The sequence below is a fragment of the Protomyctophum bolini genome (assembly GCF_963924005.1).
Source record: "Protomyctophum bolini genome assembly, chromosome: 21".
NCBI lineage: Eukaryota > Metazoa > Chordata > Actinopteri > Myctophiformes > Myctophidae > Protomyctophum > Protomyctophum bolini.
The window spans coordinates 23,596,343-23,661,177 of NC_137882.1; the positions used below are offsets into that span (position 1 = coordinate 23,596,343).

The 64,835-nt window shown below is 43.9% G+C and overlaps 1 protein-coding gene across 1 annotated transcript; it reads left to right on the forward strand.

The window, feature by feature from the left end:
* Window positions 1-29,223: 29,223 nt before the first annotated feature.
* On the forward strand, window positions 29,224-57,146 carry LOC308336436 (rho GTPase-activating protein 12-like; the record flags this gene model as incomplete). The annotated part of the gene is made up of 18 exons (XM_080793799.1): window positions 29,224-29,246; window positions 32,178-32,448; window positions 35,090-35,230; window positions 36,467-36,547; window positions 38,716-38,841; window positions 41,174-41,248; window positions 42,443-42,504; window positions 43,583-43,664; window positions 44,230-44,358; window positions 45,932-46,036; window positions 46,531-46,629; window positions 47,147-47,246; window positions 47,526-47,645; window positions 48,898-48,996; window positions 49,349-49,426; window positions 50,214-50,348; window positions 50,910-51,015; window positions 54,007-57,146. 18 exons carry the CDS (start codon window positions 29,224-29,226, stop codon window positions 54,179-54,181), a joined length of 2,007 nt encoding a protein of 668 aa, XP_080649925.1. The 3' UTR covers window positions 54,182-57,146.
* Between the last annotated feature and the right edge of the window lie 7,689 nt (window positions 57,147-64,835).

Below are 64,835 nucleotides of genomic sequence, written 5' to 3' on the forward strand. Positions count from 1 at the left end.
AAAACCATGAGCGCATATTCAAATTTAGAAAAGTAAACCGTACTTCTCCACTCTGGTAAATCGGGTGCAAGACAAACTGAAGATCGTCAAACTAGCTTTAACATGCATTGCCTAAAAGATTAACTTTTTACAGTGATTTGTTTTGAGGGCTGAGGAGCCATCTATCAGGAGATATCAAGCTGTCTCAACTCATTACTTCCTCATTAGTGATCCGCCCCAAGCTTTTATCACCTACGTTTAGGTGCCAAGGCCAAGCCCTACTGTACTTCCCCCCCAACGTAACAATCTGAAACAGTCATCCATTCATTCATCTCCTCAAGGCTGGCCTACTGTACTGTAATGCTCCATATTATGGTATCACCCAATCCTCTCTCAGACGACTCCAATTAGTCCACAATGCTGCTGCCCGCCTTCTCACCGCTACCAAATAGTTTTACCCACATCACACCCTCACTCCTTTGGCTCCCTATTAAACAAATCATTTATTTTAAATTCTCCTATTTACTTTTAAATCTTTCAATGGCCTGCGCCCCCCCCCCCCCATATATGGCCGAACTCATACAGTCCCTCCAGAGGTCTGCTGACCAGTCACTGCTGACCAGTCAGCAACAACCCGAACCCTCAGAACAAGAGGTGCTAAGCACCACTGATACAGAAACATACGGTTTTTCAGAAAACGGTTTTTCAGAGAAACGTCAGGCCAAAATAGGTTAAGTAACTGGGTGCCCTCCCTGGTGCCCTGCCAACGCTATGGGAACCTAATTCGCCCCAATGGGAGTATTAGAGGATTTGGTCCTGAGTCCTGACAGAGCTGGGGAGCTTTTTACGTGCCGCGGCTCGGCCTGGCCATGCAAGACAAAAGTACCATTCTCACTGACGTGGCGAGATGTGCCTGGTGAAAATTGAATTGCCTTCTACAGAAGGACGCTCTGTGGCCGTCAATTACCCGCCTGAGACCCTTGACGGGTCACTTGGAGGACGAAGGCAGAGGCTCTCGAATAAGCCATGTTTGAGCCTGGGAAAGCTTATCTGTGCTGTGGAATCGCTTATTTTCTCTCTATCGGTCTTTTTCAGTACAGCCTACTGCTTTAGTGGGATTATATGTCATTTTATTTGCTTCGTTTCCAAAAAAAAAAGGAAGGGAAAAGAAATGTTGGCTGTGGATTATTATGTTGTTCTTTTTTTGCTAAATCAGATTTTCAGTTTGTGTCAGAGCTCAGAGCCAGGGTTGCATTTCACAATAGGCCACAGAACAACACAACACAGCCCTTACAGTCTTATTGGGGCAGGAGGCGGGCGGGCGGTCCACGGCGGGTTCAGCGTGTGGTCATGTTTTCGGTGTGACAGGCAGATCTGTGGCCACAGCTGATGATATGGTTTGTCTGCTTTTCTAAAGAGCCTCGGCCCATGTGACATGATGGGGCCGATGGTAGCGATGACAAGGCAGGCTCTCTCTCTCTCTGTCTCTGACAGGGTGGACTGTACTGAACAATGCCCTTATACAGTGGCCAGTCTGACTGCTACTGGAACTTTTCTCTGGGATGGATGGATGGATGGATGGAGGGATGGATGGGGGTGGGGTGGACCCAACACATGGAGCCTGGAGGGCCGGGCCTAGCCCGCTTGGCAGGCCCCGGGTATAGTGTGGGCTGGCCATGGGTGACCTCTGACCCATATGAGCATTGGGACACAATGCTCCGTCAGCACAATGCGTCCCTCTGTCGCCCGGTCGCACTGTACCCCCCTCCCACCCTCAGCCCGCCAACACACACACATGCTCAAACACCCTGAGTCATGGCATGTGGGCTATGTAGATTGGAACAGCTTTCCAACATTTTGCTCTGCATGCCTTCACGATTGTGTGTGTGTGCGCCACTGGCGGTTAGCTCGCGTTATACCTGCTGGTTGAGTTGTTATTTATTTATTGTTGCTATACAATGTATAGCAACAATAAATAAATGGATAAATACATGGATCTCATTTAGAGATGACAACATAACATTACTTCCCCCCCCCCGTGGGATAATAAAGGTATAAATTGATCTATCTATTTAACCCATTTTGGGCGGGAACCCCTTTTGGTGTTTTAAGCATTATGTTACACTTTAGCTATTGAAACATAGCAGATCTACTTGTACGTAGGTCTGCTATTTTTGAAAAATCGTGAAAATGTGGCGCACATCACATGAATATATATTATTTGAGAGCGAACGTTTTTAACTCAAATCTTTGCTTCTGGGGGGGTCCCTGGAACAACATATTTTCAGATGGGGGTCGGCGGCCAATTACATATAATCTTGGGGGTCTTTGACATGTTTGAGAACAACTGACATAGAAACTTACACACACACACACACACACACACACACACACACACACACACACACACACACACACACACACACAGCGCTTGTTTACGCACTGTACGTACTGTAACAAGGCTTCAGACTTCAGTACAACATTCATTTCAAACATTTGAAATGTTTATTTATGTCCACATAATGAGAAGTACAGGAACACCTTGTACAAAGGACATAAACACTGCTAGTGCAGTTTGACAATAGGAGAGCAGCCGGTTACAACGTGCATGGACGGCAAAGCATAGTTACATACACACACACACACACACACACACACACACACACACACACACTGCCTTAGTTTCTCAACAAAAAGAGGGGATCTTATGAACATTTGTTATTATAGAAGAACGTGTATATCTCCTCACGTGTTTCACGAAGACCGGCAGAGTGTAAAAACGAACAGGCATACAAACGTTGACATTGTGTTCATTATTTCCTCTGAAAACTCCTCCTATGCTGCCTGCGTCTAGGGTGGTGGAGATGTAGCCTGTTGTCCTAAACCCTGCTGTGTTTGTGTAGTCTCTCTCTCTCTCTCTCTCTCTCTCTCTCAGACTCCAATTCCATGTTCAGGCTCCACAGGGGGTCTCTCTGCTCTCAGCCTCTTACAAACCCAACCCAGCCACACAGCTTACTGTCTATGGTCTTACAAACCCAACCCAGCCACACAGCATACTGTCTATGGTCTTACAAACCCAACCCAGCCACCCAGCTATACTGTCTATGGTCTTACAAACCCAACCCAGCTACACAGCCTACTGTCTATGGTCTTACAAACCCAATCCAGCCACACAGATACTGTCTATCTATGGTCTTACAAACCCAACCCAGCCACACAGATACTGTCTATCTATGGTCTTACAAACCCAACCCAGCCAACACAGCTATACTGTCTCTTATGGAAAGCCCATATAGGGCCATAATTGGTCATTCCCACAGTGTTTTTATGACCGCTGACTGATTCACGAGACGAATCGTGACCCCAGTCCGTTGGGCCCCTATGGCTTTTACGAGACAACCTATAATTAAACATCTCCCTCCGACGATCCTTTTCTCTTTTGTTCTCTCTTGCGCCGTCCGTTCACTTTCCCTTATTCTCTCCCATCGTCAGGTTAATCCCCCCCCCTCCCTCCCCCCCCCCCTCCCTCCTGCGCTGTCTCTCTCCATCCATCTATCCTCCTTCGCCTTCCCTTTCCCTTCCCGTCTCCAGTCGGTAAATGGCACTGCTGCACCTGATAAGGATCTCCTAACTGACATTTAGACATCTCATTTTGTTTGTTGTCTCGGCGTGTTGGTGGTGGCCATTCCTATCGGGCAACGACGGAGGCAATCGACAAGATCTTGTAGCCATTGTTGTCTCATTCATGTGTAGCTCCCACTTCTCACATCTGACACCCGGCATCATCTTAACCGCTCCACAGTCTTCTCCTTCATTCTGCTGACCCGAGCTCTGAAACAAACCACAGCTCAGTACAAATGACTGTTCCACAGTTGCATATTTGCATTATGTTTAGCTTTATTTCTATATTATTATTAGCTATTAGAGGGACAGGAAACTGAAGAGGGGGAGGAAGGACATGCAACATGGCAGGTCTCTAGTCTAAATTGACACCGGGACGTTGTAATTATGTGGTTGACACTATCCGATCAGCTAATAGCGCTATCCTTCAAGGAACATCTCTCTATCATCCTGAAGTCTGTCTTCATCGTTCATTCTTAACGTCGTCACCTTCTTAAACTAATGGCCTAAGTCATTGTTTTGAGGATTTATTACCCCTAAGTCAGCTCCTTGTGACACTGGCCACCTCTGGTCAAATCGCCGGTCCTAATTGAAAAGGATCGTGCTGATCCTGCCCCTTTTTAGTAAAATGGCCTATCTCACTGAAGAGTGTGACAAGAGACAGAGAGTGATGCCAAAATAGGCCATTTCTTGGCCTAAGTCATTGGTTTTGTAGCCTGTGTAAAAGCGCTCTGGGGGAGGCTGACACCGAGCGGGGACCTGAATAATTTAGGCTACATGAACACACATGTCGCATGCACGCCCACACACACATACCAACAGGTGCCCTAAGGCAAGGCAAGTTTACTTGGATGGTACATTTCAACAACAAGGCAATTCAAAGGGCTTCACAACACCAAACATTACATTTGGCATTAAAGAAGCACACTATAAAAGGAGAGTGAAGGTCCCTGCACACTGGCTGCATTTTTTGATTTTTTTGCAGAGTTTTCCAGTCCAGTGTGCAACCACCTTTTAGAGTATATGACTAAAGATAAAGTTACAGTGCAACATAAGACACAAAATCGCTCTTTAAAATAATAGAGAGGTTCTGAGATCTGAGAGTTGTAGAAGACCTGCAGTTTTCTGGAAGATTGTCGGGAATGCGAGCAGCATTCATGTTTTGTTTCATTCTTACTCTGGAGACAGAATGCAAACCTGTCCCAGATTAACTGAGAGATCTGGATGGTTCCAGAATCAGATGTAGTACGATCAGTATGATCAGAAACGTATTTTGGCCCTAAAACCATTCAGTGCTTTGTAAACCAGCTGTAGTATTTTTTATTCAGCTATTTGGTAGACAGAAAGCCAGTGTACACTAGACTAGAAAGTGTGATACGAGCTTCATGGTCTATGTTCTTGGTCTGAAATTCTGAATGGTCTCATTGTGAGAGATGCAGACACGTAATGATTTATTAGTAATCGATTCAAACTGGTGACAATTTAAATCGATTTAATAGTGTTATCACAATGCAAAACAAGGATCTTTGTACGAGAATTGATAAAAGGTAATTTGCTACCGACACTGTATTGAAAAGAGCGTAAGAGAAAACAGTGTTGTAAAAAAGAAAATTAATAATAATAATAATAAAGAAGAAAATACTGGATTTGTCTAAGAGAAATAATAAGAATATGATTTATTTTCTGTCATTTGTCTGGAAAATTAATTTGCGAAAAATCACATCGTAAACCAGTATGAGTTGAGTGTTGAGTGAGTTGAGTGAATCATTAACATGCATGAACTAATCCGGGTGAAAGGGTTGAAGTTGGAGTGTGTGCTGCTGGTGGTAAGAGTGAGAGATTGAGAGAGAGGAGGGTGAGGTGTGTGGAGTGATGCCACTCCAACCTCCAGGGTGGAGAGGTGGAGGGGTGGCTGTTTAACTGGGTAGGAGGGTGAGGTGTGTGGAATGATGCCACTTCAACCTCCAGGGTGGAGAGGTGGCTGTTAACTGGGTAGGAGGGTGAGGTGTGTGGAATGATGCCACTCCAACCTCCAGGGTGGATGGGGTGGCTGTTAACTGGGTCACATTCTGTAGAGACGGATCGTTAAATCTAGAGCATCAGAATCCACTTCATGAGAGCTGACACATAATGTACACAGTAGTACACACATACTCCTATGCACACACAGACACAGGCATACAGTACACACACACATTGCGTATACATACACATGCACGCTAGCACATACCGTATAGCTAGTGTACACCCACACACGAGCTACATCTTCTTGGCAAAATGCACTGCTGTACTGGAAGCAAAAAGCCAAAAACAGTGTGGTGTGGATAAGAAGCAGCGCTTTTCTCTGCATGTTCGATTTTCAATTAACCTGATTCACCTGCGCTAATGCGCTTGAGACACACACACACACACACACACACACACACACACACACACACACACACACACACACACACACACACACACACACACACACACAGTGGCGGTGCCGACGTTCGTTCTCTCCAAACACTAATGACTCATCCTCAGTTTGAGTGGTGGAGAATCATTTTGTCAGACACACACAGGCACACCGTCTCTCTCATTCTCCTGCAGACTACACACCACACACACAACCACACACACAACCACACACACACGCGCACACACACACACACACACACACACACACACACACACACACACACACACACACACAGTGGCTTCCTCCAGTATGGATCCATAAATGAAACACAGGCCCTGTGCCCAGACAAGAAGCAGGTGATTACACCAGAACTGAGCCATGAGAGTGGTACAGAGTATAGGCTCTGCAGGGCTCACAGAGAAAGATGTTTTTTCCATCGTGTTTTAATAGGCTCTGTGCTCTCTGTGCATACCGGGTAACTGTAGTTATCTGTATATCTGGGGTCTGTATATCTGTAACTGTAGTCCAAGCTGGGGCGACACCTGTCAGCAGAGTGTTGGGTGGTGATAGTAGGGCTCTATGTCAGCTGTACACACACATGTGTGTGGGGAGGGACACATTGGCATAATAAAATTAAATAGGTAGAAAAGCAAAATAATTACCCTCCCCCCCCCCCCTCATTTGACCTGAGATCAGATTCTAAAAATGTCTTCTACATCCTGACAGTTTTCTGAAAAAGCTATGTTTCTGTCAGTCGTTCTTCGATTTAAAAAAAATAGCAGACCTACAAGCTCGTAGCGCGCCACTCAGTGGTGCCACTCAGTTCACACAGGTGTGATTTATTTTCTTTCTGTGTCAGATTGGTCTGGTTTCCAGGCTACAGTGTATAGGTATAGGATATATATATATATAGTCTGGTTTCCAGGCTACAGTGTATAGGTATAGGATAGGATTAAGTCATTGTATCTTCTTTGGAATTGCTTCGTTCAGCAGTATCATGTCATGCTGTTAAATCACCTTTATCACTGATTGTTGGCGCTTTCTAGATTGTATTTCCTTATCTATCTCCTCTTCGTCAGCTGTGTGTGTGTGTGTGTGTGTGTGTGTGTGTGTGTGTGTGTGTGTGTGTGTGTGTGTGTGTGTGTGTGTGTGTGTGTGTGTGTGTGTGTGTGTGCGCGCGCGTGTATACTTATTTTAGACTAGTCATTGGTTAGACATGGGTTAAGGTTACCCTGTGTGTGTGTAAGCACGCATTACAACTTGGTTTAGGTGTCCAGTTTCACACCTCTCAGGAATTTGCTTCACGTTTCACTCTACAGACAGGCAGACGGACACACACACGCACACACACACACACACACACACACACACACACACACACACACACACACACACACACTTGCTCTGTCCCTCCCCTCTCCCTGCAGGCATAAGGCATAACTGAAAGAACTGACTATAATTTTTTAATTGTGTCTTTTGTCTGTCCGTCTGAAATTGCACCCACAGAGTGGCACCATTCATTTAGATTGGGTCGGGATCTGATTTTGAACCAATCCCCCTCCCTGCTTGTGGGTTGTGTGATAGGATAGACGACCCCCTTTTAATGAGGTATCATTATCATGGTCATCAGTGTCACTGTCTCTATTTTCATTGACCTTCGTTTATAGACATACGAGATAGATTCAATTTAACTGACTGTCAGCGCTGGCCTTTTGTTTTCACATGCAGCTGGCACCAGAATTACACCAACTATACTAACTCCTAAATCTAATCTCCATAATCTCCTTCTGCCGCTCACAACAGAGAGAGGGAGAAGAAAAAAGCCACTGTCGATTTCTCCCCCAATTTCCTGATTGCTGTTTGGGGGGGAGGGGGGGATGATGTTATTGTGTAAAAGCCGGGGGTTTAGATGACAGTTGTCGAAATGCTTTGGTTTTGTTTTGGGCTCAAAGCAGAGAGATTAGCATCGTGTTATGAACCGAGCTGATCCAAGCCTGTGTTTCTCAACTCCTGTATGTACAGTATGTACAGTACATTTAGGACTAGGGGCTGTATTTTGCGTGTCTTAAGTACCAGGTCTTATTCCCTAACTTTGGCTATTCTGAGTGGCCAAAGAGCATTGATCACGCCTCCAGGTCTTTAAGTTATAGGGAATAAGACCTGGTACTTAAGACACGCAAAATACAGCCCTGGGAGTAGAATTCTAACCAACAGCTTCTCATGTAACTGGAGCATGTGAACCGCTGACTTAATGACCCCAGGGGGTCATGAACTCTGACCCTTAGCGGCCTGCTGTGTGACCCCCGAGCACGGCCAACCGTTTAGCGCTCCACTCACACCCTCCTCCTCCTTCACCAGGCTCTGTTTTCTCTCCTCTCTGTCTCAGAGGCTGAGGAGGTCAACCAGCTAATGAGTGCTCCTATTTAAGGAGAGCACACGCGCTGTAAATAGCATTCTTAAGATCCTTTAATCGTTGCGCAGACGCCGCTGTCATTCTGCGTGTCGGTACGGTAGGCAGGAGGAGGAGAGAGAGAGAGGCAGGCAGGCGCAGTCCAACCTGGACAGTATTGACCAGTCAAATCTATCCCCATAGCACTGACTGGTCAGCCTGGGACTGTTGACGGAGCCATGTTTTCCTACTTGAGGACCCCCCACTACATTGTGAGTACATGGAATAAAGTTCTCGGTCGCCCACGAGTTGATTTCGGTCTTGTAGATTCCATAGAAGCCCAGCATGTCATCTATGGGAAGCATGTTGTTGCTCAGCGAAAATAGCAGATCTACGAGCTTGTAGATCGGCTACATCCGGTGATTTTATGATTAGAGCATTTGACGTGGTTCAAACTATAGCAACATGTTCAGAAGCATCTTCCATAAAACTCTTAATGGTCTTAATGGTTAAAGCCTCAATCTGTGATTTCGTCACTTTGGTCACACTTGTCACGCACGTCAGGACACACTTCTTCAGTTGTGTTTGTTGTTTTGGCTTTTAATCCATTGTGAGTAGCTGTTGTTGTCATGCTGTGTACCTTTATGTCTGTGTTGAAGGTGGGCTGGTTGCATTAGGCTGTAGTGTACCTGTTTATTATGTCTGTGGTGAAGGTGGGCTGGTTGCATTAGGCTGTAGTGTACCTGTTTATTATGTCTGTGGTGAAGGTGGGCTGGTTGCATTAGGCTGTAGTGTACCTGTTTATTATGTCTGTGGTGAAGGTGGGCTGGTTGCATTAGGCTGTAGTGTACCTGTTTATTATGTCTGTGGTAAAGGTGGGCTGGTTGCATTAGGCTGTAGTGTACCTGTTTATTATGTCTGTGGTAAAGGTGGGCTGGTTGCATTAGGCTGTAGTGTACCTGTTTATTATGTCTGTGTTGAAGGTGGGCTGGTTGCATTAGGCTGTAGTGTACCTGTTTATTATGTCTGTGGTAAAGGTGGGCTGGTTGCATTAGGCTGTAGTGTACCTGTTTATTATGTCTGTGGTAAAGGTGGGCTGGTTGCATTAGGCTGTAGTGTACCTGTTTATTATGTCTGTGGTGAAGGTGGGCTGGTTGCATTAGGCTGTAGTGTACCTGTTTATGTCTGTGGTGAAGGTGGGCTGGTTGCATTAGGGCTGTAGTGTACATGTTTATTATGTCTGTGGTGAAGGTGGGCTGGTTGCATTAGGCTGTAGTGTACCTGTTTATGTCTGTGGTGATGGTGGGCTGGTTGCATTAGGCTGTAGTGTACCTGTTTATGTCTGTGGTGATGGTGGGCTGGTTGCATTAGGCTGTAGTGTACCTGTTTATGTCTGTGGTGAAAGTGGGCTGGTTGCATTAGGCTGTAGTGTACCTGTTTATGTCTGTGGTGAAGGTGGGCTGGTTGCATTAGGCTTATGGCTTTGTGGTTACAGAGAGATGTAGATCAGCTATTAGCCGTACCAACAACTCGCCCCTAATGGATGGCACAGTGTGTACAACCCTGTGTTAATGTGTGCACTAACTAACACTCCTCTAGGGATTTTACATAACGGTGTACAAAGTGTCATTGTTGTTGTTGTTTTTATTGAGATGAGTGAACGATTGTGTTGATGACGCCACCTGAGGCCTCATTCACATGTATCAAACACCAATCAAGCTAATGTTTGTTTGATTGGTGTTGAATGTGAATGAGGCCTGAGTCTTATTTACAGGTGATGGTTCTATGCGTGTTTTGAAGGGGTATTGGTGCTGTTGATATAGTGTATCGATACTGCGATGTTGTGATCCTCACTTTTGCAAAGTATAGCTTAATTGTAGCTTAGCTTAATTGTAGCTTAGCTTAGTTGTCTCCCTGAATCTCCCATGTCAACAATCTACCTCCAGTCCATGTTATGTCATGCTTGTAATAACAACAACAATAACTAGGGCTGTCACGATCAGGACATTTTACTTATTGAGGTGAAAGCATGTTTTCTTAACGTAAGTGCTAAACGCCACATTGACAATTTCAACATTTATGACATCTATTGATTATCCTCCCTCAAGTCCCTCCATATCGTCCATTAAAATTCACACCCCATGGAGAGAAGAGATAAATTGCCAGGCTCTTAAGTGTAGTAGTAAATAGCCGTCAGGTTGTCTATCGTAGGAGGCCTCCTGGGTTACATCATAAGGGGGGACTGTCTTGATGGTAGCGGTCCGCAGCCTCTCTCAGCTTCAAAAAGGAATCCAACGAGGAACCAAAGATATGACCTTCACTTAACTGCAGGGCAAATGCAGTTCAACTTGAATGGTTCACTGAGGAGGATTGGATCTGTCAGAGTGAACAGGGCTGATTTTTGATGTGACAACGCCTTGAGAGTGTGTGTGTGTGTGTGTGTGCGTGTTTTGTGTACAGTGTGCATGTGAGTTTCTATTCATAATCTTTGCATGTGTTTGCTTGCACAGGTAATTGTGTTAACCCATTTTGGACGGGAACCCCTTTTGGTGTTAGAATTATGTTATGCTTTATGCTATTGAAAAATAGCAGATCTAACAGCTCATAGTGCGCCACCGAGTGGTGCACTATGAGCTTGTAGATCTGCTATTTTTGAAGAATCGTGTAAAGTGACATGAAAGTGTTTGAGAACGACTGACATAGAAAAACATATAGATTTTTCAAGAAAACAGTCGGGATGTAGAAGACATTTTTATAGAATCTGATCTCAGGTCAAATTGTGTTAACTTGTGCACTTGAATAAGCTTGTCCTCAATCCTAGAATGCGTTCTACAGTCAGTGTACTGTGACTGTTTATAAAAGCTTCACGTGTCTGACGACTGAACGGTGAAGAGAAGAGAGAGAGAGAGAGCCCTGTGTGACCATGTAAAGACTTATTTTATTCTCTCAACAATAAGCAGCCACGTGGGTCTCTCATGCAAGCACGCACGCACACACGCACGCACGCACGCACGCACGTCACACACACCGCCTCCACCCTCGGCCAGTGAAAGGCCTGCTATACCTACTGTGACTTCATTCTTCTCCCATTGTTACACAGCCTGCTTTCTCTCTCTCTCTCTTACTTTCTTCCTTTGTCACTCTCCCTCTCTCTCTGTCTCTCTGGTGGAGCTGGCTGACCGTGTGACGGCCCTGCTTTTCCTTTTACACCTCTCTAATCCCCCTCCCTCCCTCCCTCCCTCTTGGTCTTCTTTTCTTCTCCTTATGTACCCTCTTCTCTCCTCCTGTCATTGTCAGCTGGTCAGCTGTTGTGTGGTGACTGAGCAGGGTGGGGGGGTGGGTGGGGGGTGAATGGTCATTGTCTTCCCTTGTACCAAGGCCTCTTGTTTCCCGGCCCATCTCTCTCTGCAGTTCATACGGCAGCGCATCAATCAATGGACCTCGGCCGGGCCCTATTGCCGACTGACTGGGCCGGCCCTCTGGCTCTCTCTGTCCCCTACTCCGCCGGTCACCCAATTTACACCAACCTTTTCTTTTCTTTATCCAATCAGATTCTATACTTTGATGATGACAAGCAGGAACATTGTGTTCCAAAGTTTGAGGCTCATTCGCATCATGTATCCTAGTCCCTGTAAACTCGTTTTCCAAACCACACCTCCAATTGTGTTCATCGCAGGCTATACGCTGTCCTCCCATTGGCTGGCTGTTTACATTAGCTAACTAGCTAGCCAGTCGAGTACTACAGTATGTGCAATTTGGAAACGGGTGAGAACTGTCCACCATATAGCTTGCGTACATAGGCCGCTCTGCACGTCTGCCTGTGTTGATAAGTTGTATAAAAGTCACAGAGATGGGACCGTGGTTCTGACCTGAGATCAGATTCTAAAAATGTCTTCTACATCCTGACAGTTTTCTGAAAAAGCTATGTTTCTATGGCAGTCGTTCTTCGATTTTTCAAAAATAGCAGACCTCATAGAATACTGGCTTTTTCATGAATACATACCACAATGTTGTTTTTCTTCAGTGGATAGACCCCCATGCCCTCTGTCTGTATGTTGTGATGCTTTTCAGAAGATACTTGTTTACAACAGGTGGAACATGTGCTTGTCTGACTTCAGTGAATTCTCTTTCCCAGAATCCAGACTGTGTCTGAAGAGACTTCACAAACTGGAGCATGGCTGCTTTGAATCAAACCCTCTTTGATGGTGGTGGGTGACAGAGCTGTGTGATTATTCATGGTTTTTATATAGGACGGCGTTATGTAACAGATGGTACGGATACGGATTCTGGCTGTGGGATATTGGGTCGATAGGAGGCTTAAAGAGGCCATTGTCGGTGTTGGAGAATATCCAGGAGAAGGAGCTAAAATCAGAAGAACCATGTGTGACTAAATTTGACTGAGGGACTGCCATTGGATTTTTTTGAATTTTCATTTTTTTCATGTCATATAAAAGCAGGGAATCATAGCTTCAAATTGACATATTGGTTGTTCAGTTTGACCCACCAGTTTTGGAGATATGGCTTATAGAGTAATGTCTTGCAGAAAACAGCGAGTTGAGAAAACTACATGTTTAAGCATTTATTTCATATTAATAACATGTCGATTTCAGCTCTGACACTTATTTCAGACATGCTCTAGTATGTGAAGAGTCTGCCTGTGATATTAACTCATAACTTTTTTCTGGTGAAAAGCTGGAGTTTGCGCGATGGCAGTCTCTCGGTCAAACCTGGTCACATGTGTGTGGAGTCAGACTCCGGACCTGTGTCACATGTCACTCCCTCATTCTTTCCCGTCTTTTTCCTATACCATATAATGGATATACCGTAAGGAGGTAAAAGTAAGTAAGCTTTTCCGCGCCATGAGGCCCATAGGGCCCATGGGTGACCTGCCGTCTTATATTTCATCCAAATTCGACCTGGTCCGAAACGGCCTAAACCTCTCAGGTCAAATGCTTGGCTGCGGTGTGTAGTACCAGCATTCAAATCCGAGGGGGGTAAAAAATGTCTGGCCTTCTTTCTTTGGCCCTTGGTCGTGAAATTATCTACAGTCCAGACTAAAATTGGCTTTGAAAGTTCCCTTGAGAAGTTTCAAAATATCGGCTCAGATCGTGTAGATTGTGTATATGGTGTATTTTGCCCTGCTACTAAAAAGTAGGACAGGTGACTTGTTGTATTTATGCATAGGTACTTATAGGTGTATTATGGATGTTGTATTTTGCTGGTTTGCCGCCCCCTTTCATGACGACGCCAGGCCCAGGAAATCATTCCCAATGCATGTTTCCCATAGACATTTCAAAACGTATTTATTTAAAGACCTTACAAGCGTCGTACAAAGCCAACTCAAACACTCAAAACGACAAAAAAGTGTTGTAACCTGCAGTTTTCTTCTTCTTTCTAATTATTTGTTCAGCCCGAAAATTTGTGTTTGTTGTCATGATTTGTCACGACAAGAGTTGGCTTTGTCTGCGGCGTAAACGTCTTTAAATAAATACTTTCTGAAAAGTCTATGAGGAAAATTAACGGGGATTTCTTTTCCAGGTCTCTCGAGGGGGCGGGACTGCGACGCTCTATAATATCTATTACACAAATAGTACAGTATCTTACCATCATTGGCCAGGGACTACATGCTCTTTTTAGATTCTTTCAGATTTCAAGAATGTTTGATTTATCTCATTTGGGGAAAATAATCTGTGTTCATTTAACGTAGAACACGCATTCAATCTTTTGCATAATGATCCCAGACTAATAGTACAAGTGAAGTCATTATTGTTCGGTAAAGTAATGGGCCAGAGCCACATGGTAATGATGACAGACACATTAGTACACTCAAGGGTTCATTTTCTTTACACTCTTAAATGAACACAGCATACTTTTCAGTGTTATGTAATGTGTCTGTGTCGGACCCAGTTGGCTGTTGCTGTCTCTGGCACTTGATTCTGTTGGGTTAGTAACCCCATCTGTTTTTGCCAGAGAGAGAGAGGGACCCAACTTCACATCCAGATGTGAAGTTGCACAGGGCAGCAGAGAGAGAGGGACCCAACTTCACATCCAGATGTGTTGCACATGGCAGCAGAGAGAGAGGGACCCAATTTAACATCCAGTTTGCACATGCACAATTGCACGGGGCAGCAGAGCGAGAATAGGCAACAGATCTGATCATATACAGTATGTGCGGCTGTGGCTCGGGAGGTAGAGCAGGTCGTCCAATGATCCATGGGTCGGCGGTTCGAATCCCTGCTCCTCCTCTTGTCTACATGTCGAAGTGTCCTCGGGCAAGACACTGAACCTTACATTGCCTCCAATGAGTTGGTCGGTGTGAGCTTGCCACCATTGGTGTGTGAATGTGGGAAGTGAGGACGCTGGCGTCGACTGTTCGCCGCTTCACCTCCCAACGTATGAATGAATGAACCATTGTAAAGCGCTTTGAGCACTTGGAAAAGCGCTATAAAAATGCAATTCATTATTAATATTATATTGTGTTGTGCGACACATGGCACACAACTACATCTAACTCAGGCTAATATTTGTTTTAATGATATTCTAGTCTAGATACTCCTCTTGACCTTACAAACAATCGAAATGATGGAACTTGCACAAAAATGATTTGTGTTTTACACCTATAAACTTGTGAACGTGACAATAACCCGATTTCTTTATTGACGACTTTTAAGATTATATTGTTTGATGATCTGCCCATACCTGTCTGCATCTGTGTCGTATTTAAAATTTAAATCGCTTTGGGACACGAGATGAGTTTACACAGTTATTTGGGGGGATTAGGGGAACATTTGTGTGTACAGTGACTGTGCACAGCTGACAACACAGAGCACACACACACACACACACACACACACACACACACACACACACACACACACACACACACACACACACACACAGAGCCTGCTAACAATGCAAGCTGCTCCACATCCTGTCATAGTGTTTTCAGCGGCTTCTAAGGAACTCTTAATTTGATCCGAAGTGGAAGTACACTGCAAGACAAAGACACATGCACGTACGTGCGTGCAAACACACACACACACAGTCACACACACACACACACACACACACACAGACACACTACTGTAACGGATGTAATAATAATAGCAATGTTTTATGGGAATCATTATTTGGTTGCGTCGGCACTGGAGCTCCACTGTAGCGTGTAATCTTGTTATTGTTTGTCCAGAATCTCGGCCAGCTTGTTAAATCACTGCGCTTTAAAGCCAGGGAATGTTCGGGGGCTTTGTTCAGTGTAATTGGGATTTTACGTTCGGCGGTGGTGCCTTTTTATGTGTAGATGTATGTGACTGTAAATATGAAATACATGACCTCGGCAAGAGTTTATTTAAGAGCGATGCAGCCGCTCCAATGCACAGCTGTGTGTGTGTGTGTGTGTGTGTGTGTGTGTGTGTGTGTGTGTGTGTCTGTGTGTGGGCGTGTGTGCGCACGTCTAGGTCTGTCTGAACATTTGAGCATGGGATGTCTGTGATGTCATGTTGTTGCCATCACCAGACGTCATCATTGTGATGAAAGGCAACGCTGACTTCACACGAGTGATTTTTATTAAATGGTGGAAACTTAGTGTGTGTGTGTGTGTGTGTGTGTGCGTGTGCGTGTGTGCGATGTGTAAAATGATGTGTGGGCGTGCTTGTGTTGTTCCCCTCTTGTCTTGAAGACAAACCGCCTGGTGGGAAGTCTCATTGATGTGTACAGGGCCAGGCGAGGCGGACCAGACCCGGCTTCTTGCCGGGGCAGATATTTGGGATGAAAGGGATGCTAATGGCAACAATGTCAGTGTTACTGCTTTGTTGTGCCGAGTGGAAGTGGCCTGTGGTTCACGCCTTCACGGTCTTCACACACACACACACACACACACACACACACACACACACACACACACACACACACACACACACACACACACACACACACACACACACACACACACACACACACACACACACATGTATCAGTGGTCAGATTGAAAAGCTTAAACAAGCTTAAATGTACCACAAATTCACAATGTAAGTCTCAATATGAATATCATTCATATAATCCTCTTCATATACATCCTGTATGATATTACTGGAGGTGTGATCAGCCCTCAAACTGCCGTCAATTGTTCTGTTTCCACGTCAACACGGCAGATTAGCATGGACGCTTTGGATGAATATGAATAATCTCCTACAGTACATCATAATATTCAATTATATTCTATATATATATATATATATATATACATGCGCGCACACACACACACACACACACACACACACACACACACACACACACACACACTAATGCTGAACAGTGATGTAAATAGATTTTCAATTTAATGAGTCCTGGGATGCAGGGATGGTCTTTTAGATGACATTTTATCCCACTTCAACCACGTTTCTTTTTTTACAAATTGCAGCATTTAACTCCCATTTCATTTTATATGGTTATATTCATGTAGAAAACAGAAGAAGAAATCATTATTATAACTAAAACTAGCAAAAATAATCTAGAATAAAAAACTGTACATTAGTACAGTAGTGCATCCCGTGGATGCAGAGGTCGTTGTTTTATTGCGTTCCTTAACTATAAACTGCATTTTGGGACCTATTTTAATCTCTGGCTGAAATGTGAACAAACCAAATGGTGAGACGTTCTGCTAGCTCAGCCAGTTAACAACAATACTGCCCTCTCTGCCCTGTCCTGTCTCTCTCTCTCTCTCTCCAGCTTCCAATCATCAAAACAATAATCTCACAAAGTCACTTTGGAGCCTGGAATGTCCGACTGTTGGCAGGCGTTGGACTGGATGTTTCTGTGTGCCTGCCCTGTGAAGGGAACTGGCTGTGACCGGCAGGCAGTGCGGTTTATACTGTTAACAGCTAGTCCGATGCTTAGCGGTGGTTGACACTATAGTGCAGGCCTGGCCAGGCGTCATCAAGCCTCTCGGGTGATTCCCTAAAAGCCAGTGGTATTACTGACCTCCTTCCATGGGGCTGACCACATGGCCTTTCCTGGTTGACTGGACAAATGTTTTTTTAACCTGCCCAGTCACCTCTTTACCTGGTCCTAGTCCTGGCCCCGCCCACCCCGCCTGACACCAGCCATTCACAGGCCGTGGGAGAGAGCTGGCGTAATTAGGTGGAACCAATCAACACTGAAGGCATTATGGGCAAGATTAGCCATTAGACAGGGGCTTAGCTGTCAGCTGTCTGCCATGGAGGAATGCCGCTAAGTCCCTGCTACAGGATTCAGAGCTCCCTACTGCTCCCAAGGAAAAAAGAGAGGGAATCTAGGACTGAATAAAAGATCATTCATAAAAAAACTGTTATGTGTTAATTAATAGAGCAAAAGGATGGACCGGACCCAACTGTGAATGTCCCTGTTGGCTGCCTACCTGTTCTAGCTTGGCTGTTACCTAATGCTGTTGCTTATTTGCTTTGCCACCCATGCGTAGAAATGCCCAGCACAGAAATGTCGAATTTCATTCTGGAAATTGCTGACCTGTGTGGCCAAATTGCATTAGCTCTGACTTTCCCCAGTAGTTTCCCCCCATTAATTAATGTTCTATAGCGGTTAGTAGACCCTAGTGGTTTATACTGCTAGCATAACAAGGATGGCCAGGTGGATGCAATTACCTCTACCTCATAGGATAGAGAGCCAGTGGTGTTCCAGACAGCGGGTTGGAGAACCTTGCTCTGGTCCCCAGTCTTCCAGAAGGTGTAATGTGTTGCCTGGCCAGCAGAGAACAGCATTGGTTTGGCCCGCGGTAAAAAACCTCAGTGATATGGAGTCCCAGCATAGGGAGGCTTTTGTACAGCAAAAGGCTGTACAAATGTAAGTAATATAAAGGAGGATTTGGCAATGCTGTTGCCATTAAAGAAATTTAATTTTCCTTCCAGCTCGTCGTCGATTTTCCAAAACTTGTCGTGCGGCCAAGCGGAACAAATTGATCCTGTCAGGCCCGCTGGCAGGTCGTTTGACTTCGCCGGCCAGGATTCATTTATCGCGTCCCTTCCTCCCCGCCTGTCTCCCCCCCCCCCCGCCCGGGGAATGCAATGCATGCGCAATTCATCAGGAGTGTTTGACCGGATGCTTGTGGTAGAGGAACAGCATGCAATGCAGCTCTGTCTGTCTGTCCCTCTGTCCCCCGGGTCTGCCTGTCTGTCTGTCCCTCTGTCCCCCGGGTCTGCCCGTCTGTCTGTCCCTTTGTCCCCCGGGTCTGCCCGTCTGTCTGTCCCTCTGTCCCCCGGGTCTGCCCGTCTGTCTGTCCCTTTGTCCCCTGGGGTCTGTCTGTCTGTCCACATCAGACTTGAGATTCCAAAGCACCAAAAATAGCATCCGATGATGAGGAGCGTTGTGTGGGGAGGGAGACGAGGCGAGAGGAAAGCTGGAGTCAGGAGTGGATGCGAGATGAGAGCATTGAGAGGTTGTATTGTTTTGGAAAATGGATTAAATCCTGCAGGGGAAATTTGGTTTCAGCTTCAGCCAGCTACTTGGATGGTTATGAACGATGAATGCTGAGGGGGTTCTTAGGGGATAAGTGACTTGCTTTGGGGGGGACACAGACGGAGTCAAACCGGTGACCTTCTGTTTCACCAGACTGCCTCCTCTCTTCCCGCTAAACTGAGTTAATTGCAGGCTGTTGACCCTGAGCGTAATTAATGCGTGACATGTAGATGTGACACATCGAGAGCCACCACGAGGCACACAAAACCAGGGGCTGTATGGGGTGCGTACGCTTTTCCGACATGTCAGTAGAACGACCGGATTCAGGTTGTCGAACATGCGTTAAGGTTGGCGAACATGCGTTAAGGTTGGCGAACATGCGTTAAGGTTGGCGAACATGCGTTAACGTTGGGGAACATGCGTTGCTCCGTGCTTGCGTTTACGTTATGGTTTGAGGTAGGTTGTCGTTGTCGGACCTTGTCGTTGTCAGAACTCAGTACTGCAGTACCTCCTGTATCATGGATCCTGTTCTGATCCCGGGCCAAGTGGCCAGGTGGAGGGAGGAGGATGGAGAGGAAGGAGTTGGGGAGGATGTGGAGGAGGAGGAGAGATGCCGTCATGATCAGGGGAAAGGGCAGGTGAGCGGATGGCATCCTGCTTTGCGGATGAAAGGAATTTGCAGGTCCAACCCTATACCCCCCCCCCCACACACACACACACACACACACACACACACACACACACACACACACACACACACAGACACAAGCAGAGAGCAAGTGTGCACAAATAGTCTGTCACGCACACCCTGATATAGCCTCTCTCACTCTCTCTCCTCACACACACAAACGCACACTAAACCCTTTCTCTGTTAGCCTATTTTTTGAAGAGAGTGACAAACACAAAAGTCTTATTTAACTCTAGTATAGGGCGATGTGTTGTGTTTGCATCCCCCCCACTACAGTATGACTCTCCTACCCGGCCGCAGTTGGACACCACTCCAATCCAAGTTGATCCGTTGGAGTGTGTAAAATGGCCATTGGCCATGAACATGTTGTCCCAGATACAAATTGTGTGATCACCCTGCACACACACACACACACACACACACACACACACACACACGCAATATGGAATCTGTGCTCCGACAGTCTGTTTATTTGGAAGACTCAACTGTTCCCAATGCCCTCTCCGCCCTTCATTATAATTTCATGGCACAATTCCTTTCCAAAAATATTCCAAGTGGTGTGAGTTGAGAGTCATGGTTAAGTCGAGTAATCCTCCTCCCGTTACAGTGTGTCGGATCGCTCTTTAGAGAGCAGAGACGAGCTTTTGTTTGAACAGTTCTGAGAGCCTAGTGTGAAGGCGTTTGGTGTGAGTCAATAATATATATTCACAGGGAAAATATTAAGTCTGGCTCCAGACTCCAGCCAGGCCTATTGGATATCATTGTGGCCGAAAATAGAAGAGATGTTAACTGAGTTATGTGGGTGTCGGGCAAAAGAACATACCCAGTCAGTACAAGGTCACATATTGCATCGTGACATGGTGTGAACTCTCTCAGCTATCTTTGATTTGCAGCAGCGGGAAAAGATATTTGTTTTGCCCAAAATCGAAATATTTTCATTCAGTCAATTTGTTGGGTTAAGTGTTTCACTCCCTTACTTGAAGTAATCATAATCGTCAATCTCCACACGCTACTTCTGAGATTGTATCCTAGCTGCTATTTTTGAAAAATGTGATGCAAATCTTTGAATATATATTCTTTCAGAGCGAGCGTTTTTAACTCAAATCTTTGCTTCTGGGGAACAACATATTTTCAGGTGGGGGTCGGCGGCCAAATATATTTTTTCGGGGCTCCTTGACATGAAAACATTTGAGAACAACTGACATAGAAACATAGGGTTTTTCAGAAAACTGTCAGGATTTAGAAGACATTTGTAGAATCGTTCCAGGTCTAAATGGGTTAATATCACATAGGTAAATGTGTCTGTCAGGGTATGAGTCCTTGTTGGCATACATAAAATGGGGCCGAATGAAAACAGCTGGCATCAAACCTTCACAACGGCCAGACGAAAACATGCTGACTCACCCTTTGTCCTTTAGGTTTCCTAACCTATTTTGACCTGAGATCAGATTAAAAAAAATATCTTCTACATCCTGACAGTTTTCTGAAAAAGCTATGTTTCTATGTCAGTCGTTCTTCGATTTAAAAAAAATAGCAGACCTACAAGATCTGTAGATCTGCTATTTTTCAATGGCTAAAGCATAACATAATGCTATCACCAAAAGGGGTTCCCTTTGCCGTTTTCGTCCCAAACACAGCTTACGGTTTGCTGACCTGCACAATAATATCCTCAGTGTTAAATTAATTCAGAGAGTAGTATATATTATTATAATGGACCTCAATTTTGAAGATCTGGGTCAGCTTTTACAGAGAAATACAGTTTCTTATGGGTGTGTGCGGCTGCCTACCTACACCTCCATCAGTGCCTGCGTTCAAAGAATTCAGTCAGTATTATATAAATCCATTAAAACGTTTTTTTTTTTTTTTTTTTTTTTTTTTTTTTTTTAAACGTCTACCCCGGTGCATGACTGTCTGTCTGGAAACTGTGTGCATTTTGAGCAGGCATGCACACATATTGTTGTGCATGTTGTGCCTCTAGATGAGACTGGGGGCTAAGGGGGTTGGGGGTAGAGTGTGTGTGGGTGGTGGGGTATGTCTGTGTATGAAATGTCACAGATGTGATGATGGGGAATGTGGTCTGACTGGGGTCCAGTGGGGTGGAAATGTAGGTTAATCTGGTCATATGGACACAACCAACACTATGCCATCACCTACCAGAGAGAGAGAGAGAGAGAGAGAGAGAGAGAGGGCGTTGGCTGAGCCAGGGAGAGAAAGGAAGAGAGAGATGGAGAGAAGAGGAGGGGGGGAAAGAGGGGAGGTGAAGAGAGAGATGGAAAGAGAGGAGGGGGAAACGAGGGGAGGTGAAGGAGATAAAGGAAGAGAGAGATGGAGAGAGAGAGGAGGGGAAACGAGGGGAGGTGAAGGAGAGAATGGAAGAGAGAGAATGGCTCAAGAGAGGTTGTGAGGGATTATCAAATGATGAGACACAACAGGAAAAGGGCAGAGTGTGTTCGTTCTGTGGAGGGAAAGGAAAGGGGGAGATTCAGGACACCGGTGTTTTGTATGAGAGATGAATGGATGGATGGATAGATATTTATTTACTTTAACCCATTTTGGACTGAAGTGAATCTTTCTGAAAAACCCATGTTTCTATGTCAGTGGTGCTCAACCTTTTTCATGTCAAGGACCCCCCGAATTATCTCTATTGGGCCACGGACCCCCCATCTGAAAACATGTAGTTCCAGGGACCCCCCCAGAAGCCAATATTTTAGTTAGAAATGTTCGCTCTGACTGAAATAATATATTCAGTCTTTTAGTTTTACTCTATACTACTACTTTTAGTCTACTAAATATCACAATATTTTAGTCGACTACCGGTATATCTACAGTTGATTTAGTCGACTAAAATGTATTTTTGCAGGCATTGATGGCGTCGTAATGCCTGATTTTAAACTTTGTTGCATGCTGAAAATAGCCGATCTACAAGCTCACAGTGTTATGCATTGTGAGCTTGCAGATCTGCTATTTTCAGAGCGCAACACTGGATCTCTTCTCCGCTAGTTTTTATGTAGTTCTCTGGGGAAAAAAGTGGTAGTGGACGAAACATTTTCGTCATAGTTTTACGTTTTAGTCCAAACCACGTTGGATGCAGTGTGATATGTCCTGTTGCATGTCGGTGCATGGTGGCCCATGTCAGTGATCAAAGTGAACATTTCTATCTACTATCCAGTTTGTCGCCGTCCGATCTTCCTAGCCCGTGTAACGTGTTATTGAAGAAAAACGGGCGATAATGGCCAAAAGAAACTCAATCGAAAATCGGCCAAAGTGTCTGTTTTCAAGATGTTTTGGCCATTATCTCTATAACACTGTCCCTCCGTCTCACTCACTTGAAGCCGCTATAGCCGTGTCGTTGGGTTATTATGCAGTGGGCTTACATAACCCGGTTACAGGGAGCAGGCACGCACACATGAGGTGAAGGTTCTGTCCAGTGTGTTACAGGGAGCAGGCACGCACACATGAGGTGAAGGTTCTGTCCAGTGTGTTACAGGGAGCAGGCACGCACACATGAGGTGAAGGTTCTGTCCAGTGTGTTACAGGGAGCAGGCACGCACACATGAGGTGAAGGTTCTGTCCAGTGTGTTACAGGGAGCAGGCACGCACACATGAGGTGAAGGTTCTGTGAGTCCAGTGTGTTACAGGGAGCAGGCACGCACACATGAGGTGAAGGTTCTGTCCAGTGTGTTACAGGGAGCAGGCACGCACACATGAGGTGAAGGTTCTGTCCAGTGTGTTACAGGGAGCAGGCACGCACACATGAGGTGAAGGTTCTGTCCAGTGTGTTACAGGGAGCAGGCACGCACACATGAGGTGAAGGTTCTGTCCAGTGTGTTACAGGGAGCAGGCACGCACACATGAGGTGAAGGTTCTGTCCAGTGAGAGCAGGCAGAGGTGGAGTGAATCTTATAGAGCCACACAGACCGGTTAGTTATCAGGCAGAGCAATCTAGGGGTGCAGGAGTTAATCGAACAAACTGATTATTAGAAAATAATAAACTAATTAATTTGCCAAAAGAATTGCAGATCTTGTGTGCTTGTGGATTGGCTATTTTTGCACGATACAGTGAAGTATAACATGGTGGCTTAAAGAGGTTAATCAGACTGACCGATTTAGCCAATTATAAAAAATATATTAAAAATGTCCTTGCGTCAATTCGTGCATATATAAAAAAATAAAAGAAACATTTCAAGATTATTCGATTAATCTAAAACCTAATTTGATAGAATAATCGCTAAATCAATCATTTATATACAGTCAGTCATCGCTGTCTTGGTGTCTGCATCGATAATGACATCACCTATTCCCACCGTCGGTTAAGTTGCCAGTTTAGTTGTCTCCTGAGTCAACATGAGCTTTGTAGAAAAAGCCTTTGATGCACGCATTGAGCCACGTGGTGAATGTTTGTAAATGTACGGTATGCCCCTGCATTGAGCCACGTGGTGAATGTCTGTAAATGTACGGTATGCCCCTGCATTGAGCCACGTGGTGAATGTTTGTAAATGTACGGTATGCCCCTGCACTACGTAAGAGTCAATCTTTGCTTTGGTGACAGCTGTGCTCTTGACATGACAACAGGAAGGAAGGAAGCTAATGTGATAGATAGAGTATAGACTGATGTTGTCCTATGTGCATGCACAGCATGTCTTCATGCGCTGCAGGGAGGGGGGGGTGGAGGGGAGGGGAGGGAGGGAGGGAGGGAGGGGAGGGGAGGGGAGGGGAGGGGAGGGGAGGGAGGGAGGGGAGGGGAGGGGAGGGGGGGGGAGGGGAGGGGAGGGGAGGGGAGGGGAGGGAGGGAGGGGAGGGGAGGGGAGGGAGGGCGCACAGATGGATGGAGCGGGTTGCCATGTGCGCAACTGGAGAAACCCCTCCCCCTCCTGCTATACTTTTCCTCATGGCCACTTATTAGGTATAGATCCCATATGCCGGATGGACTTTTGTCTGTGAGGAATGCATGTTGGGCAAAGCATTTATGTATGTGTGGAAACCAACTGTGCAGTCTGTATGTGTAATACGCTACCTTGAGGACAGCTGCAGTGTTAACCAGGCCCATTCTACAAAATCAGTAGTGAAATCAAAATGATTCAATTCATTTCTCAATTCACAATTTCAAGATATATTTTTTTTTAAAGCTAAAATCTAAAGTCTAAACATTAAAATCTAAACGGATGCTTTCCCTGTTTTCATGGAAGCAGCCTGTTTGTTCATGCAATATAGGCAATATAGTGGATTGTCAAATAAAAAATTGAATTAGTGATTATACCCATTTGTTTAACCCAATTAGGCCTGAGTTAAAAACATTCACTTTGAAAGAATATATATTCAAAGATTTGCGCCACATTTTTACGATTTTTCAAAAATAGCTAAAGCATAACATAATGTTTAAAACACCAAAAGGGGTTCACCTTCTGTCCATCCATCACAACACACCCATTCCTCCAGGCCATGGCATGTAGTAGGATGAGGCTCACCATCTACACAGTGGCACTATGGAGACATCTAGTGGACGCAGTGTGCAATTACAGCTCACGCTGCAAGGCTTTGCACTCACTCTGACCCTGCACTCCCCTTCACTGTGAATTATTTATGGTCTAATTTACGATTGGCCTCCAGGCGGGAGGCATTCCTAGATATGATACACCTTTCACTGGGACAGGGGACCGGTTAAAACGAATGAAGTGGGGCAGAGACTCCGTGAATGTATTCCCAACATGGGTCATAAATATACCGGCTTGGATTAAAGTGTTGGGCCTATACGGTCCCGCCTAGCAGGAGAAAATCCATTAACCTGCAGTCGCTTCTTCGCTCGGCTCCACTGCTCCCTCCCTTCCTTCCTGCATTCAAGTACTCGATTAAACTCGTCTAAGTTGAACGAATGATTGTTTGTAGTTCCAATTCCCATCCTGTGTGCTTTCTAATGCCATCTCTAATGTGGATGTATAGGATCCCCAGCATACTATAGGCTACTGTACCGGCCTGAAGATACTATAGGCTACTGTACCGGCCTGAAGACAGCATACTATAGGCTACTGTACCGGCTACTGTACCGACTGGAGCTCATTTTTTATCACCGCCTGCTAAAAAGCTGCTGCTTGTGGACTATTATTCTCACTATTCTGTCAACTCTCTCTCTCCATACCTTGTTCCTGTCTTTCTCTTTCCTCCCTCTATCACTCCTCTCCATACCTTGCTCTGTCTGTACAGTATGTATGCCTCTCTCTCTCTCTCTCTCTCTCTCTCTCTCTCCCCCTCTCTCTCTCTCACACACGCACACACACACGCACACACACATGCACACACGCAGTAACGCACACACAAGATGAATAAGCCTCATGGACACATGCAGTACAAACTGGAAGTATCTATAGACCTTAAACTGTAGGGCTGTGTATGTGAGCAACTTGACACTCCTAGACTCAAGTCTCTCTCATCTTCTTCTACCGGGCTTCCTTTCTTTATTTTCTCTCACTTTTACTACTACCCTCTCCCTCCTACAGTACCCCCCCCCCCCCCCCCGATCGAACCGAACGAACGATCTTCTAAAAGATTATAAAATGATATCGGCCTACAGAAAAAATAAAAACCTTAAAGATTATCTAGTACACAGCAAGCTAAAAGAAATCAACACACCAGCACGCCAGGGACCAGAATACTTCAAACCCAAACAATTAGTAAAAAATAGAACCACAAAACGCGTCTTAGAGATTAAACAACAAATAACAGCCAGAACCAGCAACTGCATTTATTTAATCACATGTGAAAAATGTGGTTTACAATATGTCGGAGAGACAGGTAAAACAATAGGTACTAGGCTGGGACGACACAGATACAATATTAACAATGCCAAAAAGACAACCACAAGATTGGTGCAACATTTCATGGCTCACGGCATTGAAGCTCTAAAATGCGCTGGACTTCAACACAATCCTAACTGGACAGTAGGACAAAGACGTTTTAATGAAAAACAGTGGATTAAGAACCTCAACACGGATTTTCCTGGAGGCTTAAACATGCCTAAAATCAGATCTTGAACACTACAAAACTTAAACTCAGGATTAAACTGGAGAAATCTAAAAGTGATTGGATCAGACTTCCTTCGGATACATGGCGAATGCATTTATTCCTTGCATTGTGCCTACACATGTTGCAGTCGCAACATGTGTAGGCACAGTGCACTGAAGTCTTTTAATTCTCCCCCCCCCCACAATCTCTCATTCCCATCTCGCTCGTCCAGTTAAGAATGATGGTCACCTCACCACACATGTACTGTAGTCTGTACTGTATCTGTAATTAGCTGTCAAAGACCCCCCCAGCTGCCCGGCCACTGTCTGCCACATCTCATTCCATCTAGCCGTGGAGACCAGAGCGTTCTGCCAGAGATAACATTCCAGGTCACACGGGCAACAACACGAGACTTTTACTACCAGCGTTTCACATTCACCTGTTGCTGGCACGGGGAAAATTATATAAAGAGTGTAAGTGACACATACATTTGCTACGCTAGCGAAAGGTTATTCTGTGGGAACTCTGGTATTAAGTTAGTAGGTTGCACACGTCGAGTTCCTTGCTGGTGCTGGACACACAATGACAATTTGAAAAGATAAAAGTCTGCCACATAACGATGTCATGGAGGCCATTTATGAAACGCTGTGCACCCTGTAAAGACTGTGTTTTAAAATAAACTAATAATAACACTGAGGAATTGTGCTGCGGACTTTTAACTCTGGTAAGTTAGCCAGTCAGGGATATACAAGGTATTTATTTTTAAAGATGTCTAACTGTTCTCCCTGCAACCACCCACAGCTATTGAATTTTCTTTTTTTATAAAGCACAGATTCAATCCACTGGTAGTCTAGTGTTTGTGTTGTCGACTCCAGGCTCGGGTGGTGTGAATGCAGACCACGTGTTCTGATGGTTCTGTCTGAAGAGGCAGGGCAACCCGTCTGGCTGTTCTGTTCTGATGGTTCTGTCTGAAGAGGCAGGGCAACCCGTCTGGCTGTTCTGCTCTGCACACGGAACTGATACCCCCCCCCTCCCCCCTTTCTCCCTTTTTTTAAGCGAATAAGCATCAAAGCTCTGCACAATAACATAACTGGATTTATGATGGGTGTCTACCGTGCTTCCTCTCTCTCTCTCTCTCTCTCTCTCTCTCTCTCTCTCTCTCTCTCTAGCTCCCACTTCTGTTTCATCTCTCTCTCTCTTTGTTTCTCCTCGCTCTGTGCCGCTCATATTTTTTTGGATTTGCTCAGTTTTGGAGGACAGTAGGATTTTTGTAAAGATCGGCACCCCATCTCCCTGTGCACAATCTGCACACATACAGTACATGCACACATACAGTACATGCACACGTGCACCTTATAGGAGATCACAATCATCACAGTATGAATGCCGAAAGCACACACGTATATGTAGTGCAATGCACACACACACACACACACACACACACACACACACACACACACACACACACACACACACACACACACAATCTTGCATAAGGTACATACTGTCCAAGTGTCCATGCATAGTGCATGTACGGTATGCACAATGCACATACACACTGAATAGGTATGATCGGAGATCATCAAGCACTCCTTAGACGAAGCTGAATGCATAAATACAGCATAATGCATATGCATAACTCTCACAGACACACACACGCACACACACACACACACACACACATGCACACACACACACACACATGGTTGCAGAGTGACTTTTTACCCTGTATATCTGTGATAGAGGAAGTAAAAGGGAGGGCTATTTCCTGTGTGTGTGTGTGTGTGTGTGTGTGTGTGTGTGTGTGTGTGCATGCACACGCGTGTGCGTGTCAGTACGTCCCTCTGTCCATCCGTTGGTGGGGGGGGTAGATAGATTCTGTTCCCCATTGGCTCTCTGACACAGCCTTTGGTTTCTACGTCGTCAGGCTGAAAGGACACCAGAGACAGACAGGACAGAGAGGCTCAGTCTGGGTCTAGTTGAGAGAGAGAGAGAGAGAGAGAGAGAGAGAGAGAGAGAGACAGTCTGGGTCAGTCTGGGTCTAGTTGAGAGAGAGAGAGACAGTCTGGGTCAGTCTGGGTCTAGTTGAGAGAGAGACAGACAGTCTGGGTCAGTCTGGGTCTAGTTGAGAGAGAGACAGACAGTCTGGGTCTAGTTGAGAGAGAGACAGACAGTCTGGGTCTAGTTGAGAGAGAGAGAGAGACAGTCTGGGTCTAGTTGAGAGAGAGAGAGAGAGAGAGAGACAGACAGTCTGGGTCAGTCTGGGTCTAGTTGAGAGAGAGAGAGACAGTCTGGGTCTAGTTGAGAGAGAGAGAGAGAGAGAGAGAGACAGACAGTCTGGGTCAGTCTGGGTCTAGTTGAGAGAGAGACAGACAGTCTGGGTCTAGTTGAGGAGAGACAGACAGGACAGAGATTCTCAGTCTGGGTCTAGTTGAGGTTCTGGACCAGTCCAACCATGCTGCGTACCTTCAGTTTGTTCCGAGGCTACAGAAGGGCGAGCGAGGATGACGACGATGTGTTTGTGAGCGGTCCCAAATGCAAGGTGGTGTTCTTTGATTTATACTTTATTATTTCTCAAAGGGACAAAGTTTAGACGTCAATGTGGCATTCTATGCAATTAGCGTGGGCAATGATTAGTAGATTTATGTTTTTATCGATTGAGTGTAAAAGTGTTGGTAATCGTCAAAACGCTACCCCGAAATGGTAAAGATGAATGATTTCAGGTGAGAAATTAGGGTGTGTGTGTGTGTGTGTGTGTGTGTGTGTGTGTGTGTGTGTCCAGATTGTAGTGGCATTTAGACCTTTTTGGGGTTTGATGACATGAACAAGCATCACCATTCCTGTATTCATAATAACATGTTCAATATTCATTCGAGAAATGTATCGTGAAATCAACGCTGCCTGGTATGGTACATGCTGTCTCTTATCTGTAAAGGAAGGATATATCTCTTGTTAGTGTCATAACATGTTCCTGGGTTTGTGGCTTTGTTGCGCACATTTTGTCAATGAGTAACAAGTGCATGCGTGTGTGTGTGTATGTCTGGGGCTGGGACACGGCGGTACTTTTCTCTTGTTGAATACATTGGTGCTGTGCATTCATCCCTTCCCTTTGGGAATGACATGATCTAATTGTAATATCTGGGGCACGTGCCTCTGCATGGGTGCATACTCTAAATGACTGCTTTTGTCAAAATAAAAGTACTGTAGGGTTCAGACTCGGAGACATGTTTGAGCCTCTCCTCATTGAACAGAATGGATGCTGAAGTTGATTTATTGCTTCTGGGCTGGCTGAGTGGCTGACCTGTTTTATACTTGACTGTGTGACTGACTGTGTCGTGTGAAAATAGAAGATCTATTCTAGAAGCTCCCCAACCTATCACAATGTGACGTTTTGTTAGCTGTTAGATCTGCTATTTTCACTATATATATTTATATATAATCGAGGCGAAAGTTTTAAATAACCGTGATATTGATTTGATCTCTTGAACAGATCATTCCTCATGATCTGTTGTGTGGTAGCTTTAGTGCATTTGTTTTTATTTTCTCCTGTACAGCACTTTGTAAACTCTGAGTTTTGAAACGTGCTATATAAATAAAGTGGATTGGATTGGATGCAAGAATGCCTATTACAGTCCAGTACACCAGCTCTGTTCTGGCTTCAACTGATGAACTTGGACTGTGCTCTGCCAAACCGTCATCTCTTTGAGGGTTTGCCTCCAAACAACATGCCTTGCTAAATCAGCTGGAGTGAAACTAGCGCTAAGCATCTAACCAAAAGCAGCAGGATCGTGTCTGGAATCTGGCCTCTGTTAAGCACATTTGCAGGATATGAAAGAGGAAAAAAAAGAAATCAATAAAAAGTCCTGTTATTCAACACTGGCAGGAAGCCCCATCTGTTTCCACAGGCCATGTCTGTCTGTCGTTCTGTCTGTCTGTCTGTCTGTCTGTCTGTCTGTCTGTCTGTCTGTCTGTCTGTCTGTCTGTCCCGAGACTTGTTGAAATTCCCCCCTGAAGCTCTGAAAGCATTTCCTGTCACATTCCATCCTCACCTGTCGGGGGAAAAACATGGACGCACGTCCAACAACGTGACCCTCAAGTAAACAAAGGACAGACTTTCCTCCATGCCAGTGTCTGGCACAGAGAGACTCCAGCAGTGATTGTGTTATTGTTTGGCGTAATTAACCTGTTTAGCTTTGTTTGCAGAATGTTTGCCTGGAACCCTTTCCAGAGAGATAAGAATGTGCCGTCCACTTCAGTCACTAACACTTCACTGTCGCGACAAAACCAAAATATTATTATTTCAGAAGAGACTTCGAGTGATGTGCAATATACAACTATTGTCGAACAACTTTTAAGATGGCGCCAAGAGTTCCCCTAATGTCACACGGATATAGTTTTTTCGATCCTTGTGCCAATTGAATTGATTGGAGTACGGTTACAGTAAGACTGTGGTACATCAACAGGGATCTTTCAACCCTTCCCAAAAAATCATAACTCGGATATAGGGGGAAAAAAGTGAAGTGGTCTTTCTTAAGCCCTAACCACACCAAAGGGTCACCGTGCAACTCCTTGTGTTCAAACGGTTGCTAAAACCGTCTTGACCCTTTGGTGTGGTTTGGACCATTGAATTCCAATTGGTGGTTACTGCTAATATTGCATTGTACGTTTTCAACTTTTCACATGATTCTTCTTACATAATGTCAATAGTTTGACGGTTGCTATCAGTAACCTTTCTCAATGGAAAGGCTGCTCAATAGCAACTCCTGCACTTCCTCTTTTCATCATCCTGTTAGCTGTCATTGCCATGCACCAAATCCAAGCCTATTTTACTCAAATCCTCTTTTTGCTTGTTTACTATTATATAATCACATTGCATAATTGTATTGTTGGAAATGCATTTCATGCTGACCGGCATTATCAGAAACCGTTAATGTGGTGTTACTGTTACAGCCAGGCAGTCTAGTGTCATCATTAACTTAAGTCACTAAGTTGTTGAAGCGAAATTGAGCTTATAGTGTAGGACACTCGGTGATCCATATCTTCAGTAAGGATTTTGAAATGCGTGGTGGAAGATGCATGTGGTTGCTGTCTGATTTCAACAGTGTCTCCATCCGATTTCTCCATCGTGCCGAGCAGAATTTAGAAACTATTTTTTTTAATGGCCAGCCAGTGACTGTCTCTCCTCTTCTTCTTCAGTGACTGTCTCTCCTCTTCTCTTCTCCGAGCCAGATCTCACTGTGTTTGTGCAGCTGAATGACTGCTGTGTACAGTGCATGTTTTGTGTTAAACAGTAGGACGTCTTATATAGACATTAGACACAAGGAGAACTGAGATACTGTGTCAACCAGTCCCTCGTCTATATTTTGACAATTCTAATTTCACTCTGTGCTGACTGCTTGAGATATACAGTACTTAGCTCAAGGGAAAAAAGGACCTCTGTGCACTGCAGCCTTATTATCGCTGATTCAGTAGCAGGGTTTAGTATCTCTTTGAAGTCTCTCCGTGTTTCTCCAGATGGAGTTGTGTTCTCACACTGTTACATAAGGAGCCATCTGAGAACTCACTTAAGGAGTAACTCCCCAAATCCGTTTAAAAGCGAACCTAGTCGCCACCTTCTGGTTCTAAACTCTCTGCTCTTCTCTTTTCCTCTCCAGACGATCGTCGTCACCTAGCTCAGGCCCGCCTCCGACTCCCGGTCTACACCAACCTCCAGGAGCTGAAGATCTCCCAGTCCAGCCTCCGCCGGTCCCCGCCACCTCCCCGCTGCACGTCCTCGGAGACTGGGAGACGCACAAGGACCTGAGCGGCAGACACTTCTACTTCAACCGGCCACGGGGGAGAGGACCTGGAAGCCCCCGCGCACCCGGGACACCCTCAGTAGCACCAGCAGCGGCCGAGGGAGTCCAGAGCACGGTGGACACAGAGGTCAGTGGATGTTCAGAATACTGACTAGAAATACACTCTCTCTCTCTCTCTCTCTCTGCCAACTTTCTCTGCCAACTTTCGCCTTATTAAAAGCCATGTACAGTATGGCCTACTTGTGGGCCACTGACAACTATCTGACACAGTTCTAAATCCCTTAGAAAGTACCTTAGTTACGTCACCAAGAATGGTGGTCCCTTATTGGCTGTTGATGGTTACGTAACCACGGTAACTATGGTCTTAACCATTTTGACCTGAGATCAGATTCTAAAAATGTCTGTTTGAAAATGACAGTTTTCTGAAAAAGCTATGTTTCTATGTCAGTCGTTCTTCGAATTCTCAAAAATAGCAGACTTACATACATACATACATACATTGCGCAAGTAATAATAATGGAACTTTATTTTTATTTGCACAGCACCTTTCATGACATAAAATGCAGCTCAAAGTGCTTTACAGAGCAATGGTAGAAGGCATAAAACAACATTAAAATAATAGCAGTAATGCAATACAGTGATGTTCTTGGAAATATAGTCTTTGATTGTGCATCCCTAGTTCACTTGTGTCCAGAGACAGGGCTTTGTTCTGTAGCCCCAGGTGCGTTTTGTCTTTTTTTTCAAGTAAATATAGGATAGTAGAGGCAGGAAATTAAGGGCAGAGCGAGGGGGAGGGAAGGGGGTTATTCTCAGAATGTAACAGAATGGGCTGTGGTTGATGCACTGCATTGCTAGTCACTCCTTCTGATTCTTTTATAGCAGCTATCCTGTGCATTTTAACCCATTTCGACCGAGACCGATTCTACAACATCTCTTCTAAATCAGTGGTTCTCAAATTATTTCATGTCAAGGACCCGGAAATGTTATGAAATTGGCTGCAGACCCCCATCTGAAAATATGTTGTTCCAGGGACTCCCTGGGAGCAAAGATTTGAGTTAAATTTTCAAAAATCTGTGTCACATTTTCACGATTTAAAAAAAAAATAGCAGGCCTACAAGCTTGTAAATCTGCTATTTTTCAATAGCTAAAGTATAACATAATGAAACACCAAAAGGGGCTCCCGCCCCCAAAATGTGTTAAACTTCCTCTGTTTTCTTGAGGTGAAGTAAAGGTTGATTTATATAATATTGATTATAACATAGTTACTCCACAACGGTGAGGTTATGTCCAAGTCAAACAAAGGTAAATAGAGCATGTATGCACCTCCACTCTATAGCCCAGGTGCTGGTCAAATGGCAGTACGAGAGGAAGAAATAGGACTACGCTGGTATGCCAGTGATCAAAACGTTGAATAAATAAACCAGTGGAGCTGAGTTTTTCATACCAGTGTTGGCGGACTCTTATTTCTTCCCCCTATGTCCAAGTCAACACTAACTACTAAAGCCAATAAACATGCCACAAAATAAAGAGATTGTATAAAAAACGACTAGGAAAATGGTCTCTAAATGTAAAACATCAGATGTAGTGGAAACAGTTTGAAATAGTGCTCCAGTGGTAACAGGGGACCACATCCAGGACTTAGCACTAGAGGAGTGGTACACTGCACATTAAAGTTGTGTTGTGGTTACTGGAGGTAAAGAAACAAAAGAGAGCTCCTTTTATGTGTGGAAATCACATCATCTCACTCAGCCAGGTTGTTAAAGACATCAGGTTGTTAAAGAAATCATGCTGGTTCTCATGAATGGAGTCATGTCGGGTATGTTTGGAAAGCCAGCACTGCCCTCAAGTGGTGTGATGGGTTATTGCAGTAAAAGATGTACCAGTACTTGAACAAGGGAGAAAGGGGGAAATTGTCTACACTACAGTATGTACTATGTATTGATTGTGTACTGTACAATGGCCATAACTCATGTAAAGTATGCAGGATTTGAACATGCACGGTACTTCATGCTCAGACCTAAATTTCCCCTTCAATTTCTTTATGTCCAAGATGATTGGCTATTGACACGTTTGTAGCAATTTGTATACATTTTAGAAATATTAGGGTCAGATCAACATGGAATGAATTCTGTACTGGCCATATAAGGAGCGTGTCTTGAGTGTACAGGGTTTGATGAGGTCAGATCAACATGTGGAATGTCAGAACAGGTCAGCTTCATGTATGGAGATCTAAGGGTAGTAGCGGGGACATTCTCTTGAGTGTACAGGGTGTAATGAGGGCCGGGCCTGTCGAGAGAACTCTACTTTTCGCTGGCTGTCGGGCGTGGCTGCCCTAATAGCTTTGGGGTAGGCCCGTCTAGAGTTTGAATGGACAGGTATCAATCAAAAGGGAGACATCAAAGAGGATCTACAAGCTCATATCTTGCAGATCTGCTATTTTTGAGAGAAAAAAATAATATATTATATATTTTTTCAGAGCAAACATTTTTAACTCAAATCTTTGCTTCTGGGGGGTCCCTGGAACAACATATTTTCAGATGGGGGTCGGCGGACAATTAGATATATTTTTGGGGGTCCTTGACGTGAAAATGTTTGAGAACGACTGACATAGAAACATTTTTTTCCCAGAAAACTGTCAGGATTTAGAAGACATTTTGTAGTATCGTCCTCAGGTCTAAATGAATAAAAAATTGTATATCGACTGTACTTGCGAATCTCTTTATCTCCATTCTTCTTCTCTGTTCTTGTCCTGTCCGTCCGTCCTCCAGACATTGTCTTCAGAGGAGACCACTCACAGCACCCACTCCAGTCAGTCTGACAGTCAGTATGGATCGCCCCCTAGAGGCTGGTCTGAGGAGCTCGATGAACACGGACACACGCTCTACGTGTCTGAGCACACACAGGAGAAGGTACTGTACATTACTGTTTCTTTCTTTGTTTGTTTGTTTTATTGGTGTGGCCAATTATCTTTTTACCCCCTTTTTCTCCCCCAATTGACTAGTTATACCAATTAAACTCTCCCCACATTCATGTCTGTGTTTTTTTGCCACTGCTGTTTGGCGGGAACCCCTTTTGGTGTTAGCATTATGTTATGCTTTAGCTATTGAAAAATAGCAGATCTGCAAGCTCATAGCGCGCCACCGAGTGGCGCACTACGAGCTTGTAGGTCTGCTATTTTTGAAAAATCGTTAAAATGTGATGCAAATCTGTGTCAGATTGTTGATTGTGTTAGATTGTTGATTGTGTTAGATTGTTGATTGTGTCAGATTGTTGATTGTGTTAGATTGTTGATTGTGTTAGATTGTTGATTGTGTCAGATTGTTGATTGTGTCAGATTGTTGATTGTGTTAGATTGTTGATTGTGTCAGATTGTTGATTGTGTCAGATTGTTGATTGTGTCAGATTGTTGATTGTGTCAGATTGTTGATTGTGTCAGATTGTTGATTGTGTCAGATTGTTGATTGTGTTAGATTGTTGATTGTGTCAGATTGTTGATTGTGTTAGATTGTTGATTGTGTTAGATTGTTGATTGTGTCAGATTGTTGATTGTGTCAGATTGTTGATTGTGTCAGTTAGTCAAAACCTGGCCGGCGTCTTACTGTATGAGTGAAACCAGTTTCTAATACGAGTTTCAGTGGTTGCTATTGTCCCAGAGCAACCACCACAGCATCAGCCATTGAATAGGGCAATGGGGAAAACACGTTTTTATTGTCACATTTAAAAAAATACTTTGGCAACAGAAGATTATTACAGACATTAAATACTACATTAAAATAGCAATAACAACAACAAAAGCAGTTTTATGTTGCAAAATGGAAAAGTAAAATTTAAATTGCATTTGCATAATTTAACCACATTATGAGCCTGTGATCCTTTTTACAGTACAGTCGAGAGACTGCAGTCTTTATTTTTTTTGGCTTTTCAATAAAATACATTTATAGAACAGATATTCAGAAAAAGTTATTTAAAGTTTAGGTTGATGTGGGTTTCGTTCAGGGCAGGCCCCACGTGGCACTTCACAGTCTATTTCATTCACTTACATCTCATTAACGCTGTATTTGTTTCACTTTGTGTAGATCTGTATGTTTGTTCTATACTAGTTGTATGTACAGTAACCCAGAGCACTTTCTGTGTGTGTTTTCCAGTGGATAAAGCATGTGGATGAGCAGGGACGGCCGTATTACTACAGCTCAGATGGATCCAGGTCAGAGTGGGAACTACCTAAGGTGAGGCATGTCCATGCACCAGCTCATCTGTTCATCAAGGTCCATACTCTGTCGCACAATAGTGTCGCTCGCCGAAAATAGCAGACCTAAAAGCTCACAACCGTTGTGAGCTTTTCCGTTGGCTGTTTCCGGCGTGTGACTATAGGCCTGTAAAAAATATTATTACATAATCGCCTAATCTTAATTATTTGAGGTAATTGCAATTATCTTTGCATAATCGTCAATCGTTTCCATGTTGAAAAAATTACCATACACTTTCAAAAAAAAATCTGAAATAGCAGATCTACAAGTTTACAACACATCCCTTCGTGACGTGTTGTAAGCTTGTAGATCAATTATTTCTGCTGTTTTTGTAGATTATTTGTAAAGGAAAAAAAAATCATTCAAAAATTAACTATTAAATGTGTCTGTGATTTAAGTCATCTGCCCTGCGCAATTCATGATTGCAAAGCCTACAGCCTGTAAATGGCAAACAAAATGTATCGTCAACTTAAATTTGTAATCGTGACATGTTTGACACCGCTGTTTAAAAAGGCTTTATGAGGAGGAGATATTGTGACTGTTTATTTTTTGTTTTATGATTTTACTGCTATAGCTTAGAGATGTAAAGCTTCCAGCGTTGCATTATGTAACTACTGCCAGACAGACAGTAACACTCCTCCCCCTCTCTCTCTCACATCCTCTAAGAATCGATCTACCCCTCTGGAGTGTTAAGTCCCCCGTTTAGTTGCTTTAAGAGGATGTTGGTGTTGTGTAACAGGATCCTCCTGGAAGCAGGACTAGTGGTGGCTGGCTGTCCGTCCAGTCAATCGGGCTAATCTGGCCGGTTTAGAGTAGCCTGGCTAGGTTTACAGCAGATTAGAATAGACCAGCACCACATCCCAATGAATGAACCACAGACTGTAGTACTACAGACAGACGTGGACGGGACGCGTAGCGTAGGCAGCATTTGGTGGACAATTAACCGATGATAGCGGGAAATAACACGAGAGCGGTCCCACTTTTCCGATGGTGCTGTGGTCGGCGAGCAGGCGGGTAAGGACACTGGTGGACAGTTATTATGACTTTTGCACGACAAATATTGTCTTGAAACATTTGTAGGGAGGGAGAGAGAGTACATTATGAATTAACCAGATATAGTGGGGGGAAAAAGCTGATCTACAAGCTCACACTGCAACACGATGTTGCAATGGATTGTGAGCTTGTAGATGAGCTTTATTTTCACTATTGTTGTTAAAAGATTTCTGGAAAATCTTTGTATATTAAAAAAAAAAAAGTATGTTAAAAAGAAAATGTACTTTTGAATACATAAGTATTTTTTTAAAGCATCTACTGTACTCCTAACTCAAGTACCGGAGTTGAGTCAAGTACTTTGACCACCACTGGCTAATGGAAGATACTGTTAGATCCTTATGTCTAATTTATATATTTTTTAAAATATACTTTTTAGTCCTGAAAAATATCTGTGTGATCAACACAGCCAAATACCCGTGTGCAGAAGACTGCGGATCTGCGTGCAATATTATGTCATTCATATTTTGTTTAACTACCCTTTTGACAACTGTCACTTGACAAAAACAATATAAAAAGTGTTGATGCGACAATTAGTTGAGTTGAAGTACGTTATTTTAGTTTTCTGTACAGTAGAGCCACATTAATGCTAGATTGCTGTGGATGGTTTTAGTGTAGTCAAAGTGGGGTCCAGGGACCCTCAGGGTTGCTTGAGGTGGGTTCCAAAGGGACCCTTTTCAGTTATGTAACTGTGAGGGTACAAGTGGAACCAAATGGACCCGTAACACACTCAGTTAGGGGGTCTTTGAAGTTTGAGAACCATTGATTTAGCTTACTATGCTTATTATTTGAACGTGTCCGTCTGTTTCTGTACCCTCTCTCCCTCTCTCATTATCATACTTTTCCTTCCTCCATATCCATGTTTTTGTACCCTCTCTCCCTCTCTCATTATCATACTTTTCCTTCCTCCATATCCATGTTTTTGTACCCTCTCTCCCTCTCTCATTATCATACTTTTCCTTCCTCCATATCCATGTTTTTGTACCCTCTCTCCCTCTCTCATTATCATACTTTTCCTTCCTCCATATGTTTTTGTACCCTCTCTCCCTCTCTCATTATCATACTTTTCCTTCCTCCATATCTCTCTCTCTGTACAGTACAACGTCTCCCCTGCTCAGTCAGGAGAGATCCCCAAGAGTCGCAGTCTGGAGAGGAAACAGCAGGACCCCATCGTTCTGACCAAGTGGAGACACAGCACCTACGTCTTAGACCTCAACGACAAGGTACGTTCTGGAAGCCTTTTTATTGTTTTGTGTTCTGGCTATGAGGCTTAAGATCCTGTTATAACAGGTCGACAGAATTGCCTAGGAATTCTGGTCAATAATATAATATCAACAGTAATAGTATAGGTCAACGTTATAGTATAGGATCTCTCCAAATGCTGGTTGGTTACCTGGCAAAGTCGACTAATGTACCAAATTATTCTGGTAATAAGGCGTCGTTGTTTGGGAAGTCTGCTCTTCGGCTACTGTACCATTCAATATACTGTACTATGCAGTAGTTTACTGGAATGCGGCTTCACCCGAACAGATCAAGTACAGCTGGTCGGGGCTGTGAACACATTGAGCACAATCTTGGCACGAGATCTTCCTTGTTGGCCGTGAGGGGTTTAAATCCCAGAGAATTATAATGAGACACTTTGAGGTCAGACCGTGCAACCGTGGTCAATAACCTCTCCATAGTGGTGTGTCCTGGGCATAATAAGTGTTAACAAGCTATTGTAGGTTTTGATCAAAACATCTAGACGTGAATTAAAGTTTTCTTTTAACCACAAGAACCCTGTTTTGGGGGATGTCGGAGAATGTTTGGTGAAAATAGACGATCAAAAAGCTAACGACGCGTCACATTGTGACACCAGTCAATGTACTTTGAGGGTTTAAGTGGTTATAAGTGATGGAAAACATTCTAGGCTCATGCTAAAAAGAAAACATGTTTTGTTACAGTTCTCTTTTAAACTCAGGCGGTGTGGTTCTGACCCTCGCAAGAGGAGAAAATTACGTCTCTCTTTTTTCCGTGATAAAGTTGGTACCATCCGTTCTCGTCCTCGCTCCACCAATCTATCTACTTGTTGAGATGATTTATTGTGATTCTATTGCATTGATTTATCACTGGTAGAACAGCCAGGTTCTACCAGTGAACAACCTATGTTCCCCAGGTTCTATGTTCCCCAACATGCAAAAAAGGTTCTTTGTTCCCCACTTAGAATAAACCTAAACCAGTAATTCTAGTGACACTAAAAGTATTTTAGTCTTAGTGTTACTTTTAGTAGCAAATTCAGATTTAAGCTCAGTCTTTGAACAATCTATTGAACTTTAGGCCTGCCTAGGCTACTTAAACTATCTAGTCTTAGCCAACAAAAAATTAGCACTGGCATAAAATAAACTAAAACTTAATTGCTCAGACTCTTCAACAAAGATTTCAAAAACAAACTTTCTTTGTTCTGTACTGTACAAAACACTGAAGTCCTTATACCAGAAACCTAACGTTAACCCTAAACCCTAAGGTAAGTGGGAACACACAGAACCTGGGGAACATAGAACCTGGGGAACATAGGGATGACCCTGATCATTATGTGAGATGAGGACAAATCAAATCACCATGAATACTTCAATCAAAGCTGCCCAATGATTTCTACCCTGTTGTCATCCTGAATCGCACCGATTGATTTTATTTATAGCTGTGAAACTGTCAATGAACACCAACCAGATACTGGAACCTGAGAATCAATCGCTCTCTTTGAATTAACACATTTTCCGTTGTGGCTGCATGTGAATCTCAGCATGCTCTCATTGACAATAAAAACCTAACAAACCCACCACATCCTAATTCAAATTAACATTAATCCCTGTTGTTTTTTTCTGCCCGGATTAACCACATGAACCTTAGCGTGCCGGGGGAGGGGGGGGGGAGAGACATTAATACATGTTCTACGAGCGTTTTCTACAAGCACACAACCTGGTGTATTGTATGCTTGTAGATCGGCTATCTTTGGCCAAGAGATTTTAGTGTATTGGGGAGGGGGGGGGGGGGGGGGGGTAGTGTAGACCCCTGGAGGACACCAGTCAAATTGACTTGACTCCACAACAGGTTTCAGATCCATTGTCTGGTCCTCAGTCCTCACGCCTGCTGTTGTAGTGTTGTTTTGTAGTCGACATGCAGGAACAACAAACACGTACTTACTTTTCCCTCAAACCGGAAGAATAACAAAAGCTCTCGTAGCCTGCAGCTTTTATTGAGAAAAATCGGTTTGAGGGAAAAGGAAGTTGGGGTTTGCTGTTCCTGCCTGTCGACTACAAAACAATACTACAACATGACGTAACGATATCATCCGCTCCCGACCGGATGAAATGATGCCCAGGCTACCTTCGGCCAAAGACAATTCTTTGAATTTGCTCTGATCTGAGCTGCTGAATTTGTCTTGATAGATTCTGTCCTCTCTAACCAACCACTGATCTCTTGTAGTTTAGCGGTCAGATGTTCTAATAGAGTCTGGCTGTATTGACCATGTACCTTCCCTTGTGGACAATAAAGTTTACCTTGACCTCTTGTTGCCAGGAGTCTGCTCCGGCGCCTAAGCAGAGCTCTCCGGACTCTGACTCGTGCCCGTCATCTCCCAAGCACCCCTCGACAGTTAGTATCCCAGCATGTACTGCACTGCCACACTCCTACTACCCTCCTCAGGCACATGCATGGCACACAATGAGTTAAACTGGTGATGGTGCACTTCATCCATTTACAAGCATGTCTTTATTATTATTATTAATGGTTGTCACTAATTCTCATTATAAGGAGTACTTTCCGTGTATTATTTCACTCAGCGTCTCATTGGTTGGGCTCTGGACAAATCTGCCTAGCAACGAGGGATTCCAAGATAATAAAAACTACTGCCTTTCTCTTTTTGGAGAAGTGAAAATGCTGAAATGTGTTCCATTGTTCTTTAATAATAAAAAAGATATTCATAGGGATGCTTTTTCAGAGCCTAAATGGGTTAAATTGACCAAACCTGCCTTTCAGAACTGTCCACAGCCCTCCTCTGAGACCAAGTAGACAGAAATAGTGCCGTCTTATAAAGCGATAACTAGCCAGGACCAATTATATGGTGGTTTTATTTTTTTCTTTCCTCATGCTCATCATGTCATCATAATGTACTGTAATGCTTTATGCTTCATTCTGCTTTTTGGAACTGCATCTTTCTCCACTGTTCTCTCACAGCAACTTGCTTTGTTTGTTTGCATCCAGCCGTCTTTTCCTGCATGTCTCAGCGGTTCATATTCCACTTCCTTACTGCCATAGTGATATAATAATATAATAATATAAATAATATCAGTCTGGCCTCTTCCCTGCTGTCAACCTCACTATGGAAATGAATGGGGGGTAATTCTGCCATCATGAATCAGTTGTGTGAGAGCATTGTAAGGGTGTTTTAGTGCCATCTGCTGGTGTTCTTGTGGAATAACATACATGCACACTTGAGTGTCTATCACACTATCATGCTTCTTGCCCAAGTGTGTGTGTGTGTGTGTGTGTGTGTGTGTGTGTGTGTGTGTGTGAGACAGAGACAGAGCATGTTTGTGTGTATGCGCTTTTTTATGGTTATTTTCCTTATTTTATCGTAGTGTTCTGTACTCTACACATTTCTTGCTGGCTATCTGTGTGTCTGTGTGAGTGCACGCTTGCGTGCGTGCGTGCGTGATATACTGCACATCACTCAACCCCGGGTTGTGTGAAATCCTGTCCCACTGATCATATTCACACATATATCCGCCGTGCGGATACAATCAATACCATGGTGTAAGGCTCATCGTTCTGTGTTCTGTTCCACAGCCTTCAGAGAAGTGTGGAGTCCTCAACGTTACCAAAATCACCGAAAATGGGAAGAAAGTCAGGTAGGCATTGACACTGAATAATAATAATAATAATACTTTATTTGTTTAGCATCTTTCATGACATGAAATGCCTTATTAACAGAAGTGCATTATTTGTCTATGGGACAATATACTGGCGATAGCAGGCGATTAGGAGATAGTCAATGAAATTCATGCCTCGCATGAACAAGCAAAGCAACAAAAACTACATTAATATATAGTAGCAGTGAATAAAAACTACATTAATATATAGTGGCAGTGAATAAAAACTACATTAATATATAGTAGCAGTGAATAAAAACTACATTAATATATAGTAGCAGTGAATAAAAACTACATTAATATATAGTAGCAGTGAATAAAAACTACATTAATATATAGTAGCAGTGAATTAAAACTACATTAATATATAGTAGCAGTGAATAAAAACTACATTAATATATAGTAGCAGTGAATAAAAACTACATTAATATATAGTAGCAGTGAATAAAAACTACATTAATATATAGTAGCAGTGAATAAAAACTACATTAATATATAGTAGCAGTGAATAAAAACTACATTAATATATAGTAGCAGTGAATAAAAACTACATTAATATATAGTAGCAGTGAATAAAAACTACATTAATATATAGTAGCAGTGAATAAAAACTACATTAATATATAGTAGCAGTGAATAAAAACTACATTAATATATAGTGGCAGTGAATAAAAACGACATTAATATATAGTGGCAGTGAATAAAAACTACATTAATATATAGTAGCAGTGAATAAAAACTACATTAATATATAGTAGCAGTGAATAAAAACTACATTAATATATAGTAGCAGTGAATAAAAAACTACATTAATATATAGTAGCAGTGAATAAAAACTACATTAATATATAGTAGCAGTGAATAAAAACTACATTAATATATAGTAGCAGTGAATAAGGCAATACAGTGAGGTCGACTATGGTCGACCATGGTCGAGATGGTCTTCTAATTGTGTTAGAGAGGTATGTTGGGAGTGTATGATATGTGTGTTTTGTTGTCTTTGTAAAAATAACAAAATGCTAATGAATGACAAACGCATTGCTTTGGGGGTTTACAGGAAGAACTGGACGTCTTCCTGGACCGTGCTGCAGGGCTCTTCTCTGCTCTTCGCCAAGGGCCAGGGCGGAGGAACCAGCTGGGTACGTATCCCCTCCCAACAGACATACAATACAGCCCCCACAGGCTTCACCACCTGTTGATTTATACCTGGAAAAGCTGTTGTTTCATTCTATTTCTCTGTGGTATACTTGTCTTTCTAAGGCCTGACTCACACCTTCACAACAGATTGATGTATAGCTGATGCATGAGACTTGCTGACTGATGCAAGCTCGCAATGCATTTCCAATGGGAGTCACATGGTTTGACACAACATTTGTGTTGTATGAGGGGGAGGGGGGCAGTCGAAGCCGAAAGCCGTACAACACAAATGTTGTGTCAAACCATGTGACTTCCATTGGAAATGCATTGGGAGCTTGCATCAGTAAACGAGTCTCGTACATCTAGCATGCATCAATGTTGTTTGCTAGATCGAAAGGTGTGAGTGAAGCCTTATCCTTCATATATCTGGTTGTCACCTGTTCTTTTTTCTGTGGTTTTCATTTTGTCCTCCTCCTCCCCACTTCTCTCCTTTCTGCTCCTCCTCTCCTCTCTCCGTGTCCCCTACACTCCTCTCCTCTCCTCCTCTCCTCTCCTCTCCTCCCTAAGTCCTACTACCGTAGTGGGTCTATTCCAGAGTTGCTCCTCACCCTGCTTAGCAACTGGAAGCGCTCAGTCAAGTCCCGCCCAGCTGTCTCCTATGTACACTGTGCGCCTGTCCATGTCCAGGCCGCCACAGTATGTCCCCTCTCTGTGCATGTGTGTTGGTTCTCCCTCTGCCTGTCTGTCTGTCCTGTCCTCTCACACTGACCTATAGCCCCTCGCCTCACTGCTGCTGCTGTCCTTGTCCCCTTGTTTGATTAGGCCCGGATCAGACAGGACGTGCCTTACGCCCTGCAGTCTACAAAGCAGGGCAGCTTGCGGCATATTTTGTTCTCCTACTGCTTTGATTTGATTTTAACTTGTTTTTCAACTCGGGGTGCCCAGGGAACTCCTGCAAAAGGCACATAGAGCTAAAGATGCAAGGCACGCTGCAACATAAACGTAGAGAGTAGGCATGTAACGATTCACTCAACTCACGATACGATTCGTATCACGATATGAGGTTCACGATACGATTTTTCACGATATTAAAAAATATATATAATTTAAAGAATATAATTTATCTTCCCCCCTGAGATTTTTAATTTAACTACATTGCAACAGCAAGTTATCAGCAAGTATCATTACTTTTGACAGTGCAGGAACATAATTGCCTTCCTTGATGAGCATCAACGACCATCATCACCTGGGCACAGTCACAGACACACACAGCTCCCCTCTACAGTCACAGACACACACAGCTCCCCTCTACAGTCACAGACACACACAGCTCCCCTCTACAGTCACAGACACACACAGCTCCCCTCTACAGTCACAGACACACACAGCTCCCCTCTACAGTCACAGACACACACAGCTCCCCTCTACAGACACACACAGCTCCCCTCTACAGTCACAGACACACACAGCTCCCCTCTACAGTCACAGACACACACAGCTCCCCTCTACAGTCACAGACACACACAGCTCCCCTCTACAGTGCTCTACTACTGAAAGTCACTCATTTCTCTCCAACTTGCATATGATGGAATATGACTAAAGCTCACATTTCACATCACACACTAGTCCCCCCTTTTTCTTTTTTTGGAAAATCGATTTTTTTATTTCAATGAATCGATTCATATCGTCGGGATTAATATCGATATATCGATATAGGATATATTGTTACATGCCTAGCAGAGAGCAGAACTATTTACAAAAAGAAGCCCTCAGCTGCCTAATAGCATCCCGTCTGATCAGGGCCCTTTTTGGAGGCTTGTGTGGCTGGTTTTGAAAGCCCAATAAAGCTTCTCAGCTGTTATTACAAATGGAAGCGATCCAGATAAATATACAAACTAATGTTTCAGAACCTGTGCCTGAGTTTGCTGGAATGAGACGTGTGTGCAAAGCTTTTTGAACAAACGTTGGAGGATATCTCCTGGACTGTTGCTTTTCTTAACGGTTATGCATATTACCTCAATTAACTACAATAATTTAACACGGTGTTGCCTTCCACTACTACACTAGACGATACTAAAGAATAGCATTTGTAACACAGATGTTACAAAGTTGAATAAACTTTGAATAAACTGATCTTATTAACATTTAACACACCTTTGTTTATTTTTTGTTCCTGAAAAGCCAACTGGGAATTAACGGCGGAATTCATTGCGATTTCATCGTTCTGTAAAACTACCTCTGATATTCTCTCCTGATCCGTTGCTTCCAGAAGTTTGGCGGTAACCAGTCCAAGCCCGAGTTCACTGTGGACCTCCGTGGAGGGTCTGTGGAATGGGCGTCCAAGGACAAGTCCAGCAAGAAACATGTCATCGAGGTAAATATCCCATTCTGGACAGTTGATTAACCCATTTAGGCCTGATGTCGAAATTTAAAAGAATCTCAGTTTTTTTCAGTTTTCTGAAACAGTGGTGCTCAATATTTCATGTCAAGGATTATAATTATGTAATATGCCTCCGCCCCCCATCTGAAAATATGTTGTTCCAGAAGCAAAGATTTGAGTTAAAATGTTCACTCTGTAATAATTTTTAGGCACATTTTCACGAATTTTCAAAAATAGCAGACCTACAAGCTTGTAGATCTGCTATTTTTCAATAGCTAGCTAAAGTATAACATAATGCTTTAAAACACCGAAAGGGGTTCCGCCCAAAATTGATTCATTGATTGGCTCTTCAGTAACCTCGGCCTCCAACAGATCTGCCTCACCTTTGTGTCATCGCTGACAGTCAGAAGGGACAGGGTGACCCTTTGCTATCTGATCTCCTGTGGGATAATCTTCCGCTCTGACCTTTGACCCTTCCTCCCCTATAGCTAAAGACCCGTCAGGGGACAGAACTGTTGATCCAGTCGGAGATCGACAGCGTGATCAACGACTGGTACCGAGCCCTGACGGAGACCATCAGTACACATGTAAGTGGGAACCTCCTCTTCACTCAGACCGCTTTCCCTTCCTAGAAAACTACAATATTTGTCCTTGAAATGTGGTGGAGTGAGGAAAAAAAACTAAACAAATACTCAAAAATGTATTACTTAAATACAGTACTTTACAGACCACCACTGGAACTATTTTATTTAATATATATATTCTTTATTTACCCAGGGAAGTAGCTGAGCACAGGTGCTCATTTTCAGCAACAACCCTGCACATAGAAACACAGACAGACAGACACACACATTAAACCTGGGAGCTGACCAGTACAACCACAGTCTTATACTGTTGGCCACTAAGCAGCTCCAGGGGGAGCAGTTGGGGGTTCAGTGCCTTGCTCAAGGGCACTTCAGCGGTGTTGGGTGAGTGATGACAATCACTTCCCCACCCAGATTTTTCCTGCCCGGCCGGGGAATCGAACCGGCAACAAGGGCGCTCCTCTAACCCTTAGGCCACCGCTAGCCTATATGTCTTAAATGTGTGTGTCTTTGTGTCCAGGCCTGGGAGTCAGATGAGGCCATCGAGGAGGACCTCCCTGAGTCACCAGGGGCAGAAAAACAGGACAAGGAGAAGGACCACCGGGACAAGAAGAACAGAGGTAACGATCAGTTACCGTGACCACGGAGAGCAAAGTTTCTCAATGGATTTGTCATCTCGGAGGGTTATAACAAATTGAGCCCCAATGTAAATCGCAAAAATGCAGGGAAAATTCATGAGAGCCCCAAATCCATATGGCCGCCATCAAAAACCTGTCAAAAAAACGAAATAATAAAAAAGAAAATCTAAAACCAGCGCCCCTCAAAAAGATGAAGAATTAATGCAATTTGGGGTAAGGACGTCCTAACAGTAGACGTTGCATCTACCGTTTCTCCTCCAGTCATGAAGACCTCTGTGAGCATGGACGCATCAGATCAAAAGAAGACCAGGGTGAAACTCAAGAAGTTCCTGACACGGCGCCCCACCTACCAGGCCGTGCGAGACAAGGGCTATATCAAAGGTATATATCTATATATCAAAGGTATATATCTATATATATATATAAGGGCTACATCAAAGGTACGCTGGTATCTCCTGGGCCGGACGAGCAGCAATAACCCATTTTGGCCTGACCTCGAAATTAAAAAAAGATCTTCTAAATCCTCCAGTTTTCTGAAATAAATATTTTCACGATTTAAAAAAGATTAAAAAAAGACCTACAAGCTCGTAGCACGCCACTCGGTGGCGTGCTATGAGCTTGTAGATCTGCTATTTTTTTTCAATAGCTAAATTATAACATAATGTTTAAAACACCAAAAGGGGGTTCCCGACCAAAATGGGATAATCATAACAATAACAATAATACATTTCAAAGCGCTCTTCAAGCGAGGAGAGCACATAACATAAAGTGCTTTTCAAAGGAAATAAAATGAAATGCAATGATAGACCATCAAAATGGACTATGTGGACTATAAAAAAACGGCAGCATAAAAAGAATAAAACAGGAATGTTATTACACACACAAAAAAAGACTATATAAAACGGCATAAAAGAATTTAACAGCCGTTCTGAAAAGATCTTTCAGTAAGACTATATACGCAAGTGGTTCTCAAACTGTTTTCCAAAGTACACTCTGGTGTGCCCTCCTGGGATTTTGAGACAGCCACACATGCAAACTATACAAAAAGTTATATTTGTTCATTTTCAGTGCTTCGTGTGCACTAATTTCCCAATACAGAGGTTAATCTATACCCTAAAAAATATATTTCAACCTGGCAAAAATTAAAATATATTATTATAATTAATTTGTTTATAATGTATCATTATTATTATTGAGTGTAAACAGACTATCTACAAGCTCACAATGCATTACATCGTGAATATGTGTAGTGAGCTTGTAGATTATCTGTTTACGCTTTTTTTTAAATAAGTGGTTCAACATTTCATTTGGCATTAGTAAGTCAAAATCAACGTTTACAGCGCGATAAGAGTGACAACGTGTTGTAGAGACTATGTTTTTCACAGATATGAACACAGCTGTGCCTTGACATTCTGACCTGCCCCCTGGCTTGCCTCGGGCACAAACAGTTTGAAAATCACTGCTCTATATCAACGCTGGGGAACCAGTATTCCCTGATTAGACTCTAATAATGAACAACACCAGCAGTATCCTGGGTTCGCCCGGGCCTGGACCAAAGCTGAGAAGAATAGCTGTACCAGACTTTTTTTAATTCATCTGCTGTACCTGTGTTATTTTTTTTGTGGTATTTTAGATCAGGTCTTTGGCTGCAGCCTCACCAGCCTTTGTCAAAGAGAGAGTACGTCTGTGCCCAACTTTGTGAACTCGTGCATCGACCACGTGGAGAGTACAGGTATGAACAAACAGACGCACCTCACTATGTTTGTGTAATCAAAGGCAGGAAAGAATGTGTTTCTAGGTTACCCTATGGGTGGGGTTGGCAAAATGGCCTTTCTGTGTGGAGTGTGCATGTTCTCCTCGTGTCCCCTAAGCCAAATTCCAATACCCAAAATCTTGGCCACTCGCTCACTCACACTCGACCACTCCAGCATGGCAAAGTACGGTGAAATTGGTGACCTGTTGAAATATGTGAACATCTTGTGGACTTCATACATGAACTTACATAGAGGTCTTAAAAAAAATAAAATCCATAACGTGTCACTTGCACCCCTCATCCTCTCGTCCGTTCCATCGTCTCTCTGTAGGTCTCAGTATTGACGGCATCTACAGAGTGAGTGGAAACCTGGCCGTGATACAGAAGCTCCGCTTCGCCGTGAACCACGGTAGGACTCCAGTCTCCCAACGCCTGAATCCACAGACACGCCATACACACGTGCACACACACACACACACACACACACACAAACAAACAAACACACGCCTCCTCTGTGCTATCACATCCCCCACAGCAGTTGGTCATACAGCTTGTTGAGCTGGTCGGTCTACACACACAGACAGTAGTTATATTCCTACACACTGCTACAATGTGTTCAATGTTTGCTTTGTTCATTTCATTTCTTTATTTTGATTATGATTTTTTCATTCGTTCGTTGCTTTGGCTTTCTTTCAATGCATTTTGTTCCGTTCGTTGCTTTGGCTTTCTTTCAATGCATTTTGTTCATTCTTTTGCACTTTATTCACACTTTTCTTTCTTTGGGTCTTTATCTTTTTTCTTTCACTCTCTTCCTGTCTCTCTTCTGACTTCACTTTCTCTCTTTCACTTTCTTCCTTATCTTTCTTTCACGTAATCTTTCTTTCTTTGGCTCTCTTTCTTTCTCTCTTCTGACTTCACTTTCTTTCTTTTTCTTTCACTTACTCACTTTATCTTTCTTTCACTTACTGGTATTCTTTCTTTCTTTCCTTTCCTTCTGTCTCTTTCCTCTGGCCTTTCTTTCTTTCATTCTTTCTTTGTTTATTTCTGTCTCTTTCCTCTGGCCTTTCTTTCTTTCTTTCTTTCTTTCATTCTTTCTTTGTTTATTTCTGTCTCTTTCCTCTGGCCTTTCTTTCTTTCTTTCATTCTTTCTTTCCTTCTGTCTCTTTCCTCTGTCCTTTCTCCTCTCCTCTCCTCAGATGAGACGGTGGATCTGAACGACAGTAAATGGGAGGACATCCATGTGACCACAGGAGCTCTGAAGATGTTCTTCAGAGAGCTTCCAGAGCCTCTCTTCACGTTTGATTCCTTCAACGACTTCGTGGAAGCCATTAGTGAGTACTTTACTTTGATGCCCGATCCGAGTTGCACGGCGGTGTAGCATGTATGTAGCGTGTCGGAAATAGCCGACAAACAGGCTCGTAGGTATGCTATTTTCGCCGCGGAGCATAAATTGAGCTCTCTGCGACCAGCAGTCCAAGTTTTATATAACCGACATTTAATGTCAGTTCATTTTGACAGCTGATTTGAGATTGTTTTATTATTTTTGATAAAAGATCCATATTTTTGTCAGATTTGTGTTTGGTCTTAGTCAAATCTATCTGTTATTGTGTGTCAATTTAGATTTTGTACAAGTAGAGTGATCTTTCTGACCACGTGTGGCAATTCTTTCTCCAAATCCACTAACAGTTATTCAATTATCAACACATTATGAATGCATTATCCAACAAAGTGCATGCCCTCGCGTTGCAAAGTTGGCTGTTCGCATTGATGCCTGAAGTGCATGCTTGTAGTTGTACGCCTTGCATGCCTTTTAGCAATGTGGCCACAAGATGGCGCCCCATACATTTGCATGTATTTATTATAAAGGTTGAATCTCTCTCTCTCTGCATCAGAATCCTCCGACTACAAGCAGCGAGTCAACTCCATAAAAGACTTGATCAAGCAGTTGCCAAAACCCAACCATGACACCATGCAGCTCCTGTTCCAGCACCTCCGCAGGTAAGCACCGAACAGACCTTCTCCCCCAGAGCAAACCACTACAGAACCACTACAGAACCACAGAACAGACGTTCTCCCCCAGAGCAGACCACTACAGAACAGACGTTCTCCCAGAGCAGACCACTACAGCAGCATTAGTAGCAGTGGGGGTGGGGGTTAAGACTTCTTTATATATACAACTTTGTTCTTTAGTTGGGGCAAACCACTTCCCTGGTGTCTCTGTTGTGGGCATGCCACTAAGATTTTTTTATAATATATTCTACATTTGGCACAGTTTTTTGTGTTTCCTGAAAACCTTGAAAAAAATTACTTAGGCAATTAGTTTAATAAGGTGACAATGTTGCACTTATTTTTAATTATTTGACTTTGTTGTCTAATTTTAACATGTTCGGAATGAAGCTTTTCATTCATCAAGACAAGACTTGAGATTACATTTTGTTAATGACAAAGAGGAAGGGCTGATGGCGGGGTTTTAGACGGTAATATGTCATAAATAGCACCGACTGAGTTTTATTGTTTGGCATTCCTTTGAATTCAGTACCTTCAAGCAATGATTTAATCTAGAGAGTGAGATGTTACAAGGCTCGCAAACAATCTTTATACACAATAACTTGAGGGGTGGATGGGAGGTGGAGCTGGGGGGAGGTGGGGGACTTAAGATGGAGAGAATGCAAGCTTCTCAAACCCATACGCCGTGTAACAATATTGAATGCCCCTAAGGCTACGGCATAATATCATTTTTAAATAGAATCTACATCCTTGCATGCAGATGCACAAAACAATAACATATTCATGGTGGGGGGGAGGGGAGGGGGAGAAATGATTAAATTCTGCCTGCTGATATACGTAGACCTGCACGCCACTGAATGTCACGCTATAAATTTCCTGAAGAAACACCACTCCATAGGTGCTGAATTACCGCAAACACACTGCCATATAAATGCAAATTGGAAACCTAGGCAAATGTCATCGTGAACATATGATATTGCCCCTGGCTGCAGCGGGCTAAGAATACACCTTAAACCTGGCTATAGTTTCACCGTGTGCCCACCGGCTAATCCAGCCGGGGATAGGAAAACAGAGGGGGGAAAAAGAGAGATGTGAGTCTAACATAATAAGCTAAGGAAGGAAAAGTCAATAATGGTGTGTGTGTTAGTGTATAATGTACTTTTACATACCGGTCCAATATCATCTGCACTTTCGAGAGCAAATAAGTATTTCACATGTACAACATGTGGAACATGCATTTCATTAATAAACCGATGAATGCGCCGTAAATGCATACGTAAATATATACTGTATAAGTCCACGATGAGATACACAGTGAGTGACAACATCGTGTGGAACTGAATTTTGTTGAATTTTAATTTTCACATTCACTGACGGTGGTGCATGAAAAACCTTGCGTTGTCTTACTCTGTGCCAGCTAGCCTTCAACTCCCATTTGAGGGTTTGTGGGGATCAGCAGATCTGGTGAACCTGGCGGCGGGGCCCATCAAACTTAATGGTGTAATTTATAAATGTATAGGTTTCAATTAGTGAATGAGACATAGAGTGCCATTCTTTTTATTTTTTATTATTATTATGCTTTTTTTTAGAGGGCATTTTATTGCTTTATTAGATTGGATAGAGACAGGATGAGAGAGATAGGGCAGACATGAAGACTAGAGTAGTGGCATATGCACTGACTGACTGGTTGTGGTAAATGGTGCGTTTGATTTATATAGCGCCTTTATCCAACACGCTTTACAATGTGCATTACATTCATACACTGGCGGCGCAGGAAAATATATGTTTTTCTATCATAATTTTCTTTTTTCACAAAGTTTTCTCCAGTGACATGCCCACAACAGAGACACCAGGGAAAGTGGTTAGCCCCAACTAAAGAACAAAGTTGTATAATAAAACAATAATAATAATCACAAAAATGAAACGACAAAAAACAAGTAGGAAGAAGTATAAAATGTTTTTTTGCCACTCAGTTAGGCGTTCCCGCATAACTTCTGGGTATGATGATGATGATGTCACGTGTATACTGTGTTTATAATCATCTCTGTCCATCTTGTGAGCTCTTGGGTTCATTCTGACCTGTCAAAGTAAAAGTACGGTTCCTTCCAACATCCACATGTCATTTTTTTTCCTTCCGGAAAGGGAGGTGATATTTAACTACAAATAGACGTCATTCTGAATATCTGATGGGCTGTCTTTTCTTTTCTGAATTTTTTCTCTGAACTCGTGCACCTCCAGATGTTTTGATTCTCTGAACTGTATAGTTTGGGAAGCCTGTCCGAACCCAGACATCAAAGGAGCATGTATTAGCCTTTATTAAGTTATTAGTAGTATTTGGGTTCATAATATATCTTCTTCCCAAAAGGACTTTCAAACTAGGAAAGGTATGGCCTGGTCAGCCTGCAATGACATGCATAAGATCTGGTCATCCCAGCTTAGTAAGATGTTAAAAGTAAAAATATTTAGGACGACCGTTGAGCCCATTCTACTCTATGGTTCCGAGACATGGACACTTTCAAAGAAACAAGAGAAACGGTTGGATGGCACTTAATGAGAGCCTTCTAATGAGAGCGCAAAATCTGTCTTGGAAGAGCCACCCATCGACTAATCTAATAAACGGCAACCTTCCCCGTGTTTCTTCACTGGTCCGATCCAGAAGATTGCAGTTTGCCGACCACTGCTACAGAGCTGACAATCTTCCCTTCTTCTCTGGAGTCCTGCCTCAGAGCGGACTAGAGGTAGAAAGCTGTCATTCCCTGATGTCATCATCGCTATAGGGACACATGCTTCAGTCGGCAGGAACTGGGGGTGGCAATGAAGGACCGGGAATTCTGGCGTAGCATTGTGATCTCGACCGCGGTCAAAAAATTATGATGAGTAGTGGTATTGTTTGATTCACTATGTTGGCTTATTAACCCTCTCGTCCCTTGCTTTAATTTAATAATAATAACGGTATGGTATTCTTCTTCTCTCCCCCCTCAGGGTGATCGACCACGGCGAGGCCAACCGTATGACCACCCAGAGCGTCGCCATCGTGTTCGGTCCCACCCTGCTGAGGCCCGAGACGGAGACGGGCAACATCGCCGTGCACATGGTCTATCAGAACCAGATCGTGGAGCTCATTCTGCTGGAGTACGAGAGCATCTTCGGCAGGTAGACCACAGACACGCAAGAAGAAAATGGTGGTTCAAGCTTTTCAAACGTTTTTGACAAACTTTGCTTTTTCCCTCTGGCTGAACTGGACATTGCTGTGGACCAAGCAATTTGAGAGAGAGAATTGTAATTATTGTTCATTGATGATACTAAGATAAAAAAAGAAATTAAGATAAAGCTTCTGCGAGTTGAGAAGACTTTGCACTTATTAAAACGTTTTTTTTTTTTTTTGGAGCTGAGCTAAAAAAAATAAGTTTGTACAGATTTCGCTCACTTTTCTGTTTTTTTGGTTGCCATTCCTGCTGAAAGTAAGCAGGCTGGACTGCTGACTTTGGGAACTTAAATCGGTTGATTTTTCTGGCCGGATTGATGGACAGTGTTGCCGTGACTTGCAACGGTGCAGTGTGTGTGTGTGCGTGCGTGCGTGCGTGCGTGTGCGTGTGTGTGTGTGTGTGTTTGTGTGTGAGCGAGAGAGAGCGTCAGCACGTGGTTGGATTGGAGCATTCAGGTATTTGACATACACTGGATTCCTGTGGCCAGTAAGAAGTCTCCAAAATAATTCTGGACGACCCGGACTTGGTCGTATCGTATCACAGCATAAAGAAGAGTCCAACAGGACCGCTGGAGACAGAGTTCTGCTCTCTAGCGGTGTGTGAGACCCGGTCCAAACCTGGAGACAGAACCTGGAGACAGAGTTCTGCTCTAGCGGTGTGTGAGACCCGGTCCAAAACCTGGCCGTTCTGCAAACTACAACTCTTACCACCACTGTGGACGGAATAAGCTGTAACTCACTCGTTTTTCCCGCATCAGGGTTCGGGGGAACCACCAAAGGGTCCCAAATGGACCCTTATACAAGTCTTTAATAACTCTTGATTGTACAAAATAGAGCCATGCATTTGGTTACATTTTTAGTACACTTTGAGAGTTACTATAACTATTGCTTTACTGTTACAGTAGATTGAGATGCCAGAGAGGGGAGAAGAAAAGGGGTTCCGTGGACTAATGCATATCTTGGGGGGGTCCTTGAGATAGATTTATAATCACCGCAATCTACACTGTAAACTCCTCCTCCAGTGTTAATTTTACTCTGAGAGTGCACAAACACTCTCAGAGTTCTCCAGAACCATAAGGATCCATTTGGACCCGTGGTGGTGGTGCCAGTGCTGTGAGCCTGTGACTGAACTGGACGTGCACACCGGTTATCTTCTGTGCTTTGGAGCATTTACCTCTGATGATGTTGTGTAGTCTGTGAGCTCTGTGTGGTATGGAAGGATGGGTGGGGTGGGGGCGAAAAAAAATCAGTATTATGTGTTGGATTTGTCTGGAATAACTACTCGGATTAACTGGAACATCGGCATGATGTTGTATGTCCCACCTTTTAACCCATTTTGACCTGAGATCAGATTCATAATGTCTTCTACATCCTGACAGTTTTCTGAAAAAGCTATGTTTCTATGTCAGTGGTTCTTCGATTTAAAAAAAAAAAGGCAGACCTACAAGCTCGTAGCGCGCCACTTTATGAGCTTGTAGATCTGCTATTTTTCAATAGCTAAAAGCATAGCATAATGCTAACACCAAAATGGGTTAAAAACCCCCCCCCCGTGAATCCCCCCCCCGTCCCCTCTGTTACTGTCCCCCCACCCTCTTGTTACTGTCCCATTCACATCTCCCAACGACAGTGTTAAAGTCCCACCCCGGGCTGTGACTTCACCACCCTTATGACAGTGATGTGTGGGGTAAAAGACGCAAATGAAAACGTGTTACTGTACTTGTTTGTAAAATGTTCGTTCGGGATGAATTAAATGTTAATGGATACATTTGTGCAGAAGACCTGAAACCTTTGCTGCGTGGAAAGGAAGACCTTGCCGTTGTCCTCCTCCCCCCCCGCCCATGTACAGATGTGTGTGTGTGTTATTGTTGTTCTAGTCTTTCATGTTGCTCTCTGTTCTGTTGGTATAAGCTTCTGTTTTTAGTGACGGGTCGGTTCTGGTTCCAGGGGTCGGTTTTCTCAGTGAGAGGCTCGATTGCCCCTAAAGCCTGATTCATTACATTGTCACACGACGGCGTCGCGAGGCCAGAAATAGCCGACCTACTGGCTCGCAATGCGTCCGCGGGGCGCGTCACGTTTTGTGAGCTCGTATGTGTGTTATTTTCAGCCACACGAGACGGAAGCATAAGTTAGACGTAACTCGGATTCCCTCTCCCAGAGGTCCCCCCCCCCCCCCCCCCCCTACCTCTTATTACTGGAAAACAAGAAATGGAGAACAGGGTGATTTCTGGGAACTGGAGTCCTATAACGTTACCATTTCGGATCAATTGTTTCCAAGTACTCCTTTTGTGGTCCCGGCTGGCTTGATAATCCTTCTCCTCGAAACTAAGCTAATATGAAAATGAGTGTTTGTTTTTTTGAGGAAAGTAAATGGTACTGTTTTCATTTCATGGGAGTTCATGGGAGTGTATGAAAGTTTTGAATGCTAAATAATTAACCCATTTTGGGGTGGGAACCCCTTTTGGTGTTTTAACCCATTTAGGCCTGACCTCAAAATGTATGTCTGCCATTTTCAAAAATAGCAGACCTAGATCTAGATCTGCTATTTTTCAATAGCTAAATTATAACATTATTTTGTTTAAAACACCAAAAGCGGTTCCCGCCCCAAAATGGGTTACAGAAGACACTTTGGAGCATTAATGTACAGTTGAAAGAAAATAAGTGTTAAATGTCTTATTGTGTTGGAGGTATGTCTGTATGCTTTGATGGGTTGCTGATGGTAAAAGACGAGTTTTTGATTTTGTAAATCTGCATAAACCATAACATTTACACATTGAGTGTTTCGGGGAAGAATAAAGTTGTTGTTTTTCTTCTTCTTGGAGGTGTATACCTGGATTTTGCCGCATGGTCATAAAACTGCACATTTTGAATGTAATTTTCAGACTAACTGCTGTTTGTGACATTGCTATGTCTAATAAAAAACACAAACTAAACGAAAGACTCAAAGATGTTTATTTCCTTTCTGTGTGGAGTTTGCATGTTCTCCCCGTGTCCCCCTAGGGTAGGTACCCTCACATGTTCTCCCCGTGTCCCCTAGCCTAGGGTAAGTACCCTCACAAAAACATGCAGTAATCCTGGTCTCTAAAACTACCTCCCCCTGGCCAGCCGGGGCGCCTGATGGAGGGGAAAGGAACTGGTCGGAATAACGTGTTCCTTTCCACGCGCTACATCCAACCAGGGAAATTCCCCCCAGTCAGGTGAAAAGAAGCAGCTTGGACTCCTCATGCATGGAAGGAAGCATGAGGTCAGTCCGCTGCCCCCCCCCCCCCCAGGTTGGCAGAGGAAGTGTAGCGCCCAGGATTACATTAGATAATTGGCACTGGGTGAAAAAACTGGGTTGCAAAATCGTGGGAGATAAACTTTTTATATTTATATGTTTTATTTTTATTTTTTACAGTACTTTTATAATGTAAACTAGATTTATGTTCATTAGTAGAATATGATATAGAATAATGAAGATTTTTCGTTTAATCTTCAAGGAACCCCTAAACGTTGACCTTCCCCACACATCTTTAATTACATCACTTGAACTATACATCCTGAAATCCAATGATTAAATGAAAAATAGTTGTCATCAAACTGAGTGGTTTAAGCTTTCACGTCTCAATCAATTATCTTCCTACCTGTTAATTACTAAATGTATGGCCAATGTGGACTATATTTCTTGAGGTTCCCTGAGATACATTACAACCCCTCGCTGCTCTGCCGCAATTAATTTGATTTCTTCTTTCCTCCAAGAAGGCAGGTGTGTCATTTGTCATTAGGTCAAACTCTGCTCAGAGTCCTGAAGGGTGTGGATTAATTGATGCCTAATTAGGTAATTGCTGTGGTGCCAACTTTGATTAAGAAGCACAGGACCAAGTGCTGAGCAAAGCTGCTTGCCGTGCAGGCCACACTGAGTCACCCTGACTGAAAGGCCCCATTTAGACGCCACTTTACTTTCCTGCTGCGTGTGTGTGTGTGTGTGTGTGTGTGTGTGTGTGTGTGTTTCAGTGTGTGTGCGTTGCTTTTGTACTTCTGTCTTTGTGAGGACCAGACGGTTTAGTTGCCCTCACAAGATTAGTTAACATGAGGGAAAATCCTGGAAAGTAAGTAAGGGGCATTTATTTTGCTGGCCTACATTTTCCAAGCTGCTGTTTTTAAGGGTTAGAATTTTAGATTTTGGTTGCGGTGAAGGTTTTGGCTAGGTAGTGGATTTAGGGAATGAAAGCAGTTCATGATGGAACTATGCGTCTAAGTCCTCCTAAGTACAGTAAAACATACCTCTCTGTCTGTGTATAATATGTCGTAGTAGTCTGAAATGTCCTCGTGTTGCACCATCCAGTGTCAGCGAGGTGAAATGTGAACAGCGTCCCTCTGAATCTCTCCGGCGTCTGTCTGGCTGTCTTTTTACGCTTTCATCATGTCCCCTGACCCAGTCTTGTCTGTCTGTCTGTGACCGAGGAGGCCGCCAGTGTGTGGCGCACACGTTTTTACAACCACGTCTGCCGCGCTCGTGTGATCGAGTATAGGCTACACGTCATCTTTGAAGTGCATTTAAGTGGGTCCCCCTACCCTCCTGCCTACGTAACGTGTTAATGTACTGCAACAGGTTTGACTTATACCTTGGCATAGAGGCTCTGTTTTGACAGACCGGGACCACCTTGGATCTTAAAAAAACGTGCCGGAGGTGGGCTGGTTGCACTGAATCATGTGCCCCGTTGGAAACCGCAGGTCGTTAAAAGCTGAAAGGCAAAGACAGACAGAGAGAGAGAGAGAGAGAGGAGGGGGGTACGTCGGAGACAGAAAAAGGGCCCCCAGAATTTCCAAATGAGAAAACAATTAGATCATTTCTATAATTCATGGGTGCGACCACAGCACAGAGCCCGGGGAGGCCTTGTTGAGTGTTTGAAGTGCTCCATATGCTGGCTGTTCTGTTCCTGTTCTCAGGGCTGATCTGCTCTGGGCCAGTCCTGCTCCCTCCGTTGGGGGGCTGAGGTGTAGAGGCAGGTAATGTGAACAAGCCATTATGGGGCATAAAGGATTTATGGTACTTCAGCGCTTCGTTCCCTGTTCGTTCATTTGCAGGTGGGCTATAGTGTCGACAGGAGTTTAGACCAGAATGGGGGGCTAAGAGGTGATGATTCACACGCTTTTCCTTTTGTATAAACATTCTAATGCTTCGTTTGTGCTCCGTCGTACAACTGTGTCGTCTCGTGCATAAAATAGCCGATCTACAAGTGAACGACGTGTGGCGTTCCACAAAGTGTGAGCATATGTAGATCGGTCATACGGTCATATTATAACAACATCCATCCTATGGGAGCAAAGGGATGGAGCAGCGCCTGTTTGTGGCGGGTTTACACCTTGGCGATCAATTCGTCATGCATGGGCTGGAGTTCAACATTGGTGAAATTGGACCGGGCACCGACCCAGGGCTGGCGTTAGGCTTGTATTCCTTCAGTGAGCCTCAGCCAACCACTCAGTTTAAGTCAAAACACACCAGAATTCCGGCGTTGCCCACAAACCCACAAGACCACATGGGACGTTTAAGGCATTTGACGCCATGACATGTGTTGGCTGCAACAACGCTCCTGATGCAGACGTGTGATCGTACCCTTCAGGGGCTTAAAACCATTTCTCTGGGCTATTTATTCAAAATAAGGGTTTACAAAGCTCGCTCGCTTTGGCTCATCACTCGGCGGTGCCTCGCATGGCTCAAGTTCGCTTGAGCAGCCACGCCTCTGTCGATGGTCAAAAACTATACTTTATCAGCCCAAAAATAACTGTCCACAGTTGTTGTAGGTGAGAGGCACTTCCACGTTGGTTCTAAGCACAAGCCGTGTAGGTGTAGGATTAAGAATGTCGCGGGTAGGACACCTACTGCTTAACAATGTCCATAAAGTATGTTAGCCATGCTTTGTTGTGGCGTGCCGGATTGGACACCAGACGCGCCGCCATCTTTATTGTAGTTTGGACGCCGTTACCTCGACTGTTAAAAACTCACCTTTTTAAACAGGCCTTTCCATAGCCGGCCTGGTTAAATGTTGATTGCTTTATTTTACTCTACTTTTTCTATTTTGTCTTACTTTATTTAGTTCTTGACTTGTTTTATTGACTATTGACTTGTTTTAATTTTATTGTTGTTAAAGCACTTTGTGACTGTAATTGTCTGTGAAAGGTGCTCTATAAATAAACTTTACTTACTTAGAAAGAAGTGACATAAAACAAATCCCATGGGGGGGGGGGGGGGGGGGGGGGAGAGACCCAGCTACAAAACTGAATTAGCCTCCAATTCAATCCCAACCGGCAGTTAGTTAAATAGCTTGATGTAGCACTACAACCTGATATACCGTACTGTAAACTCAACCCCCCCCCCTTCCACACACACACACACACACACACACACACACACACACACACACACACACGTGTCACACACACACACACACACACACACACACACACACTTACTCCCCCAAAATCCCTTGACATTTTAGTTTGAGAAGGTAATAAAACCATTTGCATATGGTGGGAGGCTTGTATGGGTATATTTCATTTGACATGTTAACTGCTTTTTACAGTCTAATATATAACAACAAACCCGTGGCCCCCACCGCCCAGCTCCAGGTCTGACAGTTACGAGGACTGATGTACCGCCGGCCTCGGTGCATCCGTCTCACCGGCGTTTAGCCGCGCAGCGCTAGCGGTCTGCGGAGACTGATGACGGCAGGGAGGTGATGGCGCTGACCTTCTGTTGGTCTCTCTGGTGGCACACACAGGGTCGGTGTGTAATAATCAACACATGGCTATTAGACCATTCTGACCTGAGATCAGATTCTAAAAACGTCTGTTTGAAAATGACAGTTTTCTCAAAAAGCTATGTTTCTATGTCAGTCGTGCTTCGATTTTTCAAAAAATAGCAGACCTACAAGCTTGTAGCGCGCCACTCGGTGGCACGCTATGAGCTTGTAGATCTGCTATTTTTAAATAGCTAAAGCATAATGTAATGCTATGCTAACACCAAAAAGCGGTTCCCAGCCTAAAATGGGTTAGACTCACGTCTACTGAGGGACCATATTGCTCAGCATTGCTCAGCTGGGACGTCTGTAATGGGGCTGACCATGAGTCATATACTCCAGTGTTTGTGCCCTTGTTAGTTATTGTCGTGACCTGTTGTGACATGATTTGTCAACAGTTTGGATCGCTCGCTTGTTGTTATTCGTGGCAATTCGTTGCAGTTTGTTGGCGTCACTGACAGCACTGACATCATATTGAAGTCAGCTAGTGTCAGATGTGCATTCGATCATGGTACGCCAATGAGACATGTGATGGGAGTTTGTGCTGTAGACCATTATAAAGCCCTTCGAACCCGACTCCAACAATATCAAAGTCTGGTGGTTGCAGTCAAATGGGTACAAGTTTTTTTTTTTTTTTGCATAACAATGGAATAAACCTATTTGAACTCCGGGTGGCCTAGATGCCAGGTTCTCTCTGCTTCTCTCTCTTTCTTTTTCTAACTCCTCTGTTTCTGCATTATCAAAGATTGAGTGAGCACTTACAAGTATAATGTCTTCTGCAGAGGAACCAATTCTCCAGCAGAAATAACTCATTTGCCAGGGCGCTTAATTCAAAGCCATCCCTTTTGTAAATGTGCTGTCACAGTCATGGCGCGACCGACGTACGGACGAACTTAGGATGTGTTCTCACATGCATGCTGATGCTAAGTAAGCGTGTAAGTATTCCAAATGTCAAACGGCCTCGTCGTCGTTATTAATGAGCTCCAAACCAGCAGGAGTGGATCATTTTCCATGGAAATTCAATGCATTTTAAATAGCCGCGGCTCGACATTCCAGGCCGGGATTTACATAAGGTAATTGCAGGATGCCAGAGGAGTACCACCACACTAAGGCCAGCGTTCCCAGCGTTCCCTCCCCCTTTACCTTCAGTAATACAATCAGGTCCATTAAGTAGAGCAATAAATACAAGGCATAGACTATATCAGCTCTGCAGGGTGACAGATAATGGTCCTTCTCCAGAATATAAATGTATTTACCTGGGTCAGCTGGTACTACAGACAATACAGTAACAGGCCAGGGCAACACCTCAATAATATGCCTAAAGTAGCTTCCAGTGTCCTCTGATACCTTTAGCCCATTTTGGGCGGGAACCCCTTTTTGGTGTTCGTATTATGTTATGCTTTAGCTATTGATAAATAGCAGATCTACAAGCTCATAGCGAGGTCTGCTATTTTTGAAAAATCGAAGAATGACTGACATATAGAAACAGCTTTTTGAGTGGTGCAACCACTCCCAAGGAACAGCAATGTCAGTGTTCACCTACTGTATGTGTTGGTTCACCCATATATGTGACGTTAATGAGCACCAGTATGAATGAGTACCAGTAGGGGCGCTGTTGTGCCAGAAACAGAGAGAGAGAGAGACAGTGTTGTGCACTGTTGCCTGCTAATGAGAGAGAGAGAGAGGGGGGAGAGAGAGAGGGGAGTTGCACCACTCAGTTCACACGGGTGTGATTTTCAGAAAACTGTCAGGATTTAAGAGACATTTTTTTAAATTTCGACGCCAGGTCCAAATGTGTTAGTGTGCATGGTGCTGTCCAACTGGGCCGTGCCCCGGCCTGTGTGTGGTCGCCTCTCAGTCCCACACATGGTCTCTCTCACCGTCATGGGCGTCCTTGGAGCATAGAGGTGATGTAGAGAGGCCATTAAAAAAAAAGAAGGAAAGGCACTTAAGAGAATTGAGATGTAAAGCCATCCAACGGTCCCCTCTGTTAACACCTCTCACAGGTGTACCCTCGACCGCCGCTACGAGGGTCTGGGGAAATTAGAGAGAATGAGACACACAGAAAGAGAGGATAAAAACCCTGTGAAAGAATACAAAGACAATAGGACGCATGATGGATGTCTGGAGAGCTGGAGGAGTGTGTTCTGTTCGGGGCAGAAAAAGAACACTTTCTCAGAGTATTGATATCTGCAGGAGGCGAAGGAGAACAATTAAACACAACAAAAATCTTGTTTTTTTCCTCTGTTGCCTTTTTTATCAGCTGGTGCAGAGAGAGAGAGAAGAAGTGCTTTTCTCCTGGCAAATTGAACCCATGCCTGTGCTAGAACACGGCTCAGCTAATGACACTGCAAAGATATTGTCCTACACTCTCTAATCCGTGTTATACGTTTTCCATAGAGTGCTATATAGGCCTTGGGTGGCTGTTAGCCTGTGTAGGTCTGTGACATGGCCTATTCAGCAGCTCATTAGAGAAATGGGTTGAAGCTGGCGTGCTGCCCCTCCAGACATAGACGCGCACACACACACACACACACACACACACACACACACACACACACACGCACACACGCACACATGCACACTTCCCCCCCCTTGGGGACCTTGTGATTATGTGTTAGTGGAGTGCATGTGTATTAGGGCTGTAAAGCAATGATCACACACGGAGCTGCGCTGTGTATTCGTTTTAATTAAGACCAATGCTGAAACAACAAGGTACAGTAAACGCGTGCCTGCGGTATGATTTCGGAGCACCTGTCTTCCCCATGTAAACACACACTTCAGAAGAAACGTAGAAGTTGTGTGTGTGTGTGTGGGGGGGTGGGGGGCATGACGTCGCCGGCGCCGCCCTCCTGGGGAATGGGATGGTGCAGCGCGTTACGTTTTAGCCGTGATGAGATCTGACAGCCTGACAGGACAGAACAACGTGTTCTGATTCATGTAAAAAGAGGTGGCTGGGTTTATTTTTTTCTCTGTGAACGTCTCATTAACACTGTTGGCTCTCTGGAATCTGTTAGCTAACAGCGGCATGTATTCCCCCGATGGACTCCAGTCTCTCCACCAAGAGACTCTAATTAGGACATCTCGCTTTTCAGCGCCGGGCCGACTGAGAAGGGCCCCCACCTGGTAATTACAGAGGCCCTGGCCGGGCCCCCAGGCGAGTGATGAGGAGGGACCCTAAACAAGATCACAAACAAGATTTAATTAAAGGTTCAGCGGCCTCTCTCTCACGTGGCACAGACACACGGCATGATCAAATCAATGATCTCTTGGATCGTGGATGTCGCTGATTCTGATTTGAAATCGAGGAGGTATTGATTTGGACTAATGGTAATGTATAGTTCTCTCTCTCTCTCTCTCTCTCTCTCTCACCCGGCCCAGGTAGAGGCCCTTCTCAGAGATGGGATTGCCTCCTCTGCACTTTGCCAACTCTCTCATAAGCTCATTGCATTTGCCTCCCCATGCCAACGTCTTACTTAATTAGCCCGCACATTTTTACGGGCATAAATCGCTTCTACATCACTGCCAGCCGAGTGCGCCGCAAAGTGGGTCGATCATATATTATGTTGATCCTCCTTGGCGCAGTTAAAGCCATACATTACATTTGAATTTGTCGAAGAGCTGAGGCCCCCTGGCATCATTCTTCTTTGTCGTGCTGTCAGCGCTAATCTCTCCCCGGGGAGATCTGCTCTGCCGTCAGACTAGTGCCCCCAGATCGGATGAGTAAAAGGGGATGGATGGAGGGATGAAAGACGGAGGTATACAGAGGCAGAACACACCCCGACTCTCTCTCTCTGTCCCTCTCTCACTCTCTCTCTCTCTCTCTCTCT